Source organism: Trichosurus vulpecula, chromosome 7, assembly GCF_011100635.1.
Source record: "Trichosurus vulpecula isolate mTriVul1 chromosome 7, mTriVul1.pri, whole genome shotgun sequence".
NCBI lineage: Eukaryota > Metazoa > Chordata > Mammalia > Diprotodontia > Phalangeridae > Trichosurus > Trichosurus vulpecula.
The window spans coordinates 109,699,054-109,771,142 of NC_050579.1; the positions used below are offsets into that span (position 1 = coordinate 109,699,054).

General features: G+C 37.9%; 1 protein-coding gene across 1 annotated transcript; it reads right to left on the bottom strand.

The window, feature by feature from the left end:
• Positions 1–5,534: 5,534 nt before the first annotated feature.
• SAMD5 (sterile alpha motif domain containing 5) lies at positions 5,535–36,711 on the bottom strand. The gene is made up of 2 exons (XM_036765880.1): positions 36,214–36,711; positions 5,535–5,626 (listed from the first exon to the last, which is right to left on the bottom strand). Exons 1-2 carry the CDS (start codon positions 36,709–36,711, stop codon positions 5,564–5,566), a joined length of 561 nt encoding a protein of 186 aa, XP_036621775.1. The 3' UTR covers positions 5,535–5,563.
• Positions 36,712–72,089: the final 35,378 nt, after the last annotated feature.

Genomic DNA, 72,089 nt, shown 5'->3' on the forward strand with positions numbered 1-72,089 from the left:
CTTAAATGATGTTTAAAAATTTACTTCCTTCCTTATGGTTCAGTGGAACAACTTTTGGCCAAACTAGTGAAAAAGTAAAACCCATTTCTCACAATGAAATTTAACCCATTTATTTCCTTTCAAAGTAAAAATGTTGATTTTTCTTTATTGAAAGGAAGCTTAATTTTAAGAACCTAAAGGATTTAACACATAGCAGAGGAAGATACAACAACCTCCAAATCAGTACAATCTTTGTTGAAGTTCTGTATCTAATATATTGGCAGTGTGACCTTCAGCAAGTCACTAAACCTTAGAGAATCCCATGCATCTCTAAGACTATGAGGTGATCGCACCAGTGGAAGACTTTCTTCATGTGGAGCTTCCTACACCACTGAAATCACAGGTCCACACAGAAGCAAAGACAAGAAAAAATTAACATGCCAAGCCCTTTTTTTTTGTCCCACCTCCATCCATATCCTGGCTTCACTCTTGTTCTTTTATAGAACTATTTGTCACTGTCATTCATTGCTGACCATTAAATATAAACTTGGTAATACATTTTCATTTTATTAGCAACAAGAAAAGGAAAGTCAGAATAAGAGAACCAATATATTTGAGTCAGAAGACCTACTGTCTACTTATTTCAACTAAGACAAGTCACTCCTTTTCCCTCAGTCTGTTTTCTCATCTGCACGATGAGAGGAGTATATACTATGTGATCTTTATCATTCCTTCCAGATCTAAAACCCTCTGCTTCTAGGACTATGTAGTTTTCATTTTAAGAATTTTATGAGGAAAGCGATATTTTAAATTCACGATAGCTATCATAGCATAGTGCTGGAAAATGAAAAATCAAGAATCCCTAGGTGTTGCATAGAGGTTACTAAATTATAAGCTTATCTTTTATAAAAGAAAACCTTAAAAGGAAAAAGGATACATAAAACAAAATTGGTTTGATCCTCAACACAGAGCTCTTCCACCATTTAAAAAATTTAGGTAGAGACATCTATCATTTTATTACATTGACATAAGTGCCTGGTACTAGCTGGCCTACGTTTAATTTCAGAGAGTTTACTTAGGCACATGCCTTGCAAAGGGGACTGAAAGTTTAAGTCTGGGTTCCTCTACATATTACGGCAAAGATTATTCTAGATTTTATCCTTCTTTTCCTTTGTGTGTTAGGGAGCATCCTCTACTTGCCTGAACACGATAACATGAACCTTAATTAAATCTTGTTTGTAAAACATTACAGTAGCAGAAAGGAATTTCTTGCTGAAGACTTATTTTTCACCTTTCTAATTACATCTCACTTCAATCCTTTCCCCCCTTCCCGGTTCCCCTCAATATCTAGTACATGAAGACTTTTGCAAGGAAACTCCACTAATGCACTTGATTCTCCTCATGTAAAAAACATTTGCTGCTATTCTATCCTCAGCTTGTCCTTGGATATGTTCCCTTCTAAAAGGAATTATTAGGAAACTACCATTCATCTCACTGGTATATAATCATCATAATGTATCCAGATGAAAATGCCACTTAATAATTTGCACACATGCCTTTCAAATCCGGAGTTCAAGTTTTAAGAAAGAAAATAATGACGATGACTCTCTTGTACATACAGCAGGCAAATGTGGACTGAAAAATATTGGCCTGGAAAAAAGGACTGATTTTTTAAAAATCACATCATTATTCATGCTTCCTATTCATCCTCGAAGAGAGTTCTGCCAGGGAATCTAAGCTAAGAAGAAATGATGGTAGGTTTGGGGGTCCGAGGACAGAAAGGGAAAGGCAAGCTTTGGGAGGCACTGGTTTTCTATTTCAGCAGAAGATAAATACTTTACATTTTCTTGGGCTAAGAAATATGCTTCAATAGACAGCCATTTTATTTTTATGAACTCTCTCCTCTGAAGATCAAAGACTATATGTAAACAAATTGATATTTCAACACCTCTGAGTTAAGAGAAACTTTTTTTTAAAAAAAAGTATCATAAATTCAAATGTTTATGGGAAAAAAGCAGTCTATAATTTAAGCTCTCCCTCCCCCTCCAGGATAGGGTGGGGTGTCCAGTCCTGTGATTTTTATCAATATGAGAAATTTTTATCTCCACTGATATAGATGAGAAATTCCTCTGCATCCTACAGCCTAATATAGCTGCCTGGGGGCACTGAGAGGTTAAGTGACCTCCACGTGGTCACATATCTAGTAGGAATCTGAGGTAGGATTTGAATCCAAGTCTTCCTAACTCCAAGATTGGTATCCTAGTCACTACACCATATGTTCTCTCAAGCTGTCCTTATGAACTATAAAAATATTGATTTAAGACCATTCTTGTAGCTCTGGTACCATATTTCCCTCAGTTGAACACTGCCAATAATTGCCAAAATTACATGGCTTTCAAAAACATATGGATGAAAACATTGTTTTGAAATGATTACATTTTAAATTTATCTTCAAGGTCCCATTCCTGTCGGAAAGTGTGAATAATAATTTAATTTCTAATACCATTCAATGTCACATCACTTTGATTTTATGCCAGAGGAGGAATAAGCTTCAAGATGGTTCATGTTTCAGAACTTGCCTCTCTCATTTGGCTTCTTTTTTAAAGCTAAAAAAACTTTGGTCCCCAGTAAACCCACCCTGCTCTTCTCCCTATGCTCCCTTCCTTTAATAGATCATTGTATCATTTCAAATCTGAATAGAAGCAACAAAAAGAATAGACAAATGAGTTGAGATACTTAAACTGAATCCTTATACGCTCAGCATAATAAATTCAAAATGAATGAAAACATCATTTTATTGCAATGTGTGATCAAATCTACCTCATGATGTCTATGATGAGAATGAACACTGACTTTTTGAGAAATTAACTCTTTACATAGTAACCATCTCTACAGAGGAAGGCAAACGCATGCCCACCTATGACCTTAGCACCACCATAGGCATCGCACCTGAAAATGAGATTTGATGCAACCCAATTCACAAACCTTTATTAAACACCAAGAGACACTGTAATAAACACTAGGGACATAAAGCTGAAAAACAACCTGCCCCTAAAGAGCTTACAGTTTGTGGAGGAGGGAAATACATGTTTACAAATATGTACGATACAAAATAGAATGTGATAGGACTAAAAAGGAGGTCTAGACAAAATGCAATTAGGAAACTGGAGATCTCAAACATGAACTCATTTATAATTACAATAAATTCTGGTTTTAATCCAGGTAAATACCAAACACCCCCTTCCCCCTCCCTGGAGGAAAAAAAACAACTGTCTCCCAAAATGCAAAAATTCTAATCAAATTGGAAAAAAGTCATAGAAGGTTAAACACAAGACAAACAGGATTTCTTTAAAGGACTAGTTCAATATTTTAAGAACTTAATTTCATTATATTTATATTTTAGGAAAAAAAACAACAGTAAGCATGATTTCCCCAAGTATCTAATGTTCCCTGAAACTAAATTATTTGAATCAATTAGATCACAGTAGCAGTTAACAAACTCGATGCTATCCTAGTGGCCTGAAAGTTACTGTGCTTCCCTTTGCGCTCAACTGATTCCCAGATTGCAAAAGGCACTGAGGAGAATTGGGCTAGTTGCATACCATTCTTTGCCTCCCTGTTTTCTCTGTTCTTAAAAGCAAAGAGGCTAGAGCTAGAAAGGATCTCAGAGGTCATCTAATCCAACCCTTCATCTGATGAAAGAGGGTGCTCTACACCCTTTCCTAGTCCCTTCTGGCTCGTGACAATGCTAATGAGTTTGTACTTATTAGCCAGTCCTGAATATTTCTTAGCTGAAAGATATTGAAGATTATGGTTCTTTTTGTTTTATTACCTTTATCATTTGCTAGCATAGCATCTTTAACCCTTTTTACTGTTGTTCAATCACGTCCAATTCTTCACGACCCCATGGACTATAGCATGCCAACAATGTCCATGGGGTTTTCTTGGCAAAGATACTGGACTGAGTTGTCATTTTCTTCTTCAGTGGATTAAGGCAAACAGGAGTTAAGTGACTTGCCTGCTAGTGTTTGAGGCAAGATTTGAACTCAGGTCTTCCTGACTCCAAACCCAGCACTCTATCCACTAAGCCACCTACCTGCCTTAATCCACTAGCAGGACATTAGAAGACAACAACAGAAGAGCTAAGGACAAGAAAATGGATCCACAAGTATGGGGCTTCAGTGAGAAACCATGGGGAAAGGACATGGCGTAGCATAGAGTGGGCCAAAGTACTCAAAACTTCTGGCTTCTTGGTAAGTAGGATGAGGTCAGGTATTAGCACAGAATAATGGACTCTCACTTTCCAGTCAGCTGCACAGGTTGTGCCTGTGAGCCTAAGTAAATCTCATAGTCTGAAATGACATAGAAGCTAAGAGGAAATAGCTCCCCCTCCCAAAATATCTTTAGTTTTATCTGTGTGTCTATGCATCACAATGTTTTACATGCAGACATACTACTTTCACTAAACTATTCACCCTAGAAGAGCATACACAAAATGGGACTTACTTAGACTCATAGAACGTAAGAAATGGAAAGGATAGCAATGACCTGAAGGAAGTGACTGAATGTCTCTGGGCCTCATTTACCTCATCTGGAGATACTCTGTATACTCAGTGGAGCACCACTGAGCTTCATAGGAGCTCCTGATATCATTTAGCCCAACCTCCTCACTTTATAAAGGATAAAAATTAGGTCCCTGAGAGGAGATTTGCCCCCAAATCCCACTGCTGGTTAGTAACAGAGCTTCTTTTACATTTGTCATCATTCCACAACATAAGCCCCCTGAACTATAGCCAGGATGAAATTCCTTTCTATCCCCCTGCACACATAACACGTTTCTTTGTACAAAGCACTTTTCCTCAAAACAACCTTGTGAAATAGGTGGTATAAGTATTACTATGCCCTTCTACAGATGAGGAAATTAAAACTCAGGAAGATGATGATGACGTGACTTGCTTACGGTCACTCACACATCTAATAAGCATCAACGCTGGGACACGAATTCAGGTCTCCCAATTCCAAGTCCAGCGGTCTTGCCACTATACCACAATGTCCACAGGTCTTGGTCATTTTCATCTTTGTACTTCTGATCAAGCTATTCTTCCTTCCTGGGATATTTTAGTATTCTATGTCCTTTATGGAGAGGAAAAAAAGTGTTTTATGCCAAAAGACAAAATAACTAATACAGAACAATCTAATTACACTCTAATGCTAAGAACCTATTCCTTTTACTGTGATTAATAAGCTATTTTTCCTAAAACCTTAGCTAGAATCAATCACGTCCATCAATTTAACCTATTTCCTTTTAAACAGTCAAGAGTTTGCAGAACTGGGTGGCAAAAAAAATCCCAAAATAAGTACTTGTATGTTTTATTGCATTTTTGTTTCTTGCTTTTTAGAAATTAGCACCCAGTTATACAAAGTTGATTAGTCCAGAATTTTTCCAAGCATAAAAGTTTGGCCGATGAGTATTTTTTTCCAGGATCATCATCCATTTTCCCTTTTTGAAAGAAAGGCACTATCTGTGGCCTTTTCCAGTCTTCAGGCACCTCACCAGTCCTCCACGAGTTCGCAAAAATGATATCTAGCGGTTCTGTGATGACTTCGGCCAATTCATTAAGTACTCTAGGATGCCAGCCATTGGGACCTGTGGATTTGAACATATCTAGGTTATTTAAGTTATCCTTTCCCAATTTCTCCCCTATTTCAGTTTGGCTTCCCATAGCTTTCTGTTCCTGTTTTCAGGTGACACAAACTTTTTATAAAACATAGAGGTTTGAAATAAAAAGTATGTGCTTAGTTTGGTTTCCACAGCTAATCAAAGGAAATATATTTACTATATATTATTATCTAAAAGTACTGCATAAAGGAAATATTTCTTTGTTATCCCTTGGGGTCTGTTAGAAAATACAATTTTCAATGTGTTTTTTATATTTGATAGTTAACAGTCATTCATAAGGAAATAGAAAGCCTATGATAAAATTCTATTACTCTGCAGTTAAAATTTTGAAAGTCACATTATTGCAAAGGACTATCTAGCCGTTCTAATTAGCACCATATCTATCAATATGACGGGGAAAATTCTGAAAGGTCCATGTTGTGCTATTTTCGCCAGTAACTTCCAATGGAAATTAAGTTTACAAATGTCAAGATGAATAATATACAAGCTAGCTACTTGTGATCACAAATCCTATGAGCACAACAGCATTCACTTTTCCAAATAACTTTTTAAGCATTAATGACATTTTATACATCTATAATGAAAAATAAGTAATTTAAAATACATAATACGTTTAAAAGGTATACTCATATGAGAGCCCGGACTGGGTATAGCAAGATTTTTTTTTGTCCCTAATGCAGATATCATTGAGATTTCATTTGCTATGTGGCCATCAACACTGACATTCTCAAGGTTTATCTTACATTCATTTTCTCCAAGCACTGTTAGGTGTTGACAGTTTTAACCCCTTCACTTCCTCCATGATGCCTACAAAACTGAGGGAAAGCCACAGATAACATTCTGCTGCCTGCCATGCCTGAAATGAGTGCTAAAACTCCCTGGACAGTTAAAAAATGGCACAAAGGGAAGGGGGAAGAAAAAGACCAGAGGAGAAAATAAGAGTATTTTACATAATCCTGGGACTATTAGTAGTATGGACAAATTTGGGTGGGATCAATGCTATCAAAGAAAGTAAAGTAATAATTGAAAAAAATATGTAAAAGGCAAATGGCTAGCATTTTCATGATCTAGATTTGGTCTAATGATAGCTTCAAATATATTTGCAAAATACCTTCTGTAAAAATGAGTTATTTTTTTAAATCTTTTTTAAAAAACCACCACCAGCATATTTCTCTAGGGTATTACAATTTATTTCTGTACATGCCATTTACAGCCTAGCCCAAATAGCCACCTGCTGATGGCAATATGTTAACTAATATGTAGTTATTAATTAGTTTGGGTAATATGCACATCATCAGCTCATTACACCTAAATAGATATATGTTATTACCACACATGCCCAATATGTTTCCCTCTCCAAAGTATCTGGGTTTTTTATATTTATTTTATTTGACAAACGGTAGGCAGTGTTGTATAATAGAGTGAGCACCAGCCTTGGAGCCAAAGTGACCTGGGTTCAAGTCCCACCTGTGACAGATGCTGGCTATGTGACAATCAGCAAGTCACATTGCCTCACTGAGACCCAGTTTCCCATATCTGTAAAATGGAGATGATACTTGTATACTTACCTCACAGGGGGTGAAGAGGGTCAAATAAGATATTTTCAAAACACTTCACAAATTCTAAATCGCCATGTATTTTAAAGTCAGTTATCAAGTCAACAAGCATTTGTTAAGTGTTCACTCTCCACCAGGAACTCTGCTATGTGCTGGGCATACAATGAAAGAGAAAAACAGCACCAACTCTCAAGGAGTTCACGTTCTAATGTTTTGCATTACTTTTAAAATTAAAAGTGTTAAACATGCAGCTCCTTAACCCTAGCGAATGGATTTGACAAGCTTCATCCAAATATCCCTACATTATGAAGAAAAAAATGGGAAAAATCCTCTTTTACTTTACTAAACCTAGGAGTATGACCATAGCAGAAGACAGAAAGTAAAAGGAATACAGTCATAATAACTAAAAAAAGTTTAAAATGTTATTTATTAGAAATGTTTTCTGTAAATGTATGAATTGAAAGGCAGCCTATCAAAGAATCTAATTCATTATATGGACCAAGACTCTTCCTTCTCTTGAAGACAGAACAAACGGAAATGGTCTGTAGCTACAGCAGGGGAGATTTCAGTAAATTAGGAAAAAGGATATTGAAAAAGTATAAGAATAGGTTACCAAGAAAAGATGGTAAGTCTTGAGAGTAGTTTCTAGAGAGAGCGGAAATTTTTTTAGAAGCCAGATTTTTGTTTTAGTCCCACCAAAAGGCTGGAAAATGGAAAAAAGACAGGATTCAGAGCTAGAAGGAACCTTCAATGGACACCTAATCCAATCCCTTCACTTTACTGATGAGAAAATTCACGTCCAGAGAGATCAAGGTTCTTGACCAAGGTCGTTCAGGTAAGAAGTAGCAAAGCAGGGATCTGAATCCAGGGCCTCTTTCTCCAAATTCAGTGCTCTAACTACTACCCCCATGCTGATAAGCAGTCACCTGCAGCTCTAAAGCAGAGAAAGAAAATACTTCCCATTATGTAAGTGAACTAAATATACCTTTCAAATTATGCTTAAAGACTTCAATCATACAATTATTTCACAACCTTGGCTGCCAAGTAAGGGTCATGTGGTTTTATACTTTGTATTTTAACAAAGATACATATATATATATATATATATATATATATATATATATATATATATATATATATATATATATGTATATATGTATATACACACACACTATATATATATACACACTATATATATACACAATATATATATATATATATATATATATATATATATATATATATATATATATGTAAAACCAATGTCACTATGTTTCTGAGAATTTCAAGATCTATGGTAGTCTCAAAATCTTGGAGCAATGATTGGCTGATTGCACCTTTCTTCATGATCACAGAAAAATATTTGTGATTAATTCTCCTTTTGTAAACGCTCTACTCACATCCCAGTGGCAGATACAGAATGTGAAATCCTAAGGCTGTCTTGATAGATTCTGCACTGCCAACAGAATAGAAATGAACCCTTTTGATTCTGACAGCCTTTAGGGGATAACTCCTGAAAATTGCTAAAAGCAGAAAATCATGTGCTGCTGGAACATCCTAATTTCAGAAAGCTGCCTCTCCCACCAGAAATTTACATACTTCATTTCACACTCACACACCACACACACACACACACACACACACACACACACCCCTCCCCCCAAAAAATTACCTATAATTCTCCAACAAAGAAAATAAAGCTCTTTCTTCACTCGGCCAAGAAAAATGATAATTTGTTCAGAAGTATCTATATTCTTCTTCAGCTACATGATTAGACTGGTTTAAAAACCATGGAAGTAATTAACTAAAGTCTGGTCCTTCCTCAAATCTCATGAAATTCAACTGCTGGAACATTAAATACAGGCTTGGATTTTTATTTTTAAATATTCCTAGAGTTAATAAATATATTCGTGCATGCATGCACAAATTCCAATGAGTAAGAAATTAATGCCAGTAGCTTACAAACTGTATTGGGCACAATTCCTATCTCTCCTTGTCCAGGAAAACACTATTCACTTTCCCCACCCCAAGCCAATCTATTTTCTCTTACTACTTGGGTTTTTTGTTTTGGTTTGGGGGTTTTTTTTGGGCAGGGGTGGGGAGCTGGCACAAGCTCTATGGGAAAACCAAACTCAACACTAGTGTGGGGAGAAGGGCATGTTTCTCATTCCCCTGACCTCAGTCACATCAGTAGCACACAGTGCCCTCCACTGGGATGCTTACATACAACATACATACATACAACATACAACTGCCACACAGATGACAGCTTAAGAATGCCTTTTATTTCACCAGGACTGCTTGCTTTCCAGTGTTCTAAATGTAAAAAAAAAAAAATAATAATAATTCTAGAAGTCAAACCAAACTCTATAAGTTGCCCAGCTACTGTTTTATAGCTACTAGGCTTTGGTCACATAAGAATCCCATTGTTGTGTTGGGTCAAAGCTTTCCAAGGCTTTATTTTCTTAATGGGGTGGGGAGGGGGGTGGAAATGACATTGAGTCCAATATGCGCGCGTGCGCACACACACACACACTTGGTAAATTACTAGTCTATGCCAAAAAATGCAACTTGGTAGATGAGAAAAATAAATTGAAAAAAATCAACTTATAAATAACCTTCACTGGTATATTTTTATAGTGCTTTAAGGTATGTGAAACACTTTGCATTCGTGGTTAATGTATTCTATCCTTCCCATAAAACTGCAGGGCAGGTACTATAGGTATTATCTCCATTTTACAGATAATGAACCTGAGGGCCAGCGAGGGGAAATTATTTTCTAGGGTCACTTGAACTTGTGTCCAATGTGACTACATCTAATGTTCTTGCTACAACACCACATAACTTCTTTGCTTAAAATAGGATACTAGTTTTATCTCTTCAAGCCGCTTTTCAGAAACTCCCATTCTTTATTTTGGCTCTCAAGCACTTCTTCTGATGTGAGAATCCCCTCCTAATTCAAGACTGAGCTGGAATTTAGGGACCAATTTTTTTAGTGTTCATCCTACTATGGAGATGATCTTGTTCTAAAGGATACATGCCAGTTGCAAACGAAGATTTAATTACAGTTCCAAAGCCTTCATTTTGCTTACCTTGAGAGGAAGAAGAAAGAAAACCTGACCACATAATCAAACATCTCTTCATTTGTTGTTGTTTAGTCATTTTTCAGTCATGTCTCATTCTTCATGACCCCTTGTGGGGCTTTCTTGGCAAAGATACTGGAGTGATTTACCAGTTCCTTCTGCAGTCCCATTTACAGATGGGGAAACTGAGGCAAACAGGGTTAAGTGACTTGCCCAGGCTCACAGAGCTAATGTGACCCCTTCTATCAAAGAGTAGCCTGTTGGACTTAAAAATCATGCTCCAAGGATAGCCCAGTTCTCATGCTCATGTCCATCTTTCCCTTGAAAGAGCTCTTCTGATTAGATGACACAAAAGACACCCAAGTTTGACTTGACTCAGGCTAGATTCTACTTTCTTTACTCACCCATAGGGTGCATAATAAAAAAAAAAAAACAACTAGCATTTGTAGAGTTATGGTTTACAAAACACTTTACAAATATGTCCTTTTATTCTCACAACAACCCTGAGATACAGGTCTGTTTTTATCTCCATTTTACAGATGAAGAAACTGAGATGTAAGCGAGGTTAAGTGATTTGCCCAGTCTAATACATCAAGGAAGCATCTGACAATGGATTTGAGCAGGTCACAACGAATCCAAGTACAAAGTTCTATCCACCCTGCCACCTAGCTGCCAACACCAGACTGTGACAAACAGATGCTAAGGGCTCCCTGTTTTCATAAATATCCAGTATAAAAAAATTTACATGGGGACTACTAGGAGAAGATTAATTAATCCTTTTAGCTGTAAGGATTTGGAGTACAGGGCCATGCATCTATTCCTGTTTCTGACCCTCTGTATCTTGTTGTTCAGTCATTTATTTGTGTCCTACTCTTTGCGACCCCGTGGACCTTACTGTCCACAGGGTCTTCTTGGCTGAGATACTAGAGTGGTTTGTCATTTCCTTCTCCAGTAAATTAAGGCGAACAGAGTTTAAGTGAGCCAGTGCCTTACCTATAGTAATAATAATGGCTGACATTTGTATAGTGCTTTAAGGCTTGTAAATCTCCATACACATTAACTCTGTGAAGTAGGTGCTATTAGTTGGCACTCATATATGTAACTGATTCATTCTAATATTAATAATATTTACATAAATATTCTCTCTTTAAATCTCAACTTAAGCTGTAGAATTGGAATGAGACTTTTGCCACATAAACTTCACAGGGCTGTTATGAGTAAAGTTCTGTATGGTCTGTAGATCACTGTAGAGAGGTGAGCCATTACATTCAATAAGTGTTCAATGAACATTTAATTGAATTAGTGGGTGCCCATATTTCTATCTGGGAATATTTACAAGGAAGGATTTCCTGCAAACGACAACTCATATTAAGAATTTTAGGGGAACCTAAATAAAAATTTGCCTAATAATATATTTTGGTGTGTTTCCTTCTGTTTAAAAAAAAATTAAAGTCTTATTAAAAATTTCAGCCAGCTCTATTTAAGTAACCCATCTGTCCTCATTCATGGCATGCCCTTAGTAAGTACCAATTTACTACATCTGTCACTGGAACAATTAAAGGCATTGTAATAAATGGCACTGATTTTCAACACCTTGTTTCTCTACCCATGTGGCTTCTGATCTTCACTCATCACTTATCTGTAGTGTTTCCACTGCTGGAAGATATTGGTGATGCTTTAGCTAGGATTATAGAAGGTTCCCACCTGTTCACTAGTTATAAGATTCTCCACAATGAACAAAAATTCAACAGTCCTTGTTAATAGGGTCTTAAGGGTTTTGCCAACAAAATGCATACTAGAAATTCCTTAAATTTTTAAGATACTTTTATCATTTGGTACCCGGACCTTTAAGGTTCTCTTTCCCCACATATATTGAACCAAATTCTCCTAGTCATAAGCTTCTCCCTTCACTGTGATTTGAAAGTTACATACCTTATTCTAGGGTCACCTTTCCTAATTCTTCTTTAAATCTTTATTTGGCATTTAAAGATTTTTGTAAACTGTAAAATAATTAAATAAATGTGAGACAATACCAGCTCAGGGGAAAAAAACTTCAATTAAAACATGTTTTTATAACTAATCAAAATTGAAGCATAATATAAACATAGAAACATGGTTGCATATAAACAGAGATACACAAATACCTTGTGCCATACATTCCTATAGGTAAACAAACATATGCACAAAAGTACAGTCGCATTTATGTGAGGCCATAAAAATAAGCTATTAAAAAATCTTTGTCTCCGTGCTTTTTTTCCTCAGGCTATCTCTGATACCTACAAAGTCCTACGGTTGATCCCATTTGTCTATTGAATTCCTGCCCATCCGGTAAAGCCCTGCTCAAATGCCAACCCTTCCAAGAATTTTTCTTCTTTGATCCTCTCCACTAATCAAAATCTTGCTTCCCCTACCTACAGACCTCACAAAGTACTTCGTCTTATAACTCTCAAATGAACTTATGATATATTATTAGAGTTGTCTGCTCTGTGAGAGCAGAAACCATGTGCCAGAGGTCCCTGTAGGTGCTTAATGAATGTTTGTGGAACGAATTAACATAGATGTACTTGGTCTCTGTCCTATGCAGTCTACACCACTGGCTACAACCAAATTTGATGTCAAAGGAGTTATGCTCCTTCTTCAAGTTTCTCCAGGGCAATATTGTTTCCGCTGTACACATAACCCCAGATACCGAGTACAGCTCCTTTTCACACAGTGGGTGCTCTACAGCTGTCTTTCAAAATCATATGGTTTTGGAGAATCTGCATCTTTATCTCAGTTTTACTCTAGACTTTATAATAACCCAGAAAGCCTGCTTCAGCCCTGAAATTCACACACTAGAAGTACCCACCACTCCTGGAAGCTCTGCCTCTGATTGGATGGTTCCTCCTGGAACCTCCATGTAAGGAGAGTGTTCAAGGCCACTATGATTTCCTGCCTCTCCAGGCTCTATTCTGGACTTTCCCTACTGTGCTGTTCCATTCTTTCCACCCCCCTCCACTACCCTTTCAGCTTTGTTCTATGTGTTGTCTTCTCCCATCAGAAGATAAGCTCTTTGAGGAGTTCCCTTTCTTCTTATATTTTTATTCCCAGCATAACACTGGCACACAGTAAGGCCTTAATAAATGCTTCCCGACTGACTGTTCACTGAGAGAAGAGTCCGAAACTGTAACGACTATTTAGTTATTACCAAGTGCAATTTATGTCAATTTAGAAACAAAGTGCTTTCTAAATGCTGCATTGCTAGGTAAGTATATTTATTTAGCACTCTACAATTCACGAAACTCTTTCCTCACAATAATTCTGTGAAGTAGTTGGTATTCTTATAGAAATGCCAAAAAAGACATTCGGAAAGGCCAGATATTGAGTTTCCAGATGGGTTAAGGGTGTAGTGCTCTTGAATCTCACAAAGAATCCAGAGTTCCCCAGTCATGTGCCTGTTTTTTCCCCCACTTTCCTCATCCAAATCAGACTTGCATGAGCAATTCTTTTATTTTTTTTAAAGGATTGGTTCTCCATATCTCGCCAGGCTGGAAACTACAATTCATAGCCCAGTCTCAATACCAATAGGCATGGAAGCTTTAACCTGCTCTGGTTTTCCAAACTGAGCTGGTTTGTTCTTCCTTAGGTAGCCTCGTGGGCCCTCCACTTCTAGGGGTCCTCCATATTGGTGCCAAACTTAGTTGGGATACCCGATCAGCTTTACCCATATTGCAGAATTCTCAAATTCAAGTAATCCAGTATCTTCAGCAACCTCCAGTGACAAGGTTTATGAGTACATTATGCCCTTAAGCCTTTTGTCTTAAGTGTAAAAAGATTTACAAATATAGATATTTTATGTGTAAGCAAAGGAATTTATAGAAACTTAGAACCATTAATGTGAAATAGAAACATCATTTTTGAATAAGTAGATCATGTGAATAGAATGACACTAACTCATCATAATTTCCTGATAGGTATTGGGGGGAGGGAGGGGCTTCTTCAGGCCCAAAGCCTTCAAGGTTTTGAGAGAAATCATTATTAATAACCAATCATTTGGGGAGATCCAGAGTCCTCCCCTTCTTCTAAAGATTCAGTTTTAAAAAGAAAAAGTTCAGTCTCTTGAAGAACATTATTGATAATGAGATTGAATTAACTCTCCTCAATCTTGGTCAGACCCCATCCAACCTTAGGAGCAATTTAATCTAAGGTAGGGAAGCCCACTGTGTTCTACTCAGGTTTGAGAGGGGATAAATGCTTTGATTAGATTGTCCAAAGCTGGGGGTGGTCTGGGTATAGAAATGAGACTGTCCAAGCGTGACATGACATCTCTCTCAGCCCCTCATTTTAATATGGCCTACCTCCCCATTGTGTTAACCAGAATTTATTGCCACTCCTCTTCCAAAAGAGCATATAAGCCCTGAGAGATACCAAATGCCATCCTTTTATTAATAATGTGCTGGCTTTATCAATAAAATAATTAAATTACCCAGAAATGATGTCTCTTGAACCTTTATCATCGCCATAGTTTATAGGAAGCAGGTTGTTGGCACATCTTTGTCAGGTGTATATGTGCCAGGGGCAACTCACCATTTTCAAAACCCTATCCTCCATCCTTGAAGGCTGGTTGAATTTTAGCCTAACCTAGGAAGAAACTTGTTTAAGGATGTTCTGTCCAATCCATAGGAGTTCCTGGAAATCCAATCCAGCCCAGTCCTAGACATTTGAAATTAACAGATACAAATTTTCCCAAATTAATAGCAGCTTTGAAACAATGGCCCCTAGACTACCAGGTGTGCCACAGTCTGGACCCATACCACCTGCTTGATTTGTCAGGGCAGAATTAGAATCTCTTACAGGAATTAACAGGTCTGAATTTCTAGGCTAATGGCTGTTATTTTTGCTGCATTTCTAGCACCTGGCCCACACAAAGGCAAATATTGGTTTTGTTTTGGGCCTCTTGGTACAATCACTGCTGCAGTACACTCTAACCCAAAGGCAGACAGATTTAAGCACAGTCTCCAGAACGAGACTTCACAATAATGCTGCCATGACGTGAATGAAGTCTGTTCATCAAAGATGTCATTATTTTGAATAAAAGATGAATAATGTGTGCTTTAAGCACTTCATCTCTTCATTAACTCTCTTTTAAAAAATTATCTATCATTGTGAAGTATTCCACAAAACATAATTACAAGAAGAATACAAATGTGACAGTTTTTAAAAGCCAAAATCTGATTACCAACGAAGGCTAAACATGCTGATGCCAAACTGGCTCACCCCTCCTCTCCCTCCCCCACAAATTTTTCCTAGTTGAGAGGAATCAAACGTTGAGAGTCAGAGCTTCAACAGGAATCACCTCTTCAAGTAAGATTACAAAATAGTGTAAGACCAATATCAAGTTACATTGCATGTGGCAGCCAAGAAAGACTGAGCAATAACAATTCACAAAAGAAAATCTGTAAATAGCTGGTAATTCGTGTACAAAAATACTGCTACCAAATGCCATTAATAGGGCACCTTGTCTTGTTCTCCACAGATAAGTCTTGCTTTGTCAACTTCATTCCCCACTGTCTGCTTTCTGTATCTCCCACTATCTGCAAAGATACACAACTGACACCAGGACATGGATGATCTCATGCAGATTTCAGAGGAACTACAGCCCTAAAGTTAACAAAGATGACATTAATTTCCTGGAATGAATTCTGACCTATGGAAACCCCCTCAAGCACAAACACAGATGCAAAAAAAAATGAGCTAGCTCTCTCCCCCTCCCTTCTCTCGTCCTCCTCATCTCCCTCCCTCCCCCTTCTCCCACACTTCTCCCTCTCCATTCTCCCAAAAGATACTCAAAATGCCCAGGATATGCATCTCTTAGCTACATTTTCCCTCATTTCACATACTCAAAGACCAAAGCACTAAGTCTATCCACATGCCAGAATCACCTAATACTCCAGCTAGAAGGAACCTCTAAGGCCATCTAGTAAAACTTGTACCTGAACAAGAATCCCATTTACAACAAACATGAGGCACTTACGTGGTGCTGTGCGGTCAAGGACACACAAGTTCAAATCCTGCCTCAGAGTTACTAGACTCAGTTTCCTCGTCTGTAAAAGGGGGAAAACAATAGCATCTACCTCCCAGGGTTTTTGTGTGGATCAAATGAGATCCCATACGTAAAGTGCTTTGCAAACCTTAAATAGCTACATAAATGCTAGTTACGATTATTAACAAGTGGATAACTGACTCCAACTTCAAGACCTCCAGAGAGGTGGGTCTTCTATATCCCCAGCTAGCCCATTCTGCTTCTAGATAACTCTAAGAGTCAGAAAGGTTTTCCTTATCTCCAACCAAAAGAGACTTCTCTGTTACTTCCCAAGCCCTATTCCTATTTCAGACCTGAGGCCAAACTAAAAAAAGAAATGTATAGTGCGTCATTAGAATTGTGACTAACATTTAAAAGCCACATGTGAATCAGCAGTAATCATATGTAGGAAGAGGTAGCAAAAATACAGATTGTTTCCCAGTTTTTCTGTGACTTCTCATTTCCCTTTCAACCTTATTTATACTGCATTAAAACGCTACTTTAAAGGTTGGGGGAGGGGGAGGCAGAGTACTTTTAATCCCATGACATCAGGTGTAAAACTATGTTATTTTTAAGACTAAATTCCATGATAAATAAAGAAATTCTGCTGATTTCTGACTATAGTCATCTAAGATTAGATATGTCTTCCACTTTAACAGTTAGGTTTGAAAATACCTTAGTTTAAAATCACACCTACTATAATTGCACAGTAGTTCATGAACAACTAAAATATATCACTAAGTCCCAAGAGAATTACTGATTTCAAAATGGAATGCAGAATCAGGAGTCAGAAGACCTAGGTTTGAATCCTAAACTCCCCATTCCACTCAATCTTTTACTCATCTGTAAAACAGATCTTCCTAAAATTAAAGTATAACTATATAACACCTCCCTCCCATTCAATAAACTCTAGCAGCTCACTATCATCAAATATAAAATCCTCCATTTAGCTTTTACATTCCTTTATAATGTGATCACTTTTTGCCTTCTCAGTCTTCCAATACCTTGCTCCTCCCCATGTTTACTGAGATGCAGTGACTTCAGCTTGGAACACACCACCTCATCTCCCGACTGTGAACATTTTCATTGGCTCTCCCCCATGACTGGAACTCTTTCCATCCTCCGCTCTGCCTCCTGGCTTCATTCAAATTTTACCATGTGCAAGAAACCTTTCCCAGATCCCCTTAAGCTCAGTGCTTTATTCTGTATATAACTTGTTTGTACAGTTATTTGCATGTTGTGTCCCTGACTACAGGGGAGTTCCTTATGAGCTCCACAAGAGCAAGAACTGCTGCATTGTTTTGCTTTGTTACAATTCTTTGTGCTCTCCTAACGAATCGCACAATGCCTGGCACATGGTAGATGATTAATAAACGTTTGATGACTTAACAACACGGTCTTGTATCTTCCCACCGCTAGTCAAGCGTGGTCTAGTCTAGATTTGAAGTCAGTCAGTCAACAAGCATTTATTAAGCACTTACCTTGTCTAAGTACTGTGCTAACATGATTGAATGGTGCTAAAATGTTGAGGAGAGCAACATTCAGACTGAGTGGTGAGGTAGCTATGCTCCAACAGTCACTATAAATGCACTGTATGATCTCCCGGGGAAGTCGGCTGCTTTTGCAATAGGCTATACTAAACTATCTTCACATGTCTAGAACTGGAAGAAATCTTTGAGACCATTTAGCCTAGCCCTTTCATTATGCAAATGAAGAAGCTAAGACCCAGAAGTTAATTACCCAAGGTCACAAAGGTAGTAGAAAGCAGTAAATTCTGGATTCAAACTCAGGTCCTGTGACTCAAATTCAACATTCTTGCCATTCCACCAAGCTGTCTTGTGGATTGCTAAATGGCCAAAATCACACATAATCACCAGAGCACATTTTCCACAATGACATATTCTGTATAGTTTATGCTTTCATTTGAAAGGAAAGCAAGGAGTGGGGGCAAGAAAAATTTAGAAAGAGACCATTGGTATATCCATGGTATACCCATTCCAAGGTTCCATTCCAATGCCACCTCCTACCATAATCTATCCTGATAACAACATAGATACACATACATACACATATATGTGCACACATATATACACATGTACACACATATACGTATGTATGCATTTGTAACTGTGGATCTCTATCTGTACTGCTGCTTGCCCTCTTTAGAGTATATGGTGTTTGAGGACAGGGACTGTTTTCATTTCATTTCATTTCAACTTTGTTTCCCCAGTGCCTGGCATAGAGCAGATGCTTAATAAATGTTGTCAAATAAACAAATAGTTGGGAGAAAAATCAAAGGAATGATCAAAGATGGATGTTTTACTAGGACTATTTACTTCCTCTGCACAGTATTCAGCAATTTAAATGCTCATACTTCTCCAATATAAAAGATTCCTTCAAAATGTGAGAATAAATCAATTTAAGAAATATTAGAATTGCAATACATTGTTACCTTAAAAGGAGATCTACCTCTGACAGCAATATGTTCAACTATAACCTAAAAAAACTGATAAGGTTTTACAGGAGGCTATGAGACAATTTAAAAGAGCTAGGTTAACCTCCCACTGATGAAATCAAATTAAATTAAGGATTTTGGCAACTATTACTATGGACAGACCTGAGATATTCTAAGACAGTCCAAGTTAACATCCTGCTGACTAGACATGATCCAATTTATTTTGTGTATAGAAAACACTGTAAATCTGAAACAAGTTTCAAGGCAAACAACCATTTGTTTTTCTATAATATAATATAGGCACACTTTTCAAGGACCTATTTCTATTAAAGTTGCAGACATTCAGGACATATTAAAAAGCATGGTATGAGGAAGGTAAAAGGAAATGGGAAGAATTCAATAGAAAGTACACTGAATTAGGAGTCAGGAAACCTCAGTGAGACGCTCACTATCTTTGTGACTTCAGTCAAGCAAAAACCTGGCTTAACTTTATCTTCCAAATGAATGGGGCTGAACTGCATGATCTCTAAAGATTTCTTCTGGCTCTGAGTAGCAAAATCTCATTTCTATGCCTTCTCCATACTATAAAAAAGACGAACCTCTGGTCTTCGACTTAAATTTCATGAGACTCACAGAGGAAACATCAATAAAGTTATTTTCATTTCTATTGTGCTTTAGAGTTTTCAAGACTGAAATGTTGTCCCAAAATGTTGTCATATATTAGCAACTCATTTGATTCTCACAAGAACTCCCCTGGGGATCACAAAACTAGCTTACTCCATAGTCCAGGCTAAAACCCAGATAGCGCGACTTCTAGTACTATATTCTTTCCATCATATTACATATACCTAACAAAATCATGAAATCTAAAATCACATCACATACAAAATTTTCAGTACCAATGTCCTATACAGACATAGGACAGGGGATGACATCGCGTTGAAGTCTGTTAAATAAATGTCTCTCCTTCCTTTTTCTTAACACCATAAAATGGAAGTACGTTTTATATGATTTGTTGTATTTACTAAATAATATTTTAAGGTCCTTGTTCTCAATGTTAAAGCAAATGTATTGTATTACCTCTCAAATTTTTGATTTGTTTTTATTTATGGGGAACATCACCCATAGATCACATTTTTAACAAGACCAAACTTCAATTGTATAGTAAGCATCCAAAACACATACCACCGCTGCTGCCGCCAACGCCATCACCAAAAACCAGAGTTATATTCCAATACTCACACTAGAAGGGCTGTGCTTCATTTTAAAACATAATACAGTCCAACAGAGCCTAGAATTCAACCTATCTGTGCAGCATTAAAGCATTCCATTTTGCTAGGTTTTAATTTTTTTCTTCATGCCTATATTTGTTGAGCTAATATACTATGGAGTATTTAAAAGAGCAATGGATTTGGAGCCAAGACTTAAGTTCCAATCTTATTTTTGACATTTGCTATGATACCTTGGGCAAGTTAGCATTGTCTCTGGTCCTCATCTTTAAAAAGGGAAATGGTAGTATTTGCATGACAATGTCACAGGATTATTATGATGAATTTATTAAGGAGTATTTTAAACTCCAAGAGGATTTATAAATGAAAGCTACTATCTCTCATTACCTTCTCCCTTCCACCCTCTCTACCACCCAAAAAAGAGAGGCCCATGCATGAGATCCTTTGAAACTGCTGTAAATTCTTTCTAACCAGAATAAAAACACTCCAATAATTTGTTTAGGGTGGGGAAGTCCCCATAGCAAGAGACAAGGTATTTGCATAGATCTTCTCAAAACTTAAAAAAAAACCACACAGAAAACAGGAGTCAGTAATGAACATGCTGAACTGGTTAATCCAATAAACTTTCTTTGACTTGAAATGTATTTCAAGAGGACCAAAGGGGAGACAAAGGGCTAATATGTATTCGTTAATGTACAAGATTATAATTAACCTAATGTCTGTTTCAAATTTACTATTATCTATTAAAGAATAAATAATTTTACAGCCTTCTAATATGTAGCTCTTAAGTTTTAAATCACTGACCATAACTAATAAGCAGTTTAGTAGCAAGAGTATCCTAAACACAGTCACAGACTGCAATTTCATTGAATGTAAATCATCATCATTTTTAATGCAAAGGGAACAGCAAATCTCTGTAATTACTGGGTGCATTTTGAATCACTTTTATTATTACTGCAGTAGCCCCATTAAAAATCCAAAACACTGAACTGCATGGGATATAAAACTGGAATTATGATACACTACAAGCTCTAATTGAAATCCATAAATTTTCTATTAGTATCCAAAATTATTTTGTTGCCAAGACTTTCAACTATTGAGAATTAACTTTGAAATCATTTACTTTATCCAGCACAAGTCAGAGCACTTTGCCTTGCTAATGTGATAAGCAAATTCATGAGTAATATTCTGAGTTGTTCATTTTTCACTTAGAGAATGACCCCTAGAAATTCAACATAATAATTTTAGAATGAAAAGACACCAAAAAAGATGTATGGAGGAAGTATCAAATAGAACGTGGTTCAAACCACACCTTTTAATAACTAAAGTTAGAAAAGGCCATATATAACCTGCTTGGCTAACAGCAGCAACATGAGCCTGTCTCAAAATAATAAAGAGATTCTTGCTATATTGTGCAAGAAGACTTCAGGGCAACATTACTGTTGGCATGTGTTGAGGTGAGTGGATTAACCAGTTCAGTACCTTCGCTGAACATGGGGATAATCCACTAAGCCTGCTGCAAGGCTAAGACCAGTTAATGTAACTTACTATACTTTTCATGGCTAGTGAATTAATAACTGACTTACAAAAAACATGAGACTACTTTGATGAATACTTCTGAATGTGTAATGTAGGTCAAGCTGTCCTCTTACATATCTTGTCCTCCAAGCACACAAATTTAAACCAACTTCAACAGAATTCAGAACTGCTGGGCATATGAAAAGCCAATACCAATATTTCTCTCAATCTGCCAACAGTATATATTGTGGAGGCACCGGATCAAAGAAATCTATATGGTTAGATAATATTCTTCATTGCTAAATCATTTGCTACTTTCATAGGGTGTCTATATACCTCTGATTCTCAAACCATTAGTGTTGATCTTCTGTCAATATATTAGAATGGCAACAGTTAAAGTTTCTAGATAGCCTAAAATTGTGTGATTTCTAGGATTTCTGTCTCCTATTCTACTACTCCACCAAAGAACTGAACCCAGAATTTAGTAGCAGGTGGTCAGGTTAGCTTGTAAGGAATACCCCCAAAACTGAAATGGTTAAAGATATGTTACATCACTATAAATATGTGTGCATATATGTGAATGTGTGTGTATGTGTAGAATTTCAATTTCATCTCTTTCACAAATTTCTTGCAAGGGTTTACAATTTCTACTTTTGATTATCACTGCTTTATATATAAAGCTTTTCCAAAATAGTTCCATTAGCAAAATTGGCACAGTAGAATGAGCTGTGGCTCTAGAGACAGAGGACTTGAGTTCAAATTCCACCTCTAACATTTACGGTCTGTGTGACCTTAAGTAAATCACAACCTCCCTGGGTATTAGTTTCATCATCTATATCATGAAGGGTTATACTGCATGACCTCTAAAGTCACTTCCATCTACAGAACTATGATCACTTTAGGTATTTAGATGCTAATAGCTAAACAGGCATGCCTTTCTCAGAGGAGAGATGCTAAAGAATCTCAATTGTATTACACTAAAAAAAAATTTTTCCCCATTTGCAAAGGTCATATTAGGTTTACCAAGTTTTATTTATTAATTATACTTTTTCTATTTCTGTACAAACTGAGTTTAATTTGCCATTCAAATCATGTAAACCCTCCAAACTCCATTAAAAATACTTTAATTACTATGTTCATAAATTTCACTAAAACCAAGTTTAGGCAATTGGCTTAGCTATGTCATGTTAACTGATATTTCCACAAACTCTGAAGTAACTTTTAAAAAGAAGGATGAAAGGCATTCATACTACACTGACTACATTACTTTGAGATGCAGATGAAGTCATCAGAAAGTACAAAAGGCCCCAGAAAACCATTGCAGATGAGTTTATTCAGAATTTTTCAACAGTACTCTCTCCTTGATGAAGAATCTCCTGAAAAGTATCCTATGAAGTTATGTTATAAAGTGATGAAGCATCAAATCATTTGCTATATTTGCATAGTATACAGGAATCATTTATTTGTAAATGACTGTCATAAATAAGAAACATTTCATACTTCTAGAGCAGTAGATGAATTTCTATTCTTAAATATAAATACGCTGGAGGTATTTTAGATTGGTACTTTTCCAGAGTTGCACAGCCAGTTTGCAACAGAGATAGGATTTGAACTTTCTATTCCAAGGTCAAGGAAAAAGGACCATTCATTAATATTAAGGAATTGGGAGGGTCCCATAAGTTTGACTTCTCACTTGAGCCTAGACAAAAACATAAAAATCATACTGAGGATCTATTAGGATACTCTGAATTAATCACAGAATCTGACTTTCAATTGAGGTGACCTATACCTGAGCAAGCATCCCTCCTCCAACATAGCCAACAAGGGGTCATTTATCCTTTGCTTGTCATCCTCTAATGGGGGGGGAAACTACTTGGTCCTGAGGCAATCCATTTCACTTTTGGATATGCCCAATGGTTTTGAAAGGTTTCCTTACACAGAGCCCAATTCTGCCTCTTTACAAAGTCTACGCATTGTCTATAGTTCTACTGTCTGGGGCTGAGCAGAAAAAGTCTAATCACAAACTTCCATGTTTTAGCCACAAAGACAGTAAAAAAGGAGGAGTGGGGAAAGGTCGTAGCATGCGTTGTTCCAGGGAAGGGGGTGTGATACAGTGCCCTTTTCGTTTCGCCAAACAGTTATTTAGAACACAGCAAATCATGAACATTTGTGTGCCTCTCATTGTTGAGAATTCTCTGCTCATTAGATGCCTTTTTAAAATCATATGTAAAAGGAAGCAGGTCCAGTTCCTATCCCTATGTAAGAGGGACATGCCAGGTTATCTTAAATGCCTTGCCTATTTTCAAGAGCCCAATGGCAGAGGCAAGAATGTTGCTGCTCACTGAGAGAAGTTCCAGGGCATCAATCCCAAGGAGCCTTACAAAGGAGTGAACTTGGAAAATAAGAACAAGTTAGCAGACATAGAGACACATGGAAAGAAAAGACAGAGGCAATAAATAGGAACTACAAAGAAAGGGAGTGCTGGGGATTTGAAGGAAGCTATTGGATGCTCCCCCTATCCTAAAGACCTCTAATAAGTTCCCCTCAAATGATGGTCTGCAAGAAATGGTTTCAAGTCCTCTTGCCATTCTGGTTTGATTTTTACTGGATTTTCTCCAGTTGGTCAATAGCCTTCCCAAAATGTGGTACCAAAAAATCAATACAATATTCCCGATGTGGTCCTATCATGGCAGAATATAATGGTGCCATCACCTTCCTTGTTTTGGACAATGTGTGTGTGTGTAGATATACACACACACACATACATATTTATGCCTTTTATAACCTAAACAGGTTTATGATCCCTTCAGTTTATTGTGTTTGTGCAATGATGCAGATCCCAAACCATCCATGCCCATTCATCTTGACTCTTGTCTATATCCACCTGTAAGTTTGAAATAAAGGACCCAACCCAACATACTGGAGGACTTCCTCCCTTTCTTCTAATATCTCAAGGATACTGGTGGAACACTTTGACTATCTATACGTTACTCCCCATCCTTGCTATGTGACTATTACATATTCTCTTCCTATCATACATTCCCTTCAAGGTACATTTTACTGGTCCTTTTTCTCAAACTTCCTCATTGGTTATATGTTACAGTATGCTCATACCTACCATGTACCTCTCCATTACCTTTCTGTGTAATATTTATTTTCAATTCTTTGACACTACTGTATGTCATGTCTTGCTACCATATGGGTAATACCAGTTATTGATATTAGAAAGATAGGTTGTCAAAGATATTGTCATTTCCCAAAAGCCACCCAATCTGCTTTCTTCCTCCTGTTCAGTTCTGGATCCAACTTGTCCAGGTGCGTTGTCTGGCTCGGACATACATACTGATAGACAAGCCCAAATGTACATCATCACCTGGACAACAGATATTCTTCATCCACTTGGTTTTACCTGTGTAGATGGTCATGTTTCCTACTATATTATTTCACACGCATTCATTAACCTTCCTACTTGGTGCTTTCATACAATGAAGTATGTAAAAATTATACTACGTATACCATAGACATTAACTGCAATTGTAAGTCAACCATAAAAATTACTTTTAATTTCATGCAAGTCAGTGACTCAACTTCCACCCCACCTGGCATCAACTTCACTCCCCACTTGCCTTCCCACGGTCAGAAAAGCATAATGTCATAGCCTCTAATGTAAATTTTATAACCCATAAAGGGATTCCTTCAATTCCTGAAACTCAATGGTGGGAAGAGATACAGTCTATGAAGGGCACAGTCAATTACTACAGAACCATGGTTTCCTATTTTGAAAAAAGGGGGGGGAGGTTACACCCACCCCCAGAGAACTTCCTTATCCTTATTCAGGTTTTGAAGAGGCTATCAGCAGCAGGGAGCTTAGTAAGACCTTAAAGGATATGTGAGGAAAATGAGGCTAAAAGCAAGTTTCTAGTCCATAGACAGGAAATAATAAAAGACGGTACCTAAAAGATGAGTATTAGTAAATAAAGGCATTACTTATGCTCTTCTAGAACTATTAATATCTGGCTAAATAAGGAGTAGTACCACAAAAGGCTTTCACAGCATTCGGTCATGTACAAGGATCTCTTTCTTATATTTACTTAAAAAAGAATCATCTCTCTCACCTCCTTGCCCCCGTAGAAAATTTAACATATTTTAGTTTGCACATCCAAAAACAGTAGTATTGAGTATATCTAAAGGCATGCCATGCTTAAGAGAAATTTTGACATAGCACATCTGTTCTAAGATATCCCTGCCACACTGTTTTAATAAATGAACATCCTTAAAGAACAGTGGAAGAAGACATGATTCACCCCCATCCTGTCAAGATAAGTATATCAATATATAGTATTCTAGGAGCGCGGGCACACACACTGACCCAAATCACTGTGCTAAAAAGTAGTAATGTATTTAATGTAAAAGATCCGCAGAAATAATAAAACTTAAGAGTTGATGGCATCACTCTAAACTACTGCATTTCATGATCTATGAATACTTCTATCAGTCCTAAAGGAACAAGTTATGTTATTTTATGTTTGATCTGACAGCAAACAGTAATCTAGAATAGAAGGTGGGTTTTTTCCACATGACAAGAAGGAAGTATTGGCAACAGATAGCCTATGGGCTCCAATGGGATCCACACAATGTCAGGAGAATGAGAAAAAGAGGTGTAATCAATCAATGAATACTTGTTAAGCCCCTACTCTGTGCCAACCACTAGGCAAATCCCTGTAGGGAATTTATGGTAAGACATAAATATAGAACACACAAAGTGAGAGAGAATGGGTGAAGTGCTGTGTCATGGGAGTCACACTGAATGAAATAAAAGATCCTTCAAAGCAACAATGTTCAGGTCCAATCTGTAACCCACACCTCACGCTTGGAACTTGTTTCCACCTCCTCAACTCGGTTTCACAGAATTTCTCACTTGCTTCAAAATGCAGCTGAAAGATCATTTTCTCCATAATATGACGCCTTTCCTGATCCCCAAACTGCTAGTGTTCTAAGAGCCTCAAATTTATTCTGCATATACTCATTTACATACATGTCATCTCTCTCAATAAAACACGAACTCTTTCAGAGTAGAGATAATTTGGGTTCTTTTTTAATTTTTTGCCTTTGTATTCTATTACCTAGTACAGTGCCTAACAAATGGTTCTTGGTTGACTGATGACATGCCCTGTGCAAAGCTGAAAAAAAAAAGTCCCAACTACCCAACTAAGGCAAGTTGGGGAAGGGATCTGCAAATGCAGATCAGTACTGATTCCACTATTTCTTCAGATGCCTGCTGGCCTTGAATGCATTTAACATTACTTGGCAAAATTAATTTCTCCTCTGAGGTTGTATATTTCATGTTTGTCAGATTCCTTCTTTACCTGAACCTGATTAAAGTAAAAGATACTACATCAAATAGAAGTCAAAAGAAATCTTGAGTGGCTCCTTATGCAAATAAATGCATTTTCACCTCATAAATATCGTCTATGGCTGCGCCACTTTATGGCCCTGAAAATCCTGTTACTACTTTAATGCACTAGTACTTCTATCAATGAATGGTTTTCCCAGAGGGAATATTGGATGATGCAGATCTTTACTATTCTTTGTGGATACACAGTTATCCTAAAGTAGGTACGCCTGCCAGATATGATGATGACATATACATTTCTGCAAAAACAACTGCAAATGGAGTACCCGATATAAACAGTGAAAGATTGCTTTCTCCACTGCCCAACTTAGTTTTTTTTTTTCCTAGTTGGATTCCTTTACCTAGTTTTCAACTTCCTTACAAAGTTCATCGTTTGTGATTTCTAAGGGAAAGTTTAAAGGCAAATAAGAATTGTTCTAACACTTATACTAAAATTCTCTAATTTTACTTTTGTTACATATATACTTTGGTATTTTTCTAGAAAATCTGAGATAGATTCAGATTATGAAATGAAATGAAAATGAAAACCACAGTGAAAAATGACCCCCAGTAAAACGATTTCAAATTTGTACAATTTTTGCTCATTAACTCTTTCATAGTAAATTGCCCTTGTTTTATTGTAAAACACTAGTAATATTTGTCCTAAAAACATGAGAAATAATACCATGTGTGTACACACGAAAATATATATGCATGTGCCAATTTAAGAAAATTATTTCTAGGGTGACTGTGTAGGGGATTTCCCTATCTCTAAGACATACTGTCCCCAAACTGTTTTTGCCATTCTCATTTTGTTTTCCTTTCTAACTCCTTGGAATCTACCTGATTAAGTCATTAAGAGAAGCCTAGATCATTTCTTTCTACTAGAAGTAGTAGTAGCATCCTTCTAAACTATTCGGTACTTAGTTCACATATGCAGAAAAATCAGTCATACACCTCATGCTTTTTTTGAAGAGTCAATGACTGTAGATTGTTTTTATGCTGTTATTTTTATGCTATTATTTTTTGCTATGTTCCCTGCCAAATGAACATTCAATGATTAAATTAAAAATGGAATTTCTCCCTCTCTCCCAAATTAGGAAATAACTCAGATACACACAAATTTGGTGAGTAGTTATATTCTTTTAATCTGACACACACTTCACTTTGTTACACAGATAAGGGCAGAACGGTAGGAGAGCAAGAGAGAACTAAACGGAGGGGGCAGGCAGAGAAAGACAGAAAGACAAGTACCTGGGCTCCAAGCTTCAAAGTCATTTTTAATTCTTTGACTCTTCCTTCTAATTCACTACCCTGTTCCCCAATCCAATCAGTTGTCCACTGTTGTTGAATGTACTACTGCCAGTTTCAAACCCTCCTCTTTCTTTTTGCTACATTCATACCTGCCTAGGTCATCCTCTCAAGGGATGTTTTAATTCAGCCTGTCAGTATTAATAGCCTCCTACCTTGTCTCCCTGCTTCTAGTCTCACCTTTCTTTAATTGGTCCTTCAGTCACCACTTAATATAAACAAGACTAACTACAGGCCATCCCTGTTCAAAACCCTTCTATGTCACCTCTAGGATAAGATATGGATTCTTTAGATGGGCTTTGAAGGCCTTCAACAATTTGGTTCCAACAAATCTTGTTGTTGCTCAGTCATTTCAGTCCTATCCAACTTGTTGCAACCCCATTTGGGGTTTTCCTGGCAGAGATACTACAGTGGTTTGCCATTTCTTTCTCCAGTTCATTTTGCAGATGAGGAATATGAGGTAAACAGGGTTAAGTGACTTGACCAGGGTCATACAGCTAGAGAGTGTCTAAAGCCAGATTTGAACTCAGGAAGATGAGCCTTCCTATGTCCAGGCCCATATACTCTATCCATTTTGCCACCTAGCTTCCCCAGTGCAGTTTCTTTATTGTTCCATTAATCAGGACTACCAACTATTCCCAGATTACATCCTGTATAGACCCATCTGTTTTTGAATATCCCTGTGTCTGAAAGTCTCAATCCTCATCTTTCTGTTTAGATGCTCTTCCTTCAAGGTCTATCTCAGGTGCCCTAGCCTCTGTAATATCTTTGCTAATTTCTCACATACTCCACTTCCTATCAACTTAAATCATCTGTCCTTCCTCAAATTGTAAATATGATTTCATTCAGATATCTCCTTCGCCTATTTCCCATTCTCTTACAGTCTATTCATTTGTGAGGAAAGCCTTTGCCAAGCCTATGCTAGACATGAGTGATAATGTTATGCCATATTGCCCTATTATATTCTAAACTGATATAAAGAATAAAAAAAAAACTATACAGTTCTTGCTATCCCCAGTGCTTAGCGTAGTGCCTTGCATATTGTAGGTACTTAATAAATTTTGACACAAAATATAACCAGTGTGAACTGGATAACCAAGAGTTATAAAGGTTCTAAATGTTCTCCCTCAGCATGACGGATAAAGTTCTTCCATGACACTTTTGTGTATGTTGAGGGACATACATGCCTATCCTATACTACATTTATAGTCTGGGGGAAATCATTTCTAAAAAAAACAATTCATATCCTTTTGATTCTGAGTACTTATGATTTGAGGGATATGATCATTTCAGATCCAAAGAAGTGATTTTTTATTCCTTTTTTTAGTCTTCATGGCAAGGATTCCTTCTATACCACATGGTGAGCATTAAACAGCTTCTTCAGAGTGAGCTTTGTAGGGAATAAAAAGGGTGAAGATACAGGAGACACAGACTGCTCCAAGAATAGGATGATCTAGAGGCAACAAGATCAACTATAGAAATAAAAGATATTTTAAGAGAGAGAGGGGGGTAGGGAAGGAATATACTGTATTAAATCAATTAACTCTCTTCAGAGAAGATAGAAGGTAAAATAATTTAATATCAATCCCTGAATCAATAAGTGGTTAACAGAAAACATGGTGCCAAGACAGTAGAAGGTAGAAAAAAAAACAGTTTATATCTACCAGATTTAACCACTAATGCCAACTAAGCACCTCAATACTTCATCTCCTCTACCCTTTTCTCTCTACCCCAATTTACTAGCAGCTGGTATGCCTGTGTAAAACCACCAACAACCAGCACACAGCAGAGGGCCGCCAACACAGGTTCTTTCTATCTGCTTTACTAAGGAAAGTAACTTTAAGGGGTTAACAATCTTACTTTAATCCAACATACAAATATCATTCACTTAGTTCAGGAGGAAGAGTCAGCAACCTGAGCTTCAGAGCAAATACAAACAAATTACAAACATATGCAATATAAACAGACCAAATCACAATTCATAGTTACCAGGAAAGCATCAACATCTGGGTTTACAAGCCGGGGGCTCTTAAAATGGCTGCCCAGAGTCCCACACCACTCTTCCAGTGACTGAGAGCCCCAAGGGATTAATGCCAACCTCTGTGTTTATATATCTTGTTCAGGGTCAAAGGGCATCACAATGTGCAACTCAAATTCACGTGACCTGAAAGTGTCACAAACCTAGGACTCAAACCCACATGGCCTAAAAGCCTCTGGCGTCACAAACGTCACTCAAACCCATGCAAATCAGGCTTTCCCTTGAGGCAAGGAGGACAAAGACTCCTAATTTAATCAAAGAAATGGAGGCCAGACTCATCAACAACACTTGATTAAATAACTGCTCCAAAAGAGAAAACAGGAAAAAAAAGTCCCATGTTAATTAATATTACACACCCCCATAAAAAATGAGGCAGAAAGGAAAGAGACTTAACCCTACTTCTTGATTTCCCTGTAAGGTAAATAGCACAAGTGTTTTTACATCCATTTTATAGGTGAGCTAATGAAGGAGATTTGCTCATGCCTTCTGACTCCAAATAGAGTATTTTCGGCCACTACAGCACACTGCCTTTATGCAAGTCATTGAAAGTTCTCCTTTGTTGTTATCTTAGGAGGACAGTAGGAGAACACAGTAATAGAAGGCCATGCTAGTATGGTGACTGAGGAAATTATATTAAAGATACACTTTATATACATAGGAATAAATCTGACATCAGCATTGCACTCTTTCCAAATGCATATGAAAACAAATCCTTCTAAAATATCACCTGGAAATCACTTAACAACTATCTTAAGCCATGAGAGCACTGATGTTTTTTACCCTCTTCCCTCTCCCTGGAAAGGATTGTGGTGAGAATAAAAAAGCTTTTGAAATAAAGGAATGCCATGAATACAAGGTATCAGTACTACTTATTGTAACATGGTAAGAAAAATAATGAAAAGCAGGACTTTTTTCCCTTACCTCCCTTTCTGAACACCAATCCTACACCTCAAACCTTCTCCCTCGCCCTCTAGATACCAAATGCCTTTCTGTTGCCTAATGCCTTGTTCTTTGACATCCAAAGTTCTCCAACTTCACCCAAACCCAACATCTCATCCAAAATGCTCATTCTTGACTGATTACTTAGAGACTGATTTGAACAAAATTCACCATTAGGAACTAAATGACCATACAGCCTCCTAAGGATCATTTGAATTTTAAAATAGTTTCTGAACCCAAATTCATCTCTTCTTGGTAAACTATGAGGATTGGAGGTGGGTGGGAACAGATACTTGAGAGCTGGTTGGACATAAGGCTTCAGGCATCCCTTACCCACTCTAAACCACTCTCTTCCTCTTACCTAGTTTCCCATGGAATTAAATAGTTGGAATCAGCATTTCTAGGCACAACCATACACTCAAGCCAATGACCACTGTCCTCAAGAGCTTGACAGACATCTATATAGACAGATAGATGGATAGATATAGACAGACACACATACACACACACTCATAAGCACCTTTGTAAGTCACTCTACATTGTATTAAGCTCAAACAAAACAAAAAACCTGTGAATAAAGATAGTATATGTGCAGGGGTGGGGAACCTGCAGCCTCGAGGCCACATGTGGCCCTCTCGTTCCTCTAGTGTGGCCCTTTGACTGAATCCAAACTTCACAGAACAAATCCTCTTAATAAAAGGATGTGATATGTACAACATAGAATCAGTCAAAAGGCCACACCCAAGGATCTAGAAGGTCACGTGTGGCCTTGAGGTTACAGGTTCCCCGCCCCTGGTATATGGGTTAATTTTTCTTAAAGGCAAATCATGATCACCTAGGAAAAGTTGACCTAGGGACAGAATAATTTGAAAATTTTGTATAATTGCCTACCATTTAAATATAGATGCATGTGCTTTTCTATGTATAAAATACCACAGACTCCTATTTAGGAAACCCCAACGCTTTAGATTGGACCCATCTGACTTAACTTTCTACCCACCAGTAAGGAGGTGACATAGATGAAGTGACCAAGTCATTTAATTAAATCCAAATGAACTTACTGAGTGCCTACTATGAACTTTAGGCACTGTGTACATAAAGACCAAAAGGAAACATTTTCAAGGGACTTACATTCAACTGTGCAGAGGAGGGGCATGACAACAGGCAAACAAGTATATGCAAAATATTTTAAAGAGAAGGGAATGGCAAGTATATATGATTCCCCTTCACAAACTCAAAAGTCCAAACTGCCCTTCTTGCTTTTCCTCCTATAAAACACTCCTATCTCAATGCTTTTGCCTTGGTTCTTTGGTCTTGCCTGGAATGCATTCACTCCTTAAATCTCCCTCTTAGAATCCCTGTTTCCTTAAAAAATCCACTCAAGTGCCACCCTCTACATGAAGTTTTTCCTGATCCTGGAAGCTACTTGTGCTTCCTCCACCTAATGTCCTTCTGTTTATTTCAAATATAACTATGTAAGGTGCTCCAAAAACCTTAGTGCAGTGTCAAGCTATCCAAGCCTGAAACCGAATTAAGATTTTTGGACCACCCTGTATAAACACACCCTGTCTCCCCCAACTGAATGGAAATTCCTTGAGAGCAGGGGCAATTTCACTGTTGTCTTTACATACCCAGCACCTAACACACTGAATGACATTTAACAGATAGGTGCTTAATAAGTTCTTGTTAATTGGTAATAAGGGGAGGGTGAAAGAAAAGACAAGAAAGGTAATCCCATACGAAGCATCATCTGAGCTGTTCTTTGAAGGAAGCAAAGGATTGCATGATGGTAAGGCCAGCAGGAAGTGTATTCCAGACTTAGAGAAAGCACTTGTGCAAGAGAGTGGAGGTGAGAGATGAAATACTTCACATGAGAGGACAGCTAGAATGCCAGTTTAATTCAAATGGAGAGCCATGTGGAGAAAAATAGTGGCAAAGTATATGGAAACCAGATTGTAGAGGGCTTTAAGTGTCAGACTGAGGTACTTACTCTTGCTTTTTTAAGATAAAATATATGTCACTGAAGAGTTTTGCATAAGGGGTGATATGGTCATATCTGTAATTCAGTAATACTGATTTGCTAGTTGTGTGGAAGACAGATGGGTGAGATGAGAGAACCAGGCAAGGAGATCAATTATAAGGCTCTTGCAACAACTTTCCAAAGGAAAAGTGAAGATCAGTTGCATTTTATAGAATCAAGATACGAGTAGAAAGATGTTACGGAGTTAGCGGCCAGTTAGGAAATTCCCTTCATCACAATAGCAAGTTTTACTTTTCTCTCAGTTCTTCCCAGCTAGTTTCCTCTCTAAAGAACCCAACTTTCCTGCCTTAATGTTTCCTAATTTAATCCATTTTGAAGACTGATCTAATATTCTTATGAAGTGCCAAATCACAGAGATCACGGATGCTAATGTCTGTAAATGAGAAGCTGAATTGTAATGATCAGAATTCCAAATAGCACATAATGACTAATTCACATTCAGATCTAAGTCAGATAGAGGCCCACAGATTCTGCAGAAACAATATGATCTAAATTGTGGCTTAAATGAAAACTGAGCAGAATTCTTTAAAAATATACATATAGTAGAAAATCTAAGTAACCCTCTCTCCAGCCTGCAGTGGTCATGATTCTACTAATATATATGCATCACATTCCTTATTCATTTTGATTATATTCACCTCTTATTTATGTGAGCCTATAATATAGGACTTCAAACAATGAGGTCTACTGTCCTATTAATTTTTCCCCTCTTCACCTGAAGCACTAATGCAATGGTAAATGATTAAGAAAGCTTCCAAAACAATGTACAGGTCCATTTGGCTGGAGGTAAAATAAACCAGAGAAGGAGAAATGAGGTTCATCATCGATGCTGGTTACATTACCAAATTTATGTTCTGTGACACTCAGAGTAAAGTTGTGTGAAATAATGTTTCATCTAAAAAGTAAATACAAATCTAGGACGGTCAGAGAGTCCTGAATAAGACTCATTATGATGTATGTTTTATTCTGCTCCTGGAGGTAGAAGACCACAAGCTCAATAAAATGCTTTGACACTGTCCTTCTGTAAAGCCAGCTACTTATTTTGACATTCTAAACCTGCTGTTATATTCCCTGCATGCGTTCCTTTCTCAACACTACCCTCAGCTACCACCCTCCTCTTCTCTCAGGCCTGCATCTTGTCTTTTCTGAGTAGCTTAGAAAACTTTCACTCTGAAGGACTTTCTGGCTCCTGCCTGAGCCCATCACAACATGCTGAGGAGCTCAGATTCACTCTGTCAGGCTTGATCACCTCCTCAGCAATAAATGACTATTCAACTGACTGATTCTAGCCTCCTTTCAACTGTTCTCTTAGGAAATGAGTCATTTGCACTAATGGCTGTGTTTCTGTACCCCAACCAGTCACTATTCCTAATTGAAAAATGTCTATCTACTCTGTTATACAGTGTAATTGTCAAATGTAGTTTCCTCCTTTGAATACAGGTAATACACTCAGAGTAATGCATCTTACATGTAAAGCAAACTTTCTGATATCTCAGTAACCAGTTTACGCCCAACAATGGGTTACTCAAATATTGAACCTTATTTCAAAGTGCCTTGTAAAACCCAAATAAATAATGTCGAACCATCTAGTCTGCTCTTTAATGCACTTGCATTTTTCCTCAATTTCTCCATTTGATACTGTTTCCAAAAGGGAACCACGTTTCTACTTGCCTTTCATAAAAGTAGCCAATCTTTTATCATCCTATGTTATTTTCTGTGCACTCACTGCTTTCTAACTTTTCATCACTAAGCTTCAATAGGTTTTTTTAAAGCATTCCTTCAGACATCATCTTAGGATACCATCTTCCCTTTGATAGAGTAGTATTCTCCATCCTAAAAGTGTGAAGCAACCAAAGCTACAGTGTCTTTTGAGCTAAGAAGAACGGTATTTTGTGAAATAATCACATTTTCTCATTTAATATTTTTTGTTAACACACCACATCTCCCACCTGTACTTTGGCCTTGTCCCTTCTAGAGAGTAGCTAACACCTTTACAATGTGATAATTCACAAGTCATTTTCCAAAGGCTTCATAAAAGGTTTGTCATTATTTATGACCTGTTTTTGTATTTGCCTATGTCTATTATCTCACTTTTATTCAAGCTGAACAATTTCATTAGCTCTTTAGTTCTTATTCCTCCAGTCTTCCAAATATGGTTCATCTGGAGCTGTCTCCAATCCAAAGTTTTACTTAATGAATCAACCCTCATTGACTTCTTCCTGGGTGAATACATCCATCAAACACATGACATCATACTGACCTCAAGCATTTGCTTAGTCAACCTTTTGTGCTCAGTTGGTTTAGCTGCTTTATAAGCTCTGTATTTGGAAAACTCAAGGCATTGCTTTAAAACATTTCCAAGACCCTAATAAATGTTTTATTCATCCCCATCCCCCCCCCCCGGCCAGGATCTATCCATTTTGTAATTATCAAAGTTTTTTTTAACTATTTCTCTAAGCAGCACCTTCAAAGAACTCTCTATGACAGCTTGACTCATCTATAAAAACTAAATGGAAAAACAAAAAAACTTGGGGAAGGACTAGGAAAGGAGATGAGAAAAGCTGTAAAATAATGACATATCTGTTATTCTTCAGAGATACATCAGACTGAAATGCTAAGGAGAAAGGACATTAAAAATCCTCCTATGCTCCAGTAGGAGAAACATTATCCGACAAGTAAGAACCAGGGGCTGTTCTTGGGGAAGACTGTAAGACCCTTGCCCACCTCAGTTTGGTACATCAGAAATGAGTTGACCACCTCTTTCTCAGGAAAAAGAAAATGAAATCAAAACAGAGTCTTTCTTCTCTCCCTGTTATGTGAGATTGTCCACTAGGGACTGACAAGCCTAAACTGGCCACCGCCACCTTCATCAACACAAGCACGCTAGTGGGGATGGGATGGCTGGGAGAGGGTGGAGAGGTTAGTTCTTACCTTATTGGAGTACGGGGGCTTGCTTAAGTTGATTCCATCTCGGACGAGTTTATCCCTGATCATGATTTTCAGTTTGAGTTTAGGATAAGTCACCAGTTCCTTGCTGCGGGACCCGGCTTTCTGGTTCCTGGAGACCCCCCTGGGTCCTTGAGTCTGGCCAGGCTGAGACTCCCTCCACGCCTGACCCTCATACTGCTCCACCAGGTGGCTGGTGTAGATTTCTGGGGAAGGGGAACCAGGCTGCTGCTGGGGCTGCAGCTGCTGCGGCTCCAGGGTGAAGTAGAGGCCGGCGGCATTGGCGTCTTGCTCCCGTAGCCTCCTTACCGCGTCGTGGATCCGGCGCCGGTGCTGGGGCGCCAAGACCCCGATGGCGTCCAGGTCAGGGTCCCCGATCTGTTTGCACACTTCCAGGTCATCGTAGCCATTATCAACGAAGGACTCCGCGTACTGGGGGAGTTGAAGGGCTTTCAGCCATTCGTAAACTATGTTGGTGCACATAGTACTCACTACTTTTACAACACACACCCAAGGGAGTGGGGGGGGGGTGGAGAATAACCTACAAACCCAATGATAACAATGCTACTAACTTTTAATCCTTTTCTTTCCAAGGAGGAAAGGGGGCTGAGGGAGGACGAGGTAAAAATCAACAATCTGCGAAGCTGAAGACGGAATAGCACAGAGGTGGGATCGGGAAAATAGCAGATACCTTAAAAAAAAAACAGGAAGAAAAATGTAAAAACAAGAAAATTAAATCCCTTGCAAACGGTAGCCGCAGTTCACAGACAGCGATCTATTGGTGTTGCAGCTCAGCCCCTCGGAGCAGGCGAGCTTCCGTCACTGGGTTGGGTGGCTGAGAAGGGGTTTAATCACGGCCCCTCTTTGGAACAAGCCCGGTTCGGGGGCTCTATTTGAACGACACGAGGTTAGGTTAGTCCTCCCTTTGCTTCAGTTTCTCTTCTGCTTGATTCAGTTCTGTTCGTCTCCTTTCCTCTGTGGCTTCATGCATCTCTATTTACTATTTGCTCCGTGTTTGCTTTTGAATACGTAGTACCATGTTGAGGAGGAGGAGGAGGAGGAGGATCCTTCAGCCAGACAGATGCACAGTCGCCCTGATGTGTCTCATCTACGTATGTTATACACCTCCTCCTCAGCACCCTCCCGTTCCCTGTCCCGTCGTTTCTCAACTGCTGGCTGGAGGGCGGGGTGAACTTCAGCGGCTGCCTTGTTACACCCCCCCACCGCCCCCAACAGGGCTTCTCTTGCATACAGAAGCTCCCAGGTCCGCTTCTTCCAGTTCCTCCCCCTAAACAGGACTTTGCTCACATACAGAAGCACCCACGTCTTCTTTCTGTTCCTCCCACTTTGCCTTTATCAACAACGATGATAGTGCGAATCTTCAGACCAGGGTCCACAGACAGGGCGAGGCTGGTTATCCTAGTTTCCCTTCTCCCCTCCTTTTCCTCTCCAAGTTGTACCTTTCTTCTGTCCTGGGCAGCGCGGCCCAGTCGAGGTGCCAAGCTCGCCCCTCACCCTTCAACTTAGCGAGCTGCGCATCTATTTCGTAGACTCCATGCTGCGCTCGGGTGGAGCTGCCTCCCGAGTTGGGTCTGGGGTTGGCATTAGCGTAACTCTGGGCAGCTGAGGAGGCCAAGGAGTAAAGGGGCGGGTAATCGAGGGCCTCAGCACACCCAAACCCCGCGGCGGGTCCGAGGCAGGGTTCAGCCGGTCGCGTGTCAGCTCACGGCTTCCATGTGCTAGGAGATAACTAGTTGGCACGGGCGGCTTCCAACGCTCTCCTGCCTCTTTCCTCATCCATCCCAGTTATTTCCAAAAGTTAGGGGGAAGGGAGAACTTTCTCTTTAATCGTCTTGCTCAGTTTCTCAAACCCCGACCTTTCTTCGGTTAACTACAGCCGTTGTCGGTCTTCACTGTGCCCTAGCTCTCCCGGAGGGGAAGGGCGCCCTCCCTCGAAGGCCAAAACTCCCAACCAGACTTGCCCAGGGAAGACTCTCTGCCGCCAGAATAGATCTGAACCCCGAAAAGTCCTCTGGACTTTCAGCTCCGGAACCAGAGGACTTGAATGTCAAGCACTGGCTTAACTGCCTGGAGAGACTAGTGAAGGAGAGCAGTTTGGGGGGAGGGGTTGTTGTTTTTTAAAACAAAAAGACCTGTCTCCCACCCTTTATCTCTATACCGGCTTCAAGAGCCTCAGTCCTAGGTTTGAGCCCGAGTCCAGTCCTCTTAAGTTCCAAGCATTCATTCACCCCGGCTGTGGAGAGAGAAAGACTCGGGGAAAGCGACACGTGGAGGTGATGCTGCCTCAACCTTCTACTAAACATAGGCTATACTGATAATTAGAATGCCCTTTTCGCAGGTGATTCCACGGTACACCTGAGCGACTTCTTGAACCTCTGGCCTTTTTCTCCCTAAGTCTCCCCTCCCCCGCCCGCGTAGTTGCTACTTTCTGTCTTGGGGATCTCCTGGCTCTTCTCTGCACCGAAAGATCGGAGTCTTTGGGTCGTTCATTCCCTCCAACACCCACTCCTCCTGAAAAGCCAGTTTAGTGGGCTTTCTCGCCCCTCGCCACAGGACTTGGAGAGGCTGGTTGCGGGAGCGCCCAGCTAGCTCTAGCCTTAAGCCACAGGAGGCATGGTCTTTTGGACCCCACTGTCGGGGTCACCCGGCTAGGTTCGTTTAGAGGTTACCGGCCTGCGGACGGGCTGACTGACTCGCTTGCTTGCTTGCTCAGGAAGCTGAAGGAGGCGCCTGAGCGTCTCTACCTGCTGAAAACCGGACTTGCAGTGCCCCCACGCGACCACTGGCTGCAAAGCTTAGGATTTAGAACCAGGAGCTGCCTCTCTGGGGTGCTCTAGTCGCAACCTCCTCTTTAAAAACAAACAAAAAAGAAACAAACAAGTGATGATAGTGAGGCTAAGACAACTTGGCTAGAGAAAGAGTATATAGATTATACGGATATTTTTTTCTGAATGACGAGACTGCTGTCTATTGAGACTCCTTTTAAATGCAGCTGTTCTTTTCTATCAATTTTACCTTTTTTTAAGGAAAAAAAAATTTTTTTGCTCAAGACTGAATTTTGCCTCTTCTAGACAGAGGCCTCTGCTTTTATCAACATTTTCAAAAAAAAAGAACTATTTACTGTGCCCCTATGTATTAGGCCCTGAGGATGTAAATGTTTTTTAAAATGTAAATAGTCCCACCCTGAAAGACTTTGATTCTGCTGGAATCTCGCGGCCTTGGTGTGTGTATGGATTGGGGGAGAGTCTACTAAAGATTTATAATTATTCCTGGAATCTCGGTCACCACTGATGCGGGATGGCTATGCCAGAAGAGTAGATGCTCTGGCTGGTCCTGGCCAGAGCAATAATTGGAGAGGCATAAAGTGAGGTATTGCAGCCTGTTTTCTAAGAACTGGCCTGATTGAGATGGGAGAGGATTGTTACCATGTTGGCCACAGGGTGAAGGGTTTTTCAGTTTTTTCATCATCTGCCGATTAATAGAGGGATTGTATCTGTATCTGTGGAGGAAGTACCTCCACCAAGAAAATGATAGGCCCTTTAGGGGGCCTAGTTAGATATAGTATTTAGGTAATACTATCACAGAATTTGAATTGTTTAATTCATGAACAAGAGAAATACCACAACTTACCTGGCAAGTGATTGCTCAGCCTCTGTTTGAAAACCTCCAAGGGTGGAAAACCCACCACCTCTTGAAGCAGTCCATTCCTTTTTGGAAGGCTCTAGATGTTAGGAAGTGTGTCCTGGCATGAAGCCTAAATGTGTCTTTTAAGGACCCATATATTCAAAAATGCTTATAGCAGCAATTTTTGTGATGGCAAAGAACTGGAAATTGAGGGGATGCCCATCAATTGGGGAATGGCTAAACAAGCGGTGGCATATGAATGTAATGAAATACTTTTGTGCTATAAGAAATGATGAGCAGGTGGACTTTAGAAAAACCTGGAAAGACTTACATGAACTGATACTGAGTGAAGTGAGCAGAACCAGAACATTGTACACAGTAACAGCAACACTGTGCTATGACTGACTTTGATAGACTTAGCTGTCCTCAGCAATGCAAGGATCTAGGACAACTCCAAAAGACTAATGATGGAAAATGCTATCCACATCCAGAAAAAGAATTATGGAATCTGAATGCAGATCAAAACATAATATTTGCTCTTTCCCTTTTTTTGTTTTGTTTCTTCTTTCTCATGGTTCCTCCCATTGGTTCTGATTCATCTTTACAACATGACTAATGTGAAAATACGTTTAATATGAATGTATATGTAGAGCCTATATCAGATTGTATGCTGTCTTGGGAGGGGGGAGGGAAGGAGAGGGAGAAAATTTAGAATTCAAACTCTTATGGAAATGAATGCTGAAAACAAAATAATAATTATTTTTTTTAAAAAAGATAAAAAACTAAAATAAATGTGCCTTTTGCAATTCCATCAATTGTTCTGCCTTCTGGAACTCAAAAGAACAAGCCTTAATTTTCGTCTTCATGACAACCCTTCAAATACTAGAAGACAGCTCTCGTGTCTTTTCCTTCTGTCCTCCTTCCATTCTTCTGCAAGCTAAACATTCTGGTTCCCTTAGCTAATCCTCATGACATGAATTCAAGACCCTTCACCATCATGATTGCCCTCTTCTGGACATTGTCTAGTTTATTAGTGCCCCCTTTAAGCCATGGCACTCAGAACTGAATACAATACTCCAGATGAGGTCTGATATGGGCAGAGTACAATGGGACTCTCACCTCTCATTTCCGAAAAGTTGGACCTCTTAATATAGCCCTAGGTTTCATTAATTGACTGACTCATTCTGAGCTTGCAATCCACTAAAATCCCTACATCTTTTTCCACAACTGCTGTCTAACCATACCTCCCTCATTTTGAACGTCTAAAGTTGATTTTTTTGGTATATTTTTGTTTTGTTGAAAAAGGTGGTTTTTTTAAACCTAGAATGCTCCCAAGAATTTTGAGGATAGATAAGAAACAAGCTCCATTTTGTGCATTGAAGAATAAAAGAACTTTTCTCAGATTAGTGGTGTCAGAATGCCTTATTCAATGAGCAACAGCTCTCTCCTTACTGGAGAAATGTAACTTCCTATATAAGCCAGATCTACAAAGCATCGAGACATTGTATGGTCATGAGGATTTGTTGTGTGAGTGATTTATAACTATGCTGGGAATTGTACACATTTTCTCACTTGCTTAGCTTGCAGAAAAAAAAATAAAATGAGGTGGTGGAAGTAATAATATCTCTAGTATTGTGCAATTATGTATTTCAGCCCATTTCACTGTGCTCTTTTAATTTCTATCAGATAAAAAAATCATCAAATTATTTTCCATCTCAAAGGATATTTCTATATAAAACTTGATTTAAATCATTCTACAACTACTAACAGAGGAAGCAATATGCTAGCATCACAAATTCTAGAAGTCATTGAGTCCAAATCCATTTTTACGTATGGGAAAAATGATGTCCAGTGACATTTATATGACTTGTGCAAGGTCAAGCAGGGAGTAATTGGTAGAACCAAGACTGGACCCAGGTCTCTGTCTCCAGATCCAGCAGGCATTCCACTATATGTTCTCTTCTGAGCTAGAATGCAACCCCCTCAAAATCAAGAGCCACTTACTGTTTAAATTATGTTGACATATAGCTTATATGCACCATTTACCTAAAGATGTGGTTAAACAAATGAAATATTACACATAAAATCTTTAATGAAAATTAAGTTTGATATTAACTCTGCCCAAATTACAAAGAAAAATGGAGCTTCCATTTAACTTAACCTTCCATTATACATAGTTATTGTCTAGGCATAGAAAAGATGCTGTAATCCTCTAACATCAAGGTTAAAAATAATATATGATAGTAACAGTATTGTACCAATGAAGTTACAGGTCTAGGTTTTTAACAAGTAACATATTTTTTAAAACTCTCTTTTCTAGGAGTTATACACATTTCATTTTGTCTCATTAAACCTTAAGATAGTCAGCAAGTATTTTTATGTTCATTTTATAATTAGGGAAACTAGACTGGGAGAATAAATGACTTGCCCAAGGTCATACAGTAAATCAGTGATACAGACAGGAAATAGATGCATGATTTCCATGCCCCATTCAACAGACAGCACTACTTTTTCCTAATTTATGAGCAGAGATACAATCTAATTAGGAAATAAAGGCATTCTGATATATAATCCCTTGGAAGGGAAATTGTTTATAAATTAATCATTTGTTAATCAGTAATAAATAAAACTCAGTCACTGTGGTCCCTTAAAGGAAACCTGTTCATTCTGGATTTGACTAATAAGTGGTCTATGTTGTTGTTTCCTCTACCCTCTACCCCTGCCTTGCACATTGCCCCCCTAATCCTTTTGCTGATTCCAAAGGGCTTTCTGCCTCTTTCCTTTTTGTAAAGAAATGCCTACTGGGTGAGCTTAGAACCCCATTGATTTATTCAAAAGTGTACAAGTTCAGCAAACTAACATGTATACATTAATTGGACAAAGTACAGATATATACGTAAAGTCTAAACCCTAACTGACAACACAATTAAATGACCAATATTCACACTTAAGATCATAGGATATACAATTAGAAGGAACTCATTCAGTCTAACCAACCCCTCATCTTATAGTTGAAAACCAGGGAGATTGGGGCAGCTAGGTGGCGCAGTGAGTAGAGCACTGACCCTGGAGTCAGGAGGACCTGAGTTCAAATTTGGCCTCAGATACTTGACACACTTACTAGCTGTGTGACCTTGGGCAAGTCACTTGCCCTGCCTTCCCCCCTAGAAAGGAAGGAAGGAAAGAAGGAAGGAAGGAAGAAAGAAAACCATAGAGCTTAAATGAGCTCTCCTGATTACACACCAGAGATTAGAACTCAGAGCTGAGATTAGAACTTGAGTCTTCTGATTCCCAGTATCCTTCCATTATAGCATGGTACATCATTTAGGTTCGATTAAAGCTGATCTCTCACACAGTACCAGTTTGGTAATTTCTCATTTCTCATACCGTTTGCCCTGCCTGATACATTTGACCCTATCAGCCACCCTTTCTTCCTGGATACTGTCTCATCTGCATTTTTTAAAACACTACTCACTCTTGGTCCTTCTTTGAACTACCTAACAACTCCTGGCTAGATTATCAACCATATCCTACTCCCTAAGTGAGGGTATTAACAATGGCTCTATCCTAGGTCCTCTTTTTTCTACAATATCTTTCTTGGTGACTTCATTAGCTCATGTAGATTTAATTATCATCTCTATGCAAATGACTCCAAGATCTATATTGAGGCCCAGTCTTGCACTGAGCTTCAGTTCCACATAAGCAATTACCTACTAGACATTTCAAACTGCATGCAGGTCCTAGAGACATGTCAAACTCAACATGTTGAAGAAGAAGGAGGAGGAGGAGGAGGAGGAGGAGAAGAAGAAGGAGGAGGAGGAGGAGGAGGAAATGATGATGATGATGATGGTGATGATGGTGATGATGGTGATGAATAACAACACAACAACATCAAATCTTGCCATTTATACCACCATATCTCTCATATCCGACTCCTCTCAATTCATAGTCACCAATTTAATTCAGGCGCTCATTACCTCTCACCTAGATTTTTATAACAGTCCCATAATTGATCTCCCTGCCTCAAGTGCCTCACTGCTCCAATTTATCCTTCATTAGTTTGTCAAAAGTGATTTTCCTTAAGCACAGATCTGACCACATCGTTCCTCCCTTTAGTAAACTCCAATGGCTCCCTATTGGCACTAGGATAAAATATAAATGCCCTGGTTTAACATTTAAAATCTTTCACAGCCTGACCTCAGTGTATCTTACTAAGCTCATTGAACATTTTTTCCCCTCGTGCTCTCTGATATAGCCAAACTGGCTTTCTCTGTGTTCCTTACATATAACTAGTACTCCATTTCTCCTATCCATGACTTTGCACAATGAAATCATTTTTAGATGTGGTTTGAAAAATATATTCTGTGATATTAAATATTTTTATTGTATCTCAGAGTTATATTTTTCCAAAGAAATAAACATCTCTGAAATCATAAGAAACATAAATGGGAACATAGAAATTTGAGATACAAGTTACTTTATGGGCAAAGTTTTGTGACTCCACTAGTGTATTTGTAATTAGGTCTACATTCTTGTTGTCACTCAATGAAAGTAATTAATAATCATCACATTCATATTTTATGTTCTACATTGTAAATAATAGCATTTCTATTTTGCTGCAGTGTTCAGAATCTCCAGCAAATGAGTTGAATATAAAATAGATAGTAATTTTAGATTGAATTTTTTCCCCATGCCATATAAATAGTTTATGCTATGTAGTTTTATTTAAAAATAAATTTTCAGAAGTTAAAACTTTCTCTGTAGTACCTTTGAATATTCACTCTATATGTTCCCTAGCACTGTAGACATGAAGATTTGTAATATAGTCCTCAAAATACAAATGATATCGATGTAGCATCTCTATATATGTTACTTCTTTTCGAGCTAAAAACTACAAGAACTTTTGGTGGCTTAGTGATTAACAAACAGACTTGAGTGCCTTAACAAGCAATCTAGTCAGGTCTGGCTTTGAATGAGACACTAAGTTGGCATCTTAATTGGAACAGGGATGCTGGCATCCACTAAGAGGCCTGAGCTATATACATTATACATATATGTGAAAACATTCATGAAAGGAGAAGAGAGCAAGGGCAGCAGGAAGTAGCAGTAGGATTCTATTAGATTATTTCATGTGCCTATTCTTTCCCCTTTTTAAAGAAGGAAGATTAGTGCAAAAGAGGTTATGTTCAAAAGTCCATGACCTAGACCAAATACTGAAATATAAAGGTCTCTTACTTAGATTAAAAGGAAACCTCTTGAAAAAGCTTATCCAATCACCTCTGTTATCTCAAACAGTAGTTCAAGTATCAAAAAGTACTCTTAAATATGAAAAAGAAAAGATAGAGGGGACCCTTTGAAAATTAGGAGTCTCTAAAAGAGGAGGATCTTGATCTGGGGTCCACAGGGGTCTCACAGGGCCCATGGACAGATTTCAGGGGATCTGTAAACTAACCCCTTCTCACTCCAATTTACAGATAAAGTACTGAGACTCAAGGAAGTTAAACATCTTCACCAAAGACATACAGGAGACAGAGCTGGAATTTAAAATCAGGTCCTCTTACATCAAAAACCAGCATTTTTTCCATTCTACCTCATCTCCTCAGCTCTTAATTCCTCTCCCTTTCTCTCCCCACACCTCAAAAAGAAACCCAAAACACCTTTGTATCTATTTTGCATTTTCTTGTATGTGGTCTCCAGTAACTAGACTATATACTCCTTAAGGGCAGGGACTGTTTCACTTTGTGTATCCCTCTTCATTTCACAGAGTACCTTGGACACCTTAATAAATGCTTATTGATTGAATGATTGACACCACATTCCCTCTTCAAAAGGAATCCTATAAGCAAGAGTTAACCAATGAATCACCTGTGTGCTTCACTATTATCTATGAAACATCATAAAATCTAGAAGAATGCCCCAAACACATTGACTGGATTCTATGGTCAGGTTTTATGGGAAGACCCAGACAACAGTCTCATAAGATGAGAAAATGTGGAAGGATTCTGCTCTGAACCATGGATGAAATATTCACATCAGTGAGATCTTGGATCCATTAAAGTATCCAAGTTAGGCTATCAGGAATCACCGAAGGATTTTTGAATAGGAGTATAATATAATCAGAAATGTTCATATAGATCAGTTTTGGCAGCTGCAAGTAGACTGAGAAGGAGAGAGATTAGATTCAAGGAGACCAAGGAAGGCACAATTAGAGTAATCCAAAACAGAAGTGCTTGTAATTAAGTTAGGAACCAAAACAAGAGATGCTGTGGAAGTAGAATCAATAGTTAGTCTTACTAACTAAACAATAAATTTCTTTCCTATGACCAGTTGATTATGACAAGTTAAAATGGTGGATTCTATTAGATTAAACTGTCTGTACTTCTTTGTCTGATTGCTGTCTCAGTGTCTCCCATTTCCTTCTGATTGACAGGTTTCCAGTTATCTCTTTGGAAGCCACCTCTGGCAAAGTCACTTGGTATCTGTTTAAAAGCTCTGTCAACTGTCATATCTCCTCACCTCCTTCTGTGAGCCTTCTTTCCATTTGGCTTAGATATGGTTTTGAAGCATGGGCTGCCTTGATGTCTTATCTCACTGGATATTATCAGATAAGTGAAAATGCCCAGAAACCCAAGTCCTTATCCCTTTTCCAAATGGGGAAAGTGCAACGTCTGTAAATGTGGCTGCTGACCTTTGAGCTCATTTTTTTTCCAAATGCAGAAAGTGCCCTCTGACATTCTTTATCCTGAGGTTACCACAAGAGCTCTGACAATGGCTTCCAGTTTGATTGATCTGTGTGACCTTTTCCCTGGAAGCTAATTGTAGAACATTCAGTCAATCAGTCAGTAAGCAGCTATTGAGCAGGGAGAAAGTTCAAGACATGGAGAGGGAGCAGCCAGTGAAAATGCCCAGTCAGCTGCTAGAGGGTCTTATACGAGGATCAGCAAGAAGACCAGTGACATTGAATCTCAGTATACATGGAGGAGAGTAAGATGCAAGAAAAATTGGAAAGGTAGACAAGTGCCAGGTTGTGAAGGGCTTCGAATGCCCAACAAAGGATTGTTTATTTTATTCTGGAGGTGATAGGGAGCCAATAGAGTTTATTGAATAAGGGAGTTGCATGTTCAGACCTACACTTTAGGAACACAGGAGCCTTGAATGGTTTTATTGCATTGATCACCTTGAAGAGAACACATGGTTAGGAGGGGTAATGGAATTATTCTTTGTTATAAATGGTCACAGATTCTGTATTCCTTTAATGAAGGGACAGGGATAAACTTGTGAATCTATGCTAGTAGTCTGGATGTTCTCAGCTTAGTGACATGGTGACATGTGTTAGGGTCAATTCTAGCCCTGGGTAACTACCCATTTAATATGGTAGATGAATAGACTGATATTTATTCAAGTCCTTTAGTATTTCATATATTGTACTGCTTATATCTATAAGACAGGCCAAGAGGCAATTGCCCAAAGCTAGAATAGTCTGTAACACATGCCACCAAAGTCCAAAGAGGAAGAACACCTCTGTAAATTGACCCAATTAATTGGTGCAAGCCATGTGCTGATTGAATTGATATGATCCTTTGCCACTATAGAGATGTCCAGGAAGCAGCCAGTGATAGCTAAAATACACAACTCACTTGTGCTCTCTGATATAGGATTGACCAAGGCAACATCTGGAGATCATTTTATTTGAGGTTTAACAATATCAGTAGAAATACTGGACTATGAAAAAGAATTCTATCATAATGAATATTGTCAATATCCAATGTTTTGGTGGGTTACAATAGTAACAATAACATGCTTAAGTATCATTTTAAAGTTTTCTGAAATCTTTCCTCATAAGAATCCTATGAGACAAGTATTGTAAGTATTACTACATTGATTTTACAAATGAGGAACAGAAGGCTTAAGTGACTGGTCCTTGGTCACAGGGCTTGACATGGATTGAGCTAGGATTAAAACCAATGCTTTGTACCCAGTAGGTGTTTAATAAATGTTTGTGAATTAAACTCACTTCAAGTTAAACACTTTATAAACAATAATAATATCTCATATTCATATAATATTTAAGATTTTAAAAGGACCTTCCTGATAACAATCCCATGAAACTGGTGATATAAGAGTTATTATTATGCTTATTTCACATATGAGAAAACAGGTTCAGAGGGGTTAAGAGACTTTCTTGAGAATGCAAAATTAGTAACAGATTAGGACTTGAATCATGGAATCTCCAAATTGGGAAGGAGCCTCAGAGGTCAATTAATGCAGACTATATCTCAACAAGAATGTCCTTTATAACATCAAGCAACTTATCATCCAGAAAGGGTGACTTTGATTAAAACCCTCTGGCAAGAAAGAATTCACTATCTCTTGAAGCAAATAATTCTATTTTTCAATAACTCTAATTGTTAAAGTTTCCCTAACATTGAGCTTAAATGTTACTCTTTGCCACTTCCACTTGATCCTCATAGTTCTGCCCATCTAGGGCTCAGCACAGTGCAGAGATCTCTTCCACATCTCAACTTTCCCCACTGAAGTTTCGATATATCACAGTGTGGCATTAGACATTAAGTGGGGATTGTTTGGGAGTTTGTGGAAGGCACAGACAACATAGGAAAAGTTTAGAAATTCAAAAATGCATTTTATATATATATATGTATATATATATATACATGTTGTATTGTATATCAACATATCTTATCATTTAATGCCATAATTATTCAGACTTCTCTGGTACAAAGGGAGAGCCAAAAATTTTAAGTAGATTTTCCAAATCATGGGGGTGCAGCATCCCTAACCCCCACAATATGGAAAGGATAACTGTAAATTTAATCATCCTATATCTCAGCCCTTCAAATACTTGAAGATATCTTGTTTCTCTCCCAAATATTTTCTTTTACCAAAAAAGCTTCCTTATACCAGTCTTCATTAAACTGTTCCCAAGGCCCTTCATCATTCTGTTTGTCTTAGGATATTTTCCTTTAAATAATCTCTTTCCCAAAATGTGAGGCTCAGAACTGAACCCTATTAGGCTAAAGGTTATAATTGAACTACTTTTTGACCGTATTATCACACTGTTGGTTCATATTTAGTTTTCAGTCAACTAAATCCCCTAAGTCTTTGTTTTTTCAGATGAACTGCTACCTAGCAATGTCTCCCCTATTTGTACTTGTGAAATTGATTTTTTTTTAATTCAACTATAGGATTTTATATTTGTCCCAATTTAAGTCATTTTGGCAAGACTTTAAAGGGCTGCCTTTTAAGGGACCCTAAATAACTTAAAACAATGGGAATTTTATTTCTTTCCAGTTTGGGAAGAGACAGAGTTTTTTGTTTTATTGCTATATGCAACAGATAATATAGCTTATTACTAAGTATTTGTTTTCCTAATAGTTTAAATTTTGCTTACTGATCATTTGCATTTTTCATGATTTACTAGAAAAAGAAAAATTATCAAATATATACATAAGAACATAATATATGAGTGTGTATTCTCTATTTTTAAGCTTTCTACTTTTTTTAGATAAAGGAAGCCAAGTCCAGTTAATTGGTATCTTTATCCTAGACCAGTGGCTCTGAAACATTTTGGTCACAGGATCACTGTGTACTCTTAAAAACTGACAACACCGCACAAAGCTTTGCTTTATATGGGCAAGATCTCCTGATATTTATAATATTAGAAATTAATACATCTTAGTATTATTATGAAAAGAATGGTTTTGACCTCACAGTCCCCCTGAAAAGTCTTGGGACTCCCATTGGTTCCTGGACCATATTTTAAAAAGCACTGTCCTAGACTGAAAGCCTCATGAGTTAATCTCATTATTTCTAAGCAAAATGTAGTTAGGGTCCTTTGGGATTTTCTTCATTAGGTGAGAGAAGGAAAGAGGAAATATAGACCTCAAAAGAACATCATAATCTAATCCAGCCACAGTAGGTGGGAAAAGGTGTGATCAGGGAAAATCAATTCTACCCACTTCCTGACAAAGGAGAAGAGTAAAGTGTTGTTTATTCACTTTATGTCACTTTCACAGTGACATCTGTTGGGAATCATTTATTAAATTTCCATCTTTTTAGATTTAGCTCAACATTCTAGCCTGTCAGATCTTATTCCTGTCATTTAACTTCTTAGCTAGTCCCATTAAAACGAAGTGATGTTTGTAAAGCGCAGTGCCCGGCACATAGTAGGCACTTCATAAATGCTTATCCCCTTACCCTTCCCAATCCCTATCTACTGATCTTTGTTATCATTCACAAATTTGATAAGCAAGCTTTCTGGGTTTTTATCAAACTTATTGATAGACATTATCAGGTCACTAGAAATCTCTAGGATGCTCTACTAGAGATACCATTCCAAGCCCACCTAAATGTTTTATCATCTAACTCATATATCACCACTTCTCCAAAGGAACCAGGCATTACAGAAGGTGTGTAGGCACATCATACCTGCTTCCAACAGATTTTATCTGCTTTGGGGGTGATGAGCCAGAGGTGTTCCATTTAGTGCCCTACAGCAAAAGGAAATGGGGGGAAGGTACTTTGTCAGTTAAAATAGTAACTTGCTAAAATCTGACAAGCTTTATCTATTGCAACTTTATCTATCTATCCTGATCTGCCTGTCTAGTGATCCTCAAAATAAAAGGAAATTAGTTACACCTGATATGACATACTTTTGATAAAACCATATGATCTAACTTGCTTTTCTAGATGTTCACTAATTGTTTCTTTAATTATACACTCTAGAATTTTGCCAAAAAATAAGCTCATTGATCTATATTTTGGATATCCCTCTTTCTTTAAAAAAAAATTAGTACATGTGGCTTTCACCAATGTATAGTACTTCTTCTGTTCTCTATAATCATTCATAAATTACGGACAGAGACTCAAAAATCTTATCTTCCAGTCCTAGGATAGGAATATCCCAGGACTCTAACATAAAGTTTATCAGAATCTGGTGAACTGAACTCATCAAGGACAGCTAGGTGTTCTCTTGCTATGTTCCTATGTATCTTGTATATCACATCTCTGACAATCATTTTGCTGAGCCATTTCCAACTTCAAAGATCATTCTCCTTGGTAGAGAAAATAAAAGCCAAACAAAAGATAAACAACTCAGCCTTCTCCTCATCCTCTGTCGTCATCATCCCACCCACTCTGAAGAAAGGTCCTACCATTTCTTTGATCCTTCTCTTTTGTACAATATAGTTAATGCAAACCAACCCAAACATACCCTTTATGTTGTTGTTAGTTTTACCCACAAGTCTCAGCATATTCTGAACTTTAATATTTTGGCCCTATTCTTAAAAGACCACAGATGCCTTGTTAATTCATTTGTTACTTTTCCTGGTATTCATGTGCTATACATATCTTTTAAAATTCAAAGTTGGTTTATAAATCCTCTATGTATCCACACTGGTCTCTTGAGAATCCTCCCCTACACCCTATCTTTCCCATTGTAATTCTTTTTTTCTTTATGTCTTTAGAATTTCATTCTTAAAAACTTCCCATTATCCCTCCTGGATTTATTTCCTCTGTGGAAGTGAAGGCCATGGGCTCTGACTTGTTTCTACAAAATCTTTGAAATTTACAATCCAAAAACTTAAGCCACATTCTGGACTATACCCAATTTGTTTCTCACATCTCTATCACATATTCTAAGGCAGCATAGTCTCCCACAATATTTCCATAACTTTGGCCACAACCAGCAGTTTCTCCTTTGATGATCAGAATCAGGCCCAGAATTAGTAATTGCCCTCTGAAGTTTCTTTAATTTTTAAAGGATGAACTTATCATGAAGCAAGTCATTAGCAGTGCTGCTTACTTCTGATCTGTTTCTCAAACACTATTTGCTTTTCCTATTTGTGTTCTATAGTGTGCTCCAATTACAATAGTGCTTCTATTTTTTTTGTTTATTTATTTATTTATTTTTGGAGGGGGGAAGGCAGGGCAATTGGGGTTAAGTGACTTGCCCAAGGTCACACAGCTAGTAAGTGTGTCAAGTGTCTGAGGTCGAATTTGAACTCAGGTCCTCCTGACTCCAGGGCCGGTGCTCTATTCACTGTACCACCTAGCTGCCCCAGTGCTTCTATTTCTATCTTTGTTGATCATCACTTAAAAGTTCTACCCACCTGTCTTCTCCTCCTGCATTCTGACCTTCTATAATTATATATTTGTGTGACACATATATGTGTGTATACATGTATATGCACATGGATACATGTACATACAATTATTGCATTTACATATTTTATATATTATACATAACATATATTTTGAAATATAACACTAACCCCACTCCTCTCTTTTTAGTCATATTGTTGCTTTTGCATTAAGGTATACCATTCCAGGAGTATGTTCTAGTCACAAGCCTCATCCCATCAGGTCTCGACAATTTCTATTATATCATATTTGCGTCATCATCTGTAGTTCACCTTACTTTTATTACCCATGTTCCATGCATTTGCATATAGACATTTGAGGACAGTGGTTTTTATTGTTTGTTCCTTTCTTGGATTTTGCCTACCATGAATTTCTACCAACTGCTAACTACCATTAAGATCTCTATTGTGATTCTTACCAAATTGGAGCTACTGTCATTGACATCTAGTCTGGTAAATGTAATCACTTATATCCCTCTATATCATCTCCTCCCTTTTCAGTTTTAAGCCCTTTTTCATTATATTTGCAATTGTCTAGGCAAATACATCTTTACCAACCAATTATTCCTGTATTTTAAACAGTGGTAAAGAAATACAAAGCCCATGTCTCTGATTAGCAGCCATAATGAAAACAACATCTGTGTTCCTATAATTGTGAGTCTTTTCTCAAGTCCAATAATCTTTATGTTGAAAACACAGTCTATCTCTCTGTGGTGCCATGGTATAGCAGGAAGATTACTGAACTTGAAGAAAGACTCATGAGAGTCTTTTCTCCACCATAAAAAAGATAGCCTATATATTCAACCTGAAATTTAAAAGATAATGAACTCTTACATAGTACAGTCAAGGGAAAGAAGCCAAATAACCTAGACTGTGCAGTTATAAACCATACACAGTTATTAATTTTGAAAGAATTATACTATAAATGCAAAACATTAATGTTATACTAAATATGATGTCATCTTTCTTCAATAATTCAGAAGGCACTTCAAAGTTGGACAATGCTTCCACAAGATGCTAGTGCACATCAATTGTTTTGCTGGGGAAGTGAGAGAGCCCTGCTTAACAGAGACTACAGATGATAGGGTTACTGATAATCAAATGTAATTATAATAAACTTTGATTTAATATGCCATTACTACACTGACAATAGTGTTAGACATGTTTTCTATTTTTGTCACTTTAAGTTTTATTGATATGTTTACATTGCATCCATTAAGTTCTGTTGTTCAGTCATTTCAGTCGTGTCCCCATTTAGGGGTTTTCTTGGAAAGTATACAGGAGTGGTTTGTCATTACCTTCACCAGTTCATTTTACAGATGAGGAAACTGAGGCAAACAGGGTTAAGTGGCTCGACCAATGTCAGCCAGCCAGTAAGTGTCTGAGGCCAGATTTGAACTCAGGAAGATGAATCTTCCTGAATCCAAGCCAGTGCTCTATCTACCTACCACACCACCTAGCCCAGTAAGAGTTCTCTTGTAACAAAGTAAAACAGTTAAGTAAAACTAATAATACAGTGACCTCACCTTAAAGATCATGTAACATTTCATATCTATATAGCACCACCATTCCCCACCTCTCTTCCTTTTTAAAAATAAACAGATGTCTGTTTTCTCTCCTTTCCACCCCCTACACCATAGGATAAAAAGAAAACAAAAACCTTTTAACAAATATGCCTAGTCAAGCAAAACTGTAATGGATAGTATGTTTAATCATCAATACTCTGGAATCACAAATGCTCATTGTATTGACCACAGCTCTTACAGTTTGCAGAGTTGTTTGTTTTTACTATGTTGTTATTGTCAGCATATAAATTGTTCTTCTGGTTCTGCTCACTTTGCTCTGCATCAGGCTTTCCTTAAGAATCCAAAAGTTTTCTCCAGAGCCTGAGATCATTAGTATAGATGGAAAGAAGATACTGTATAAATCACTTACTACAGGTATAAGAAGACAATAATTTTCTTTACAAGAGCATAAAAGAAAAATTGTGAATGGAAGAATTTCTTTAAATTTTGCTAAAGTAATTGAATTTTATACGTGAAAATATTGAGAAAGACCAAAAACTATTTTTATTTTAGGAATGTTTATGTTCTTTGACTGACAGTATAAAGGCAAGAATAAAAATTGCTTTAAAGCATTTTACAGATGAGATAGCTAGAAGTATTTTAATACTTCCTTTTCTGGAAAAAAAATGTTAAAAATCCAGGATATTTGAAAAAAGATATTTTCCCAAGAAACTTAAGGACATTCTAGTTTAAACTCTTTAGGAAAGAATTCTTCATTAGATTATATAATTCTCCATCCTGAGATCCCTTTCTATGGTAAGTGTTGCAAGGGGTCCATGACTCAAAAAAAAAGGTTCATGTATTCAATGATCCCAACAACATCCCTATTAGGTATTTATTCTTATCCCCTTTTTTCTATGAGAGAAATCAGAAGTTCTAAGTTACTATTTCAAACTACTTCAAAAAGAATATCCCCAAAGCTCAACATGTCCAAAATATAACTTGTTGCTTCTCTCTCACAAACCTATCCTACTTCTGAATGTCCATATTTCCATGTAGGTCATCACCATCTTTTCAGTTATCTTGATTTTCATTATCATTGTCATCCTCTATTCCTCATTCTCATTCAGTTCACGTCTCCATAACAGGGGCCAAATCTTGTTGCTTACAAATCTGCATGATCTCTCAAATTTATCCCCTCTTCTCCACTGTAGTTCAGAATCTCATCACCTTTCACTTGGACTATCATAATAACCTCCTATTGGGTTTCCCTGCATCAAGCTTCTCTCTATTCCAGTTCATTATCCACACAGCTGCCAATTTGATTTTTTTTAAGTAGAGGTCTGATCATGCCACCACTCTGCTCAACAAACTCCAGAGGTTCAGTATTGCCTTAAGGATCAAACACAAACTTCTGTTTGGCATGTAAAACTCTTTACAACCTATCCCTCCCCAATCTTTCTACTCTTTTTACACATCACTCTCCTCCACGCATGCTGCAGTGAAATCAAGCTGTCCTACCATCCATTTTGCATGCAGTATGCTCCATCTTCATCTCCAGGCCTTTGTACTGGCTGGCCCCCATTCCTGGAATGAACTACCTCTTTACTCCCTCCTCTTATAATCTCTGGTTTCCTTTAAGATTCAACTATAGGTTGAAACACAGCCCTTTGAGTGGTAGTGCCATCCAATAACCATCTTTCATTCATTTTTTATAATATTATAATTATGCTATGCTATAACATATGTATATATACACAAATATAAAATTCATATATGTGCAAGGTGTTCCAAAATACTGCAGCTTTAAGGTATTAAATGTATACATCTATAGATCTGGATATATGCATGCATATATAGATACTATTATATGTGTATGCATATATACATGTGTGTACATATGTGTAAATACACACATGTACACACATATATATGTCATATATATGCACATACATGCATATACTCATATGTATAACTGTGAAGGACTGACTGATGAGGGCTCAGTCCTGAGAGCAGGAATGTTTAGTGAACCTAGTGCTGTAAGGGGAAAGGCATAATAATGTAGAATGGAGGGACCTAGCTCCTCACTTTAGAATTTATGCAGCTATACTAAGACTGTTTCCTATCACAGGAAACCACTATATTGCATGGTGAAGAAAGGCCTTTTGTTGGCCCTGAGCCAGAAATAAGAATGCATAGAAAAGACCCCAAAGGAGAACTTTGTTCTGTTTCCTTTCTGCTGAGCATGCAGAGAAAGGAGAGCCTCTGAATTCTAGAGGGCCGTGGAAGAGTACTTTCTCCACACTGAGTTGGCTTGTGAGTTTATAGCTTCCTAGGTAAGTTTGTGTTTGGTATGGACATGCCTCCTGTTTGCATTTGCTTTCGTGTGGTATAGGGCCTGTAGCTCTCCAAAGGTCAGAACAGTTACCTGAAGACTGAGGCCAGGAAGGAACCAGCCCTGAGGAGCAACCTAGAAGTAAGACACGAAGTGTGCTGCACATAGGGGAGCAATTCCATCTTCTGTCTATGCCACATTTGGAAATGAACTTGGTGGGGCGAGTGCTTTGTAACAACTTCTTTAAGGCTGGGCACACTCCTTCTAGGGACTGAAGTGTTTGAGAGAAGATTTCCTTCCTCCCTGGTTCAGGGGAGATGGATTTGTACTTCTGTCACTGCTGTTTGTTCTTTTCATAAAAGCTAATTGATGCTGATTGGTATTGATGATATTGAGGAGATATTACCTGGCACTGCAAAATAATATTAGGAGACCACCATGGAATGGGGGCTTGAGCATGTAGCTTTAGAAAAAAAAAATACCTTAAGGCCTTAGGATTGCCCCTAAAAAGCCCTGAGGGGAAGATGTAGCCAACCTCGCCCTGAGGACTATTAGTATGCACTTGGATTGAAAGGGTAAATCTAGATTCTTGCTACATATGTATATGTGCTGTCTCCTCTATTAAAATGTAAGCCTACCTAGAGGGCAGAAACTGTTTTACTTTGGTTTTGATATCTCCAGTGCTTAGCACAGTACCTCCCTATACGTAGTATATAATAAATGCTTATTTATTTATTGACTGTCCCCAAATCATACATTATAGCATCAGTTTCACTTTTCACTGGACCAAACTAACTTCCTCCATGTAACCTGATTATTACATTACCCTCATAAAAGGGAGGTGATCAGCAGAACTCCCATTTCTAAAGGGTTTCAGTATAAATAAGATGTGATGCACACATTGGTGGTAGAAACAGCTTCCATCTTTCCTATTGTCCATTGCTTGATGTCCATGTGGCTTCAAAAAAAGCCACAAGAGAAAAGGATGAAAAGGTTCCCTAACAATATTCCAGTATGGTCCATTCACTTCTAGGCCACGTTTGAAATAGCACCCCATTCTACTCTTAGGTGGCAGGTCAGCATTCAACATATTTTCTGTATGACCGTTATTGAGGCTTGATCTATATCAAATGTGAGCAAGGGAACAAGGAGCATAATTTAGATCATATGGAAGGGAGGAAATGTTTCCTTGTTTAAAACTATAGCTAAAACATGGCCCCACTGGATTTTCAGAGGCAGGGACCTTTTTTGTTTGTTTGTTTAATCTTTATTTCATCTTGTTTTCTTCTTCATCAATCCTGAGCTATTTAAAAAAAAATTGTACGTAATAGAAACTCAGTTCCTTCTAATTTGTTCTTCTTTACACATGGAAATGTTTGTGTTTCTTGATAACTAAGTACATAATAAAAAGGAAAATTTAAAATAAAAAATAAACACCTTTCTAGTGGAGCATTTGTAAAAATGGTGACAGTTTTTTAATGACTTCATGATATCATACCACAATTCTGATGTTTTAGGTTGAATTGTACTTTGGATATTGTCAGAAATGATGCATCATAGCAGTGACATGTGAGCCCTAAAATATTTTCCCAGGGACCCATTTTTTAGTAGAATGGCTCATTGATTCAATCTCATTAATCAATAGATCCATAACTATTTATTTAGTACCTACTATGAGCTAACCACTATGGGAAGTACTGCAGATGCAAAAATATCTCTTAGAGGGGAATAAATAATAATAATAATATTTAGTGTAATGCTAATAATGACACGTAGGCTTTCAGGGAAAAAATAAAACATATGGATAAATGGACCTAGAAAAATGACTAGCGTACAGACACACATTCAGTTGTATGGTCACTGCTATGTAGAGTTGACCACTGTTATACATAGGTAACTCAGGCAGTCTCTGTAGATTGATTTTGATCTGGGCCCAGAAGTGAGGAGCAGGAGAAGGATTTTTGAAAGCATGATGCAGTGCTTTCGATGATCCCATACTGCTCTGTACTGCAAAAACCCATTTTTAAAATTCCAATGTTGTGTGACCTTTGGCAAGTCACTTAACCTCAATTGCCCTGCCTTCCCTCCTCCAAAAAACCCCCAAAACAAAAAAAAAACCCAGTTTGGGGCAGCTAGGTGGCACGGGAGCAGAGCACCGGCCCCAGAGTCAGGAGGACCTGAGTTCAAATGTGGCCTCAGACACTTGACACACTTACTAGCTGTGTGACCTTGGACAAGTCACTTAACCTCAATTGCCCTACCTTCCTCCCTCCCCCCAAAAAACAAACAAACCAAAAATTCCAATGTTTTCCTAAAGAAGCTCTGTGGCTGGAAATCAGGAAACACTAGGATCTTGAAAGATGCCAAATTAAAAGTAACTAAAGAACAATGGAAAAAAAATGCATGATGGATAGAAGCCTACAGCATAGCATTACCAGTGGGGACTTGTACATATGAAGAGGGGCAAAAATGATATTGTTAAAGGTCTACCTGTCTGACGAGCTAAAGAGGTAGGTTGGCCATGTGGCAAAAATGATAGCCAGCAGGTAATAGGATTATCCCATAAACCACAGGATAGGTTTAGAGCGAGGAGAAACCTCAGAGGTCATCCGGCCCAATCGTCCCATTTTTAGATGAGGAAAGAGTCCCAGACAAGTGGCACCACTTCCCTGAGGTCACAGGTAGTCAAGTCAGAATTCGTACCTAGGTCTTTGATCTCCAGATCCATGTTTTCCCATTGTATCATGTTGTTTCCCAATTACTACATTGGTACTCCTTAAGATATATCTGTAGCTATACCATCTATACTATGTCTCACAGAGTACCCCTGTGATTGTATATTTTCATATATATATATATACACATATACATATATATATATGTACATATGTGTGTGTGTGTGTGTATATATATATATAGACACCAACCCATATATACCTTATAGATATATCTACCTGATAGGTATATCTATATAAAGATGTATATAACACACATCATTCAGTCATGTCCAATTCTTTGTGACCTCATGGACCATAGCATGCCAATACTGTCCATGGGGTTTTCTTGGAAAAGATGCTAGCATATTTTGCCATTTCCTTCTCCAGTGGACTGAGGCAAACAGAGGCTAAGTTATTTGCTCAGGGTCACACAGCTAACAAGTGTCTGAGGCCAGATTTGAACTTAGGTCTTCCTGACTCCAGGCCCAGCATGCTATCCACTGAGACACCTAGCTGCCTCTATATAAGATTTATTTACATGTTAATATTATTTATATGTAATCTATGTAAATATAGATTATATATAAAATATCTATTTTAAAGGAAAAGATGACCTCTAATGAAGGGATAGAAAAGGAGGACTAAGAAGACATCTAAAAGAATCATATAGAATGAAAAAGTCATTAAAGAAATATGATTCAGGAAGAATGATAAATTTGAACTATTGCCCCCAAACACTTTGGAAAAAATGTTTTTGGCATTTTCCTAAAGGGGAAAAATCCATAATTTGCAATATTACATCTAATCGTTAAGGAGTGTTTCCCATGTTGCAATAATTTTTTTCAGCCTCTATCTTCCTCTTCCAGTCCATTTTTCAGGGTTATTTTCATTTACTCACTCAACGTTGATTATATTGAGAGATTATATTTAGGTTCTTTGTACCTGTGTGACCTTAGGCAAAAGCACTTAACCAGTCTGAGCCCAGTTTCTTTATCTGTAAAATGAAAAATTTGGGCTAGCTGACCTCTAAGGTACTTTTCAGCTCTCAATCTATGATCTTAGGCCCTGTAGTGATATAAGGATTACAGGAAATGCATCACATGAAATTGCATTGCGATCTACGTGTGGGAGTGTTGCTAAGAAGGGAATATAAGGAGGAACAAGGAAAGTTATTATGTATTTCAATTGGTTTTAATTTTCCTAGCAGACATAGCTGTCTTTAAACTGCATTGTTCAGAGGGTGTAAGTCAGAATCAAATATCTGAGGTCTGGGAAGAGCATAGCCATACCATCTGGGCAGTCTTCCTGAGATTCGGGCTATTTTCTGTTTCTTTTTCCTGGGCCTCTCAGTAGAGGCATCCCAGAAGGCATATGTGATCTCTGTAAGTCCTTTCCCTGGGTATCATTTGAACTAAAATTGTCTGATACCCTCTTATTGGATTAGGGTCAATTTTCTAGGGGCTGAGGAATCTGTGATGATAAATCCATTCAGAGACATCCTTGACTCCACTTCTGATAAGACAACTCCGGGAAAATCAGTTCTATGCCCTTAATGAGGGAATTTTGAGAACTCAGAGCATTTGCAATGTACTATCCTATGTATATTGAAGTATGAGGAGTAGCTTGATTGATGGAACCATGGCTCCATTATCAAAGCATAAGTATTACTAGAAAGGTGTTATAGAAAATAACTGTACCTAGTTAGATTGTAAATTTCTGTGTTCTATTTTGATAAGTAGTTTACTGTGTCTAATAGCATGTTTCATCTATCCAGTGGCTATTCCAAAAACATTAATATAAAACTCTAGTATTGAGAATGTTTTAACTGCTTTGTGCTTGTTTGTTTCTATTTTGCTCAATGACTTTCTCTATTTTTGTTCCCATCTTGAAACTTCTCTTGATTCTGATCCTCTAAAAACCCTTTTATATTATTTTCATGGATGCCTTGGGGAATTCTATTTTTGTCTTCCCATGTTAGGGAGGTAAAGTACTTCAGATCTAACTTCTCAGTCAGTTCAGTGCATTCTTATATTGCTTTATTTCTGATTTGATCTGACTCTTCCTTTTTCCCACATGTTCCTAAGCTATTTTATATCTATTGTGCAAGCCTTGTATTCTTTGCTTTAGCTAATATTCTAAATCTCTCTAAAGCATGAATTCAAAAATTCCTTGCATTTCCTCTTTGTTCTTTGTTCACAACTTTCTGTTCACCTATGAAAGATATACACACATACATATAATGTATAGATAAGTATGTGTGCATGTGTGTATGTGTGTCTGAGAGACAGAGAGAGAAAGAGAGAGAGAACAAGAGCGAGAGGAAGAGCAAGAGTGAGAGTGAGAGTGAGAGAGAGAGAGAGAGAGAGAGGTGTTACCAAAAAGCTTGGAATAATGAACTGATTTTCATATTGCTGCAAAGCTCTGGGAAACTGACAGAAGAATTAGGGTTTTAATCCCTAAATATAATCAATATTGAATGTTTAAATGAAAATAGTCTTTAAAAGTGGACTGAAGGGAGCAGAAGCCTTAAATAAAGCCTTAAAAATAATTGCAACATTCCTTAACAATTAGATATAATACTATGGGGATTTTCCCTTTTGGAAGAATACTAAAAATATTTTTATGAACTGTTTGGGGGCAATGGCAGGGAGTCTTAAATGTAAAAATATCACAAGGATAGGATAAAGGTCTTTGAGATTATTTAGGTAAGCCTTGAGCACCTAATGGATATATTTAACAACCTTTACTCCATTCATATTTTCTTTGCCCTTTTGTAGCTACTGCTGTTGATCATCCCCTTTACTTTACAACCTGTTTGTCCTTGGTTTCTGAGTTATGAATTCTCTTCTTTAGATATTTCCTTTGCTGGATGCAGCTCTTTACTACACATGCTTGAAATGGTTCTTTGTCTCCTTTTTATTCCTGTATAAATATTTCATCCAAGAGTCTATCTGTTCTTGATGGTACTGTGGAGGGACAGAACCTTTCAGTAGGTGTTTATTTCCATTTTGTCAAAACAATAATTCACATTAAAATAGAATTTTAGTTTATACTTTTTTCACAACAATCCTCAGCAAAAGGTAGTTCAAATATTATTTCCCCCATTTTATAGACAAGAAAATGGAGGCTTGAGTGTCGTGACTTGCCAGGATTGTGTAGGCAGTATGTGTCAGTGCCAGGATTAGAATCAAGTTTCCTGGTCCAAGTTCAACACTCTTTCAACAATGCCATGCTTTCTTTTTGTTGGGTATAAGATGTTTGTATGGGGGTTGTCCAAACACATAAAGGCAATTTGTGGATGGTGTGGATACACATAATCTGAGACCTGGCCCACCTCTGTGGAGGAGTGATCCAAGGTCAGTGCCTCTAATGCCAATACATTGTCTCAGAGTGGGAATAACTGAAGGGACACAAAGACTCTGGGGGGCCAAGAGGCTGGGTTCTCTTTTCTTTAGTCTGTAAGAGGGATATTAGGCTAGAATTATTTCTTCTGGTCTAGGAGTATGAATTTGAATGCAGAATGAAAGTTCTCAGGGAGAGAGTGGTCTTTAGTTCACAGTTTATCTCCTTAACCAATAAACACTGGTTATATAATCAGCTATCACAAATAGCAAATAGTAAGTAAACCCATTTATCCAGCAAACTAGCAAGCAGAGTTTAGAGAAGTTCTACAAACTAGAATATACATGGAAATATACAAGAGTCCTTCAGGAAGGACTGAGAAAATAGCTCAGACCAAAAGAGAGGACCCAATCTTACCCAGTGAGGAATAATCTTTAGGTAGGCCAGATGCAAATGATGGACATGCTGAGAAGTTGACTTCTGCTTCTCTCTCCGTGTATATCTCCCAAAGACCGTTTGAAACCTTTGTGTCTCTCTCCCAAAGAGCTCTGGCCCCAACAATGTAAGTGCCATAAACAGGTATACACCATCATGTTACACTTAACATTCTCTCTGACAATCCAGAGTCATATCTCCTTCCATTTATGTAGTCATACACAAAATACCCCAGGATTAGTTGGAAGTCTAATTACATCACCATTGATGTAGGGTTTAAAGACAATCACCAGAGTCTTTCCAATAGTTTTTAATTAACTAGCTAGCTGGTATGTGGTAGTCATTTAAAAATTCTCTGAACCCAAGTCAGTGCTTTACCCATAGTGGGTGGTTAATAGGTGTTGAATAAATAAATTAATTCAGCTTACAATCCTCTAAATCCCCTAGATCATATCTTGAAACACGATTATTTATTGCTTTATAAAAGTCTGAGTGAACTAATGGAAAGAACATTGGCAAAAGAGTCAGGGAGAAACGCGTTTTGTACTTGCTTTTCTGTTAACCAATTTTGTAATTCTGAACAATTAATATAGGCTTTGTTTCCTCGGTTTTCCCATCTGTAAAATGGAGATCAAAACATCATTTCTTCCTATTCAGTGGGGTTGTTATGATGATAAATTAAACAGAGAAGGGAAAAATGCTCTGAAAAAAATGCTCAAGATACTAGACAGTTTTTTCCTTCAGGCCAAAGGTATGAACAAGGACAACACATAATGGAAAGAGCAATTGGTATTCTAAAAGGGTTTCTAAACCATTTTTCTCCTGTAACAACTTGTCAGGCTTGTGGAATTTTGTCAAATAAAAGCAATATTTGACATTTCTCTGACAGGACCCTGTTGGACTTCCTCCTAGAATTCTCTCAGGCTTTCCTAGTATTTAGTTCTATGACATATGCATGGCAGGATATTGTAAGGGTATAGAAAATTGTATTTTCTTCATCAGCACTTCCTAAATTCTAAAGGTTTTCTGCACATTTACCTATATTATTATTTATTCCTCTTTTACAGATATCTTAAAAACCAACCATTCAACAAGCATTTATTAAACACTTATTATGTGCACTAAATTGGATATTGAATCCTTTAAAATTTTGTTTCTTTCAACCTTGATTTAAATCTTTTGCATATACCTGGTCAAGTTCACTTCCTCCCATAATACTTTGGATGTCAGGACAACGCATACAAATATGGTTCCCCATGTCTGTTCCATTTTATGCCTATTTGCAGTACTTCAAGTTTGATCTAAAATGACATCAATATAATCTGGCCTAGCTGAATTGTACAACAACCTTTCTGTAAACTTTTCTCCTTTACCACTTTTTGCATGTGTGTGTGTGTGTGTGTGTGTGTGTGTGTGTGTGTGTGTGTGTGTAAGAAGAAGGAGGAGGAAGAGGAGGAGGAGGAGGCAGATGAGAGAGGGAAGATGAGGAGGGAAGCTGAGAGAGGGAGGACATATACGGGGGAGAAAAAGAGAGAGGATGAAGAGAAAAGGGGAAAGAGAGAGAGGGAAATAAAGAAGGGGAAGGAAAGGAGAGAGAGAGAGAGAGAGAGAGAGAGAGAGACAGAGAGAGAGAGAGAGAGAGAGAGAGAGAGAGAGAGAGAGAGAGAGAGAGAGAGATATGAAAGAATACAGTACTCACAATAGTCTTCAGTCAAATGAGCTTGTTCAGCTGTTGTCCTTGCCTGCTGCATCTCTGTTTTCAAGAAATCAAGAGACAGCCAGATATGGTGGTTTTTGGGCTCCTTTTTCTTCTTAATTTGGACAACTGTTTTTCACTATTTAAGACTTTCTAAATGATAGCCCAATGACTTTTCCTCTACAGCAAGCCGGCAGAGCAGTGTTTTAGAATATATAATTTCTTTTTTTTTTTTTTAAAACCTAGGCTTTGTGTGGTCTTCTTTTGCCTCATTCCAATTCAGATCTGAATACATAACAGGCAACTTTTCTAAATTTGAACATAACCTGAATTTTATAAATCAAGTCCACATTTTGGTCACAAAACATAATAAATAAATAAATTGGATTTTTCTTATAAATTCTTTGTGGTGAAATGATTAAAATTACATGAATATAAATGGCTGTCAAAAATGAAGTAGCAGGTCCTGCTGGTGTAGTAAGTTATATAACCAATATTATATTGTGTAGCTTTAATATTTTAAAGATCAAAATTATTCCCAAAAATAACAATGAAAATTAAATTAAGAAACATAAAAAATTGCCTTGTTCTCTGCACCATTTATAATAGAAATGAATTTGTGAGCAACAGAAAAGGAGCTCAAGATATATTTCAAAAATTCCAAAATGAAGTGTTTTATAAATTAATAACATATACCACCAAAAACACATTATCTGTATCCTAGGCATCAATTTTGTCTTGTACTTGACTGGTTTTAAATGATCTTCAGGCTGGACAACTTCTAATATGGTAGAATTATTGCATCTAAAATATTAAAATAAGTGTTTCTTAAGCATTTGGTTTGTCACCCAGTTTACCACAAGGTTACTCATTTCATCATAATATATTCATTTTAATTCTATTGTTATGCATACATGTATTCATTTGCAACATTTATGCAAGTTTAATGTATGGATATTGATAGGTAAGAGAAAGAACTCTGATATTTTGGAAATAATCCCTTTGGATCATAATTTCAGACTTCAAAATTGTAAATGATTTAACAGAATAGTTTCTCTGAAACTGGGCCAATACAGAATTAAACATTTCCATGATCTTCTAAATGTGCTTCCTAACTTGCTCTAGCATCACCTGAAGAACATTTTCGGTCAACACAAGGGATCTCATTATTCCAAATTCACTCTTTTCCCTGATTGAACTTTCCTCAGGAAAATTTCAATGATCAAGAATACTGCCCCCTAGAGTTAATGGTGATGGTGATGGAGGGAAATGGAAAAATGGCAAAGCCTGACATTTTTGCCCATTTCCTTCTCCTGTAAACAGTGCCATCCTAAAAATACTAGATTCCTTTTGACTTTATCATCTTAATCATTGTATCTTATCTTTGTTGAAGTCACTTGTTGACTTCATTGTTGTATGCAATTCCCCATAACACAGTGACTAAATTATGATCCAGCTTTGTTCACCTCAATGCATGTTTTCTCTGATAGTTAGAAAAGTTGCTCATTTTTGTAGGTGAAATTATAAAAGGGTATGTCCCAAAATACTTTACTAATATCAGTTTATTTGAAGCTTTGATATTTTAAAAATAGCTATCCCCTCCTCTGACCATTTGGCTGCCTCCAGGAAATGCCAAAACAAAAACAAAAGCCCAGGACCATTGTGGAATCAGGCTGCATCTGTGCCCTGGATTGATTGCTTTTTACTGGCTGCCTGTTTAAAAAGAGCATTAGGCAAATTTATTGCACCAACTCTATTATCTCCAGGATGATTAGGCACTAATTGCAAAGAATGAACTTAATTTGTGACAAAGTAGAAAGATGAGTATAGAAGATTTGAGAGAGGTGTGCACAGATCTCATGCCAAATGGAAAAACAAATCACCTGATGACTTTTTCAATTAATCAGTTAATAAATCACCTGATGACTTTTTCAATCAACAAGAATCTATTATATATATTAGGCATTGTGCTAGATGCTAGGCATACCAACACAACAGTTAAGCAGTCTCTGTCCTCAAGATTCCATTCTATCAAGGGAAACATTACGTATACAAAGTATATAGAATACAAATAAAATGGGCTCTTCTAGTCAGCTCACCCAAGATGCCTCCACAACACTTTTCTTTTCCCCATATCCTTCATATATATTGTAAGTATACTCCTCTCCAAACAGCCTGGAATATGGAAAGCTCTGAACTGTTTTATTGTGGAGCTATCCTGATAATGGAAAAACTGAACCAATGTCTACCTTTAAAACAAGAGTTCTTAAGCTGGGGTCCATGAACTTGTTTGCAAAAAAAATTTTGGTAATAGTATTCAATATGCTTGGCTTTCTTTGTAATACTATTTCTTTTATTTTATGCATGGAGAAAATTATTCTCTGCAAAAGGGTCCATAGGCTTCACCAAACTGTCAAAGGGGCTCACAATGTAAAACAAGGTTATGAACCCTAACTTTGAAAACTTTACAAAAAGACCAAAGGCAGAGTTTGGCGTTGGCATGACCTTGGTAGAAAATGGGGTTTTTATTCTTTAACGTGATTTAGATTCAAGATCACTTTCTCAAGCTACAGCATCTTAGATTCAGCTTTTAGTACTACTTATTTTATCTCCTGTTACTGACCTCATGTAACCTAGAAGTTAACTAACTAAATACTTTCTTTAAAAAAGAAATGTGTGAAATGAGGACAGTTAAAGAGCTAATTTGCTCCAGAACTTCATGGAAACATAGACTGGTAAGAAGGTGGTGAATGAGAAACCCAGCAGGGGAAGCTCAGCAGGGGAAGGGAGCTGAAAAATCCCCACCAAAAATCTAAAAAACAAAACAAAACACTTTTCTTTGTTAGAGGAGACAGCTTTGCAGATATCCCTGTTAATTATGAAATACTCATAAATCTGCCTCAACTAAAGTGCTCAGGAGCCAAGGATAATGAAACGGAAAACAATTTAAATCACATTATGCTGGCAAGTGACTGAATAATGTATTTTGTACTGTCTCAGTGCATTTCATTACGTCAAGGCCACATAGTTGCAACTACTAAATCAGAGGGGGAAAAAACCCAACCTACAGTTATGTTATGTTTTATGATTCATAGGTTTTCAGCAGTAAATAGAATGTTTGCTTCAACAGAATCTTTCCTTTTTGATGATTGCCACTGACTCATGGGGTTTTTTCTGGGGCCTTTGAAATGTGGAAATGACTAAAATCATAGTTACTTTAGAAGATGTCATTGGAAGTATTGTGACTTTCCATGACATTCACAACTTCTTTTGAGAAGACCAACTGTCAGTAAGGTGAATTTTAATGTGAGCAAGGTGGATTTTAGTGTGTGTAAAGTAGAATTTTGTTATTATTTCTTAGGGTTCAGTTTCCCAGGATCCGTGGCCATAACAACCTCTGTTTTCCAGGTATTAGATATGAGCTCCCGGGCTCATGATTAAAAACATCTCCACCACACTTACACAGCATTATATAAGGATAAATAATATAAACATGTGAGCTCAAATTGTAAACATCCACTTCTGCTGTGCAGGGAGATATAGGGATGAGGTGATGTAAACTTATGAGGCTATTGTTGACAATATGCCTTCTTTGTCTGTTGCCCTATAAAGTAGGTGGTCATCGGTCAGTAAGTTAGGGAACCTTTATGGTTGAATGCACAAGCTGGAATGCTGTGTGCCTTTATTGGCCCCCATCAAGGCTTGGGATTTAGGGAGTGTACAAGTTGCGCCTGTATCGATTGGCCCCATCGGGACATAGGGGTAGTTGACCCCCCTTCTCACCAGCCCCTGTGAGAAAGGTGATTAGAGAATACTGTAGGAGTTTGTGGTGCTTCTGTTATCAGCAATACTGTGTTAGAGAAGACTAGACTAGAATAAAGCTTATTATTAACCCCTTTGAAACTGTCTTTCCCGTCTGACCAGATCAAGAGAACCTGTTAGAGGCTGGAGTCCGAAATCTCCAGTGCCTCCTGTGTATTATCTGTCTAACACCAACCAAAGGTTTCCTGAAAAGAGAGGGGGAAATGGTTAGGTTTAATGTATCACTCTAGCTTTCAAAGATACAAAGCTTTTTATTATTATATTATCTTTTATTTTTGCATTAATTCATTTTATTTTTTGGATCAGAGCTCTGATTTCATTAGGGTGGGGATCTAGTGATGAGGAATGTTCTCTACCAATGTAGATTAGTACTTTCTCTTAAATTTATAGTCTCAGAGAATTGTGTTAGGACATTGAGATATTAATTCACTTGCCCAGAATCATCCTGCTAGTATGTTTCAGAGGCAGGACTTGAATCTAGGTATCTTGAATATAAACACAGAGTGAATGTAAATAGTAACTGTTTCTCTTTTGGCCAGAAACCCTGAGGGACTTTCTCCCCTAGTTTGGTATTTTTTTTTATTAAAGGGGCCATATCTTGATTTACTTCTTAAAGAGGATTATTCATTGAACAGACATTACCTCACCCAAAGTGAGAACCTGAAAAAGCCTTAGCTTAAAAAGGCCAGTGTCTCCCATAGCATCCTGAGCCATCTCCAGTCATCCTGGTGAATATCTAGCCACTGGACCCAGATGGCTCTGGAGGAGAAAGTGAGGCTGGTGACCTTGCACAGCCCTCCCTCACTCAAATCAAAGTCAACTGCAAGTCACGTCATCATTTCCTTGATGTCATGATCCTCTTCAAAAACGAAGGTCAAACACAACAACAAGGCATGTATCACTGCACTAGGGTATATTGAAAGTACAAGAAGATTGGAAAGGAATGAAAGGACAAAGCTGAGACGAACCTTGAATGAGAAACAGAGGATTTTATATTTGGTCATAGAGGAAATAGGGAACCAGTAGAATTTATTGAGGATGGAAGTGATGTTGTCAGACCAACATCTCTCTTCATACAGATCATACTCACTAACCAAGGCTGTCCCCCACGGTTCTGTCCTGGGGCTATATTGTCTTCTCCGTCTATATTATTTTACTTAGAGAACTCATCAGCTCCCAAGGATTCAATCTTTATCTGTATGCAAATGACTCTCAAATCTACTTATCTAGCCCTCTTTTCCAGTCCCCAGTCTTGTATCTCCAACTGCCTACTGGACATATCAAATGATATTATGTAGACATCTTAAACTCAACATGTCCAGAATAGAGTTCATTACCTTTCTCCCCTGAACCCTCTCTTTCTCCTAACTTTCCTATTTCTGTCAAGTAATCGTCTTCCATCTTCTACCACTGTCCTCCCAGTCAACCAGGCTCAAAAATGAGGTGACATCATCAACTCTTCATTCTCTTTCACCTCCCCCCACCACATCCAAACAAATTCAAGTCCTGTTATTTCTAACTTCTAATTCCTATATGCACCCTTCTCTCCTCTGATACTACTACCACCCCGGTGCAGGCCCTCATCATCTCATACCTGGACTATTGCAATAGCCTACTGGTTGATCTCCCTGTCCCAAGTCTCTCCCCACTCTAATCTACCTTCCATTCAGCTGTAAAATTGATCTTATTAAAGCACAAATCAGACTGTCATTCCCTTCCCTCATTTAATCAACTCTAGTGGCTCCCTATTGCCTCTAGGATCAAATATGAGAGGGAAAAACCCTATTCACTGAATGGGCGTTACCTCACTCTAAGTAAGTATATGAAAAAGCCTGAGCTTAAAAGGGCCAGGGTCTCCCATTGTATCCTAGGTCATCTGCAGTCATCCTGATGAATATCAGGTCACTAGACCCAGATGGCTCTGGAGGAGAAAATGAGGCTGGTGACTTTGCACAGTTCTCCTTCACTCAAATCAAAGTCAACTGCAAGTCATGTTATCATTTCCCTGATGTCATGGTCCTCTTCAAGAACAAAGGACAAACACAACAGCAACGACAACAAAGGATCAAATATATTATATAATTATCATTTATATAATATATTTTACACAAATTATTTATATAGTTAGATTAAAATTTTATATATTTATATTTATTTAAATAGTAATTTTTGTATTTATATAACCTTTATGTATTATATAATGTGTATTTTATCTCAGAGGTAATTGGGAGCCAGATAGATAATAGATAGAAATAGATATTTTACATATATATATATATATATATATATATGTGTGTGTGTGTGTGTGTGTGTGTGTGTGTGTGTGTGTGTGTGTGTGTGCGTGTGTGTATAATATATATATACATATAGATATACATATACGTATATGTATATATGTATAGACAGATACTTTATACACACACATATACTATAATGTTAATGGGATAATAAGATCTTTCCTGGACATTAATAGGCCTCATGTGAACCCCATTGCAGGAGGCACTTGCCTAAGGAGGAGCTTGCTTAGGGGTGGCTTGCTTGTAAGAAGGCTTTCACACCTTTTGGTACTAAGCTAATTAGACCCTGAGTCATGGGGGTTGTGATACCTTCTGGCTCTGAGTCTATTATCCAAAAGTGTATATATACTCTGAGGTGAGGCTTTGCTTTGGGGGCTCACATATGAGAAGGATCTTTTGATTGCCTGGTCAAGACTCTGAGTAGCTGTATGTTCAGAGTGCCCCAACTACCCAAATGTAAAGGCTCTCTCAATCCAGTGATGTATTAAAGTGTATAGCAATTTAACTTTGAATCAGACAATTAGAGCCCTGTCTGTTGGTCTTTGTGTTAATTTCTCTGCTTGCATTTTCTCTGTTTGTATTTTTTCTGACATTCAGGGTGCTGACCTTTCCCCTGAACTAGTAAATGTAATTAAAGTAAGATTGTTGACCCCTTTAAAGTTGCTTTCCTTTAAAAGCAGATCAAAGAACCTGTGCTAACAGGATACCATGGGTATGCTAGGGTACTTGCTGTTACATATACATAAACATATTTCCCTCATTACTATTGTAAAAAGAAGGAGGGGGCAGAGAGGAAAACTGTGAGCCAGGTACTGAAATTTCCAAGAAGTTAAGGAGGATGACCCTATTCTGGTAGATCAGGGTCACCAGAATCTTGACTTTGTGATATATCTGGGTAGAGTGAACTTCAAAGGAAGAGAAATTGTTGAATCATGGCATCGGTGACATTTTGGGGAAAGAAGTCTGCTACCTCCCTCCTTCTAGGATCAGTATGTCAGAGCATCATGAGAGAAGATGAAGTCACTCCTGAAGAGGATGGCAAAGGGTGCAGTGTCTTCCAAGGAAAGCCAGATTTCTGTGAGTAACAGAAGATGAAGGAGTCATACGAGAAAGAAGTCTAAAATGAAGAGAAGTTTTTTAAGCATATGTAATGGTAAGCAAAGTGGGACTTTTCACTGTTTTTTTTCTTTTGGAAAAAGCATTGAACCTTGCCTTTGATTGAATCAAGCATCTTTGATGACCTGCTTAAGTCACAAGAAAGCCTAAGTCACATGAGTTTGAGTTACATGGTTGTGATGCCTTCTGACCCTGAAGAAGTTGTATATATACTCGGAAGTTAGCATTTTGCTTTGGGGTTCACTCATTGGAAGAATGTTCCTGTGATTTGGCCAGACAAGACTCTGGGTAGTCATCAAGGAGCCCCCTGGCTTTGAAAATCCAGATGTTGGTGCTTCTTTCTCTGGTAACTATGTATGTATTGCTGTGGACAGGCAGAAGTCCTGTCTGCCGATTTGGGTTTGCTCTATTTGTATAATTTCTGTTTGTGTTTTCTCTGAAGTTCAAGGTGCTGACCTTTTCCCCTGCACTAAGTGAATGATATATGTATGTTCAATTAAAGTGAGGTTGTTAACCCCTTAAAGTTGCTTTCCTTAGAAAAGCAGATCAAAGAATCTGCGCTAGTAGCCCTCCTGTGTGCTGGTGTTGTTGGTCTTACACCTCAACATCAGCTGCTAGTAACATTATTGTTTCAGGATAGAATGGGAATCTCAGAGGACAAAATGGAAAGCATGGACAGGATTGGATGGGGACATAGTAAGGATAAGACTGAAGCTGGATAGAGATGAGAAAATTGTGACAGGGGTAGGGGTATTTTTAGATCAGACAGCTGAGGATCCTGTATCATCTGGAT

Bases quoted from the DNA above. Each gene is read 5' to 3' on its own strand.
- SAMD5 (XM_036765880.1), bottom strand. From the start codon at position 36,711: ATGTGCACCAACATAGTTTACGAATGGCTGAAAGCCCTTCAACTCCCC. The intron at 5,627-36,213 runs GTAAGAACTAAC...TCAAATCCACAG, and splicing joins AGCCCCCGTACTCCAATAAG to GTCCCAATGGCTGGCATCCT.